The sequence below is a fragment of the Papaver somniferum genome, chromosome 8, assembly GCF_003573695.1.
Source record: "Papaver somniferum cultivar HN1 chromosome 8, ASM357369v1, whole genome shotgun sequence".
Lineage (NCBI taxonomy): Eukaryota > Viridiplantae > Streptophyta > Magnoliopsida > Ranunculales > Papaveraceae > Papaver > Papaver somniferum.
The window spans coordinates 174,276,361-174,348,449 of NC_039365.1; the positions used below are offsets into that span (position 1 = coordinate 174,276,361).

General features: G+C 38.4%; 2 protein-coding genes across 5 annotated transcripts; both read right to left on the reverse strand.

The window, feature by feature from the left end:
• Window positions 1-33,248: 33,248 nt before the first annotated feature.
• Window positions 33,249-34,997, reverse strand: LOC113306672. The gene is made up of 4 exons (XM_026555576.1): window positions 34,785-34,997; window positions 34,564-34,683; window positions 34,395-34,465; window positions 33,249-33,733 (listed from the first exon to the last, which is right to left on the reverse strand). Exons 1-4 carry the CDS (start codon window positions 34,857-34,859, stop codon window positions 33,508-33,510), a joined length of 492 nt encoding a protein of 163 aa, XP_026411361.1. The 5' UTR covers window positions 34,860-34,997; the 3' UTR covers window positions 33,249-33,507.
• Window positions 34,998-35,297: 300 nt separating this feature from the next.
• On the reverse strand, window positions 35,298-39,971 carry LOC113304012. Of its 4 annotated transcripts, none has more exons than XM_026553107.1 (12): window positions 39,706-39,968; window positions 39,544-39,586; window positions 39,151-39,212; window positions 38,980-39,051; window positions 38,529-38,661; window positions 38,179-38,425; window positions 37,755-37,859; window positions 37,521-37,649; window positions 37,341-37,390; window positions 37,144-37,241; window positions 36,691-36,975; window positions 35,298-36,108 (listed from the first exon to the last, which is right to left on the reverse strand). In XM_026553107.1, exons 3-12 carry the CDS (start codon window positions 39,196-39,198, stop codon window positions 35,599-35,601), a joined length of 1,677 nt encoding a protein of 558 aa, XP_026408892.1. In that variant the 5' UTR covers window positions 39,199-39,212; window positions 39,544-39,586; window positions 39,706-39,968; the 3' UTR covers window positions 35,298-35,598. The 4 variants fall into 4 exon arrangements, with proteins under 4 accessions (XP_026408892.1, XP_026408893.1, XP_026408894.1 ...); XM_026553109.1 differs by having other exon boundaries at window positions 35,629-36,128; window positions 39,706-39,971; XM_026553110.1 differs by having other exon boundaries at window positions 35,944-36,121; window positions 39,706-39,971.
• Window positions 39,972-72,089: the final 32,118 nt, after the last annotated feature.

Consider the following 72,089-nt stretch of genomic DNA (forward strand, 5'->3'; position numbering starts at 1 on the left):
AGCATAGACCAGAGTAAAAGTCCTACTAAGATCACTGCAGTGACATGCTTATACAATGATAATAACAGTTATTGTGCTGAACTTTCCATGTTTGCATGTTTTTAACTCCACTCAATAATATTCACCTTAATTAATCCACAAGTAGACGATCGATTATGACCTCTATTCATTCTTTTACCTGTGTGGATCCTATAAGGGGCAAGTCAGAAAGATATCGTGTATCTTTTATATTTTCTCAATTCTATATTAAGGATATTTTGTGGACGATAATTTCTTGCCCGAGGACAAAATGATGTGATGCTTATAAAGAATGAAAGCTTAATTTAGGAATAAAGACTAAAATGCTTTTGGATTATTACTTAATTATCACTTTTCCAAAAAGAACACCAAGTCACTAAAACCCCAAAAGCATCTTCAACATAACCATAATTCTCACTTCTCATAATTTTGTAGTTCCACGATGCAAGAAGTCTAAAATAATAAAGAACAGTGCTAGACGCACCGGGTTTCTGTCCCAAAATATCTTTCCGGAAGAATCAGACGTCCTTTAAAAACTGTTCTTAGCATTTGGATGTGTGCGGTGGAAATGGATCCCCTTTTTTGTTGTTGTTTCACTTGGTGCATTCTTCGGGAGAAAGCCAAAGTGGATCTAGCATATTTTCGAATAATAAACTTTGGATTGAGTTTTGAACGTAATAAATCAAAGATATTAACAAGTATAACCAATATACTTTTCATGACAATACAACCAAAATAATAAGCTTTCAATACTGCATAATGTTAGCAAAAGATGTTTGCAAAAACAATTATAACTTAAACATCGATAATTAGTGGATACAACTATTCATGACAGTGCGCATCTTTGGCTAAGTGAATTTGGGGAAATTAATTCAGGATTTGTGTATATATAGCACTTGATTAGATATTTTCAATTATGCAGTATTAGTATATAGCTCCACTTGTTAGAATACAATTTTTAGTGACAAATAAGTCGGTACCATTTTGGCGCTTAATGGTCGGATAAAATGGTGTCAATACCACACTAATCATCTTTAATACTGTCTTTATCCAGTGCTTTTCTTATTTATAGTATTAAACAAGGGAAGCCCACTTACCAAATCACATACAATCCTACATGTTTTCTTAACTTTAACGTCCCATTTTAGTAATGAAAATCTTTGATCAAGATAATACTAATAGTTAACTAAAAACCCTTAAATTAAACACAAAATTGGTTAAAAAAACCAAAATCAACAATTTTTGGGTGAAATTGACAGTTAGATTTTGATACTGTTTAAATGGACAAAAATGTAAAAATAGGCAGGATGTAACCAGTTTCATCATGCCCATTTTCAAATATTTTTTCTTATTTTTAATTTACACAGGATGTATCCAGTTTCATCCTTGCTATTTTTTAAATTTAAGCTAAGATGAATCCAGTTTCATCCTTGCTATTTTTTTTTTTTTGGCTATTTCACTCAAACTATTTTTTACTTGTCCATTTGAACTGTGAATTAAAAATATTTAGACAAATAACCCATTTTCCGTAATTCATAAGTATATGTTTTTAATCCCACTATATATAAAGGAATTATAATGATTTGTAATTAGGAACAGAGCTATGTAGAAGTCGAGGATGGTTCCTGGGATGTTTAATCTCGAAAAACATCTTAGTGTTTACGGGTATGTACAAAATAAATAATTATCACCCGCCCTTGATCCCCTCCCTCATATCTCAAATTTCTAGCTTTGTCTCTATTTTTAACAGGATGAAGAGTTTGGACAAATAAGGACAATTTCCTGCACTTTCATATAGTGCACTGACGGACCTACAGCTGGACTAATTCGGGCTTTAGTCCAGGTAGTCGTCACAGTCCAACAACCTAAAAATTGAAATGCTATACTGAACCAAGGCTATTAGTCCAGGCTGAGAAAAAATTAAAACTTCTTAGATCCGTCCCTGATATAGTGCAGTTTGTTTGTAACCTTTTCCCCCCTTTTCTTTACCTTCACTCATAGTTCCTTCCCTGGTTTCTCATCTCAAAAACAAAGAAAAAATAGAAGAAATCAAAGGTGAAATGAGTGAGTAGTGCATGATTTTGTGGAAAATAAAGTATATGCCGACTTCGACATATTCGATTTAGCAAATCAATCCAGATATCTATGTCGGCCTCTCCTACACTATCAAGTTTAATCAACTCCTCTTTTTGAAGCTGACGTGTAGACAATGTTCCCGTACCGGTGAAAAGAAAATAATAGTGAAAAGTACATAGTGGCCCGGCGGACCAGTTCAATTTGCCGACTAATAGCTTTCAAAATCAAGACATCTTTTATTTCTCGACTTTCAAAATCAAAATAAAACTTGTTTCAACGACCATGCCACGTGCATACTGGTGTTATAGTCACTTGCCGACTAATAGCTTCACCGGTCGTCCTCCATTTTTTGAAGGTCACAGCGAATAAATGAGAAGAAGACCAAAATAAAGATGATTACGAAGGAAAATCAAAGGACTACGCATTCATATATGATGGGATTATGCACGCATTGACGCATACATCATTTTTGGAGAGCCTTTGAAATTTGAAAATCGTTTACAACAAGTAAAAACTGGTTGTTGCGGATAGCTAGCTAGTAGTTGTTGTTGGTGAAAAGTTTGATGTGACTATCAAGAAAGCTTAAGGGAGACCACGGACTAGATGCAAGTTTATGCTAGAGCGACTTGACACTAATTAGGGACAGCAAAAGGGTACATACATGATAACGTACTAGAGAACTTGCTCGAGACAGATGAGACCCCGCAAAACAGATTGTAATGGGTAAGTTTTTACGTGCATTGTATGATTAAGGTACCTGTAAAATCATAGATGCATTCAAATGAACGTGTAGTTAAATCACTAATATGTACGTAGATTCTTCTTTATGTCCTCTGAGTACTTGGATTAGTCCCTCTGACCATGTTTGACGAAAATGGAACTTTGTGTCGAGGCGATATTGGGCTTTTAGTCAGCAGTCCAGCATACCATGTGTTTCGGTACGTCCATTATATCTTCTCGGATATTGGTGGTTCACCATCTCCGTTATCTTAAACTCAACCTCCTCACCAACCTACCAACACCTGTAAAATCACAGATGAATACGAATGAACGAACGTGTAGTTAAATCACTGATAAGTCTGATATGTACGTACATTCTTCTTTATGTACCTTGTACTTGGATTAGTCAGATCATGTTTGACGTAAATGGGGAAAGTATGTGGTTAGGCAATACTGGGTGTTTTAGTCAGGAGGCCAGCATACCATGTGTTCCGGTACATGCATTATTTCTTCTCGGATATTGGTGGTTTGGATTAGAAATGCACCACCTCCATGAATCGAAAATGGTACAACGGATTCAAAATTGTAAGTGACAGACCAGGAGATTGACATGCTGCACATGCAGACAGGGTGACAAAAGAAAAGCACCCCAAACTTTTGATGTCACAACTGAATGAAACAGACAAAACAACCCACAAGTATCGATTGGTTGACGTTTACAATTCAAAACATTACTTCTTCTTTTTCAATAAAAGTTCCACGGAGTTTCATTCATGATACAAATTGAAGTTCAAAATACAAAGTAAAAGTACTAAAAACGAATGTCGTATTATGTATTATGTGGAGAACTTAATGTAAGTGAATAGTTGAGCCCAACAAAACAACGGTACTAGCCAATCTAAGATGAAATGGATGACCATCATTATGTTCGTTAAACTTCAACATAGAAGTCACTAACAAGCTGGTTAGGACAAGATTAGGAAATTGATGTAATCTTAAGGGAATTAGAAGTCATCTAGTTCTAAGAAAAGGAAAGACATGTAATAAGGTAATAGGACTAGGAAAAGGAATTCATAGTTCTATATATATATATATGATCACCAAAGTTGTGGTTGATCATATGAGCAAGATTAGAGCTTGTGTTTAGTTTTGAGAGATTTTCTAAACATCAATAAAGAGAGTAGTCTTTATATAAGCTAAGTTTGATCTTTAAGTTGCCATTAATTGGTATCAGAGCTTGTTTCTGAGCCATGGAAAACGAAACCACCATGCGTGTAAAACAGTTCACGCCACCATCAATACAAGTTCCAATCCTCAACGCCACAAACTACACAGTATGGGCCATGAGAATGAAGGTACAACTGGTCATATATTTTATCTAGGAGAAGCACCTGTTACATGGTGTTCACGGAAGCAAGACACAATAGCTCTGTCATCATGCGAAGCTGAGTTCATGGCCGCAACAGAAGCAGCTAAACAATCAATATGGCTTCAAGAATTATTGGGTGAAATCAAAGGAAGAGAACCTGAAAAAGTTCTCATCAAGATTGATAATAAGTCTGAAATTGCACTCACTAAAAATACAGTGTTTCATGGGAAGACGAAACACATTCACAAAAGGTATCATTTCATACGAGAATGCATCGAGAAGGAGGTCATTAACGTTGAACACATACCAGGAACTGAGCAGAAAGCAGATATATTGACAAAGGCATTAGCTCGGATCAAGTTTGAAGAAATGAGACAATTGATTGGAGTACAAGATATGTCACGGGTAAGGTTGAAGCTTAACAGGGAGAATGTTGGTTAAACTTCAACATAGAAGTCACTAACAAGCTGGTTAGGACAAGATTAGGAAATTGATGTAATCCTAAGGGAATTAGAAGTCATCTAGTTTTAGGAAAAGGAAATACATGTAATAAGGTAATAGGACTAGGAAAAGGAATTCATAGTTCTATATATATATATGATCACCAAAGTTGTGGTTGATCATATGAGCAAGATTAGAGCTTGTGTTTAGTTTTGAGAGATTTTCTAAACATCAATAAAGAGAGTAGTCTTTATATAAGCTAAGTTTGATCTTTAAGTTGCCATTACATTATTCCCCTTTGCATTTCGAGTTATGTCACTTATGCATCATGCTACACATACTATGATTGGTCCCAACAGTAAAGCGTAAAGGGTGCGCAATACTGAAGTTGTGGCCTGGATGATGGAGCTGAACGGTCCGGCGATGTAGCGCCAACATGGCCGAGACAAGAAAGGCTATTTAGCGTATGCAATACTATGCGATAGTGTTGCATATCCTTGATTCGGAATTGGCCCATCTCAAGGAAGCAATTAGGGATGCAATGCAAATCATGGGATGACTTTGGCATTGGCCCAAGTATTAGCCAAGGCTTGGCCAATGCATATGCAACAGTGGCGTTGCCAAATGCGCCGTTGATGATTATTTCTCTCAAAAAGAATGCAACTGATGCATATGAAGTATGAAGTTGAACTAAATAAGGCAAAACTCAATTGTCATGTTGGCATCCAAATAAGCTAAGTACATGACCGGGATAAATGTAGCGCAACCATTGCCGAACTTGGCAAAGGCCAAGAAGGATGAAGCGCAACTGTTGCCGTATTTGGCAAATTCCAAATTGAGTAAAGCACAACCATCGCCGAATATTGGCACCGTCCAGGTTTAGTGCAGCGCAATGATTGTCGGATTTGAGTTCAAGCTGTCAGTTACGAGTATGTGTGCATCACACGCATATCAGAGCAAAGGAGTTGGTTGAGATAGTTATAAAGAGGCTTGATAACTAAGTTTGGTATATTCTAACCACCAAGAATAGATGTGGCATCATTTGGCTTGACAACACAAAAGGTGGTAGTTGAAAAGCATATTGGCGGTTAGGAAAACTACCCTATGGGGACACATGGCTGTTCCATGCGTGTGCAAGTGTTGTGCACGGTTTTTGGCTATGTAACTATTGTATAAATAGTGCAAGAGGCATTAGAAATCAATAGGAGAGAGTTTGCATAGTTAGTCTCATTGTTTGAGAGAATAAGGAATCACCAAGAGGGTGATGGTCTGTTTTGGTCCATGTGATGGCCAAGTTTTGTAATCTTCCTTTAGTGCAATAAAATGGGTTTTGTTAGAGCACTACTAGGTCGAACTCACAAGCGTTCTATCTCAAGCTTGTTTGTCAATGTTAGTGATCAAAACTATAAGTCTTGATTTCTAGCCTACTTATAGTGATGTATCGGACTAGGATAGATTGTGTAATTGAGCATTAGATTTCAGGCGTTCATCAATTGAAGACGAGAAACTACTAAGGAGAGCTTGTGGAACTTCATCAACAAAAGGTATGTGGAGACTAAAACTCATCTATCACTTGGAAAGTCTATTTCTACTCTATCTCCTATATTGAGACAAAAGTCGTATTACTATATAGTTTTCGATTATACACATTTGAGATTTTTGAGCTAAGTTTGACTCGCTTACATATTTCTCGAAATATGTGTTGGTAAGCTTTCGCTTCAACCAAATTCATCTTATATTCTTTACGAAAGTCAAAAGATGATAATGTGAAAATCGCCGAGTAACATCTTACATGGTTTGTGTGATACAATCATTTGGTGTAGACTTGGAATGTTTCGTTATGATTATTTCAATAACTTGAAAATTGCTTTGATGCTAATAGTGTGTGAAAACGGCTATTGCCAACCCCTAAAAAAGTTTCAATGATTAAAATAGAGTTTAGAATACTTAACCATCAATTGGATTATGAACATAGTGTGCATTATTGCATGTATGTGATCCATGACCGGAACTAAAGTACGCATACCCGTATGCGTACTTGTAGTTGTGAAATTTCGTACCAAGTACACATACTGGTACGCAAACTTGCGTAAGGTATAGGTCCGGGAATTTCTGCTGGGTTTTGGAAGTGTACTTAAGTTTGCGTACCCGATCGCATACTGGAGAACCCAAATTCAGACCGGCTACTTAAGTATGCGTACCTGTATGTATACTTGAGTGGTTAAAGTTCTAAAATCGGTTGGCTCATGAACTAATACATTTATATATTAAGGAATGCATTATTTGCAGACCGTGGCTATAATATTCATGAATTGGTTCGAGTGAATCAAACCAATTTTGCTTCAATTGTGTTCTTGTATACTTCTATGAGAATACAACAATTGAACAACTCTTTAACTAGTTTCATTTGGTCATTTGAACTAGTTATGGTTAAGATGAATAAGGTTGATATGAGAGTGTTCATATAGCTAACCAGATTGGTTAACTACTGTTGAGCCAACATGGTGTACACGTTTAGGTATGGTTATTTAAACCTAAATGAGGGTATATTTCATTTGTGTATAACAAGCTAAGTTAGATCTAACGGTTGAAATATATTAGATTGAATCTAATCAGGTTTTCATATAACGGTGAATATTTAATGTTTTGTTACCAAGGTAACTAAGATTGCAAACCCTGATTTGAAAACTATATAAAGGAGAACTCTAGCAACGGGGAAACCTAATCCCCACCCCTCCTGTGTGATACTAGTTGCATAAGCTAGAGTAGATTCTCCTTTAACCATAGGTTTTTCACGAAATCCTGTAGGTTAATGACTTAAAGACTTTATTGGGATTGTGAATCTAGACCTAACTATTTTCTATGTAGTTGCGTGTTCCGATCTTTCCCTGTTCTATCGTATTGAGTACTATCTTCTCTAACATTTGCTCGATATTGATTCTCCGATAGGCAAGATAAAAAGTAGTCACAAACATCTTCGTCTCATCGTTTGTGATTCAACAATATCTTGTTTCGCTACCATACGATTAAGATTATTGTGAGGTGATTCATAATACTAGGTTGTTCTTCGGGAATATAAGTTTGGTTTATCAATTGGTTCCTGTGCACCTTGATTTATCAAAAGACGGGACAAAACTCGTAGGTATTTCTGTGGGGGACAGATTTATCTATTCCAATAGACTTTTCTGTGTGAGACAGATTTGTTTATCAAGTTTTCGACTTTGGTTCGTAGCAACTCTTGGTTGTGGGTGAGATCGTCTAAGGGAATAAAGTGCGTAGTATCCTACTGGGATCAGATTCGTATGGAGCAGACTATACCTTGAATCAGCGTGAGATTGATTAGGGTTGAACTACATTCCAGTCCGAAGTTCATTGGTAGTAGGCTAGTGTCTGTAGAGGCTTAATACAGTGTGGTGCACAAAGCTGGACTAGGTCCCGGGGTTTTTCTGCATTTGCGGTTTTCCTCGTTAACAAAATTCTGACGTCTGTGTTATTTCTTTCCGCATTATATTTTGTTATATAATTGAAATATCACAGGTTATGCGTTGAGATCAATCAATTAGATAATCCAACCTTTGGTTGTTGATATAAATTGATTGACACTTGAACATTGGTCTTTGGTACCATTTAAGTTGTTTCACATAATAATCAGGCTCGCGGATTTCTATCTGTTTTATTTGCTGAATACATTGTGAAACAGAGATATAAAACTCTTTGATATACTTTTCTCTAGATTGAGTCTGACTGTCTAATTGATTCTCTTGAAAGTAAATTGGAGTTTGTCTGTTCAAATTACCAAACGTAATATTGGGTGTGGTTGTTAGACCCCCGTTTTTTCAGGTTTGACGAAGTATATCTTTGTGTTTATGATGTTGCTGATTTTGTGAGATTGTCAATTGGAATTGATGAAGAGTTAGAAACAAATACGATGAAGACTTCCGTTGCGTAAAGCCTTAAGAGAGAAGTCAGATGCATACTTTGATTCAAGTATGCAAGGATGAGTACTTGTGGGTGAAGTTGATTCACTGAACCACCGAGTATTGGCGGTCATGTCCCATGAAAATTTTAGGCGATTAAATGGGCATATGACAGCAGGTATTAGAGTCGTGTTTGGGGACACAGTTCTTACCTTTTTTTTTTCTCTTTTACTTAATTTGGTGTCATTTGTTTGCCAAATTCATTGGTGAATTGTTTGGGTTTCATTAGTATGGAGACTACAAGAAGTTGGTCTTGTGTGGAAGGATCAACTGGAATAAACTTTGAAGCTTGAAGTAGTAACAGGTAATGAAAGTTTATGACAAAGGTGTCAAAATTCCTGCCCAAAGTGTTAGATGAACATGCAAAAATCATTGAAAACCTAGTTTTCAAGTGATTTCATGACAAAACTTAAGAGTATGCTGACTTCTATGGTGCAAGTCAGTTTTTTAAGTCCATGTTTCTTACAAGTATGCGAAGATTATGCATTTGGAATGCATTCTTTCGTAGTGTTATCAGTACCAAGTACATTACAAGTAGTAACGGGAATTTTGCGAAAATTCCTGAACTCAAAGAAGTTGATGGCCTTTGCAGTGGAAAATAAGATGGAGAACTTTTCTATACGATAGAATTGAAGGTGTCTCATCGTATCCAGTTTGGTGGAAGATTAAAATTACCCCTCTCGAATGCATTTACCTTAGTGGTAATGCAAAGTCTGGTTGTGAACCAACATTTTCATGGAAATGTGATGCCTTGAAAGAAGAATTGGATGACCAATTCTTGTATGGCATAAAGCTTATGGAAAGGCTGAAGAAATAAGCACAAGTTAGGGAAAACCCGATACACCACGGTCTTGTGTTTGCAAAGAGTTCTTCATTGATGCTAGATGCGCACAAGGAGTGTGCTTGCACCTAGTTTATGAGTGGGATCAATATGCTTGGAAAAGGGTGTCCAAAGACCTACATTTGATCATAACCACGAGCGGATGTTCTTATCGACTGCAAATCAACAATTGTAGTTACTGAAGTTGATTTTGGAGAAGGGGAAAGACAAGAGTAACCAGATGCCCATGGGAAGTAAAAATGAGTTCCAAGTTTGAAGAAGAATGCGGCATTCTTGCTTCATGGAACGTAGGCAATGAGTGCCTCATTTGCAAGGATTATTGCCTTGTTAAGATTGTCCAAGGGATTTTTCCGCGAAAGTCATTGAGTAATATGACTTGCTGAGCTCTATGGTGATGTTCAGAATCACTAAGTTAAGTCAGTTCCAGTTGTGCAAAGGTGCACACGTTTGCGTTAAAATTCGGGTGCTAATTGGCATGTCCTAACAGTTGAGAACAAGTGAGGCCTGCAAGGTAGCAGTTGAAGAAGCTTAGTGCGGTTAGGAACTGCCTAGGGACAGTAGGCTGTGCTCTTGTGGGCACAATATTTTTGAAGTAAAAAGTAATGGTGATACATAAGAATGTTAGGATATCATTCTTGAAGAAATCTTCATGAAAGCTAAAGCAACATGATAGCCTCAGTTTGAAGGAGTATTCAACTAAGTGTCAATTATATTGTGCTTCGTTATGGGAGTTTCATAAGAACATTGATAATTGTAAGAGTGCATGTGGCAATGTTAATTGCTACATTGGGGATAGTATGGCTCTGAAACCCGTACGAGTAATTATTCAACAAAAAGCTCGCAAGAAATTTCGATTTATGTTGGTAGTGGCAAACTAAAAACAAACTTTGCATTTAATGGCGTGGAGCCATTGTACACCTTTATACGAAAAAGCAAAGAAAAACTTCTACTTCAAACTCATTTAATGATATGTTTGTTGAAAACATATAGTCAAATGAGTCGAGTTCACCATACAGTCCACCTCCTCTAATCCAAAGTTTTTTGATCATCTGATATATACGTTTGGTGACATATTACCATCCACCCGATGTAGGGGTAAAATATCGCACACTTAGTTATTAAGCGAAATGGTCTCCTCATTATCATGCGAACGTGATCGCACGCAACATAGCCCAGATGACGTCACCAAGTCACGAGTAAGATGTGAAGAACCATACGGTGTTAGAGAGCACGTGCGAAAAGAGTCAATGTAAGCGTGCGTCAGTGACACACGTCAGATCCGAAAATAGGGGCTTTATTAGCTGTCCTCCACTATGTAAACTCCTATATAAAGGACCAACCATCATTGTACTAAGGAATAGATCTTTTTGGTAGTTGGGATAGAACTTTTAGGAGAGAGAAAATTATTTGCTTCCCAAGTTAGGGTTTTACCTCACCTCTTTGTATTGATTTCTAAACTTAATAAAATTTCTTAAGTGTTCTTCATGATGATTTCTTAGTAGTATTTGATAGATATCATTAGGGTGTAGTTGTGGGATTTCCTGCAACTACATTTTTGCGCTAGAATACAGCTCGGGAGAGGAATCCTGCCTGTTAAAGTTTTTCAAGTGTTTTCTAAAAAGTTTTAGTAATCTTGCTTCATAAGAAAGTTTTATTGTTATTTTGGCTGAGTTTCAAGAGTTTTCTTGTATTAAAATCTAGTTCATAAAACAGAAGTTTCGATTTCAGAGAGATAAGTTTTGTTTTTAAAGATCCCTAAAATGTACTTTGTTACTTCGTCGAAAGAGAGCGTTATTTCAGAGACAAATGATGGTGAGACAAACATCTACAGGAGAAAACACAACACTAATCAGGAGAAGTAAGAAAATTGCAGGAAGGTGGAGAGGTGAAATCGCAAAAACGTCCAGAATGCGAGAGAGAAACAACTAGTCCTGACAAGTCAGATCTCAGATCCAGCAGATACTAGAGAAAAACGACCGTAGAAATTATGATGAGATAAGTGTTCATACTACAAATACAGATACCGCAGAAGAAAACGAAAGGAAAACACATGAGGAAATAACAGTTGGAGGAACAGAGAAGAAGATGACCATTGGAGAGCTCAGACAAATATTGGCAGAAGAAAGAAGGAGAGAAGAGCAAATGTGTGTGAACTTGACGCGCCAAAACGATGAGCTAAGAGAGGAAAACCACATATTACAAGAGTAAAGTTCACAAACCAGATCAATAACAACACGTGTGATCTCAAGATCGATGACAAGTAGGAGTACCTCCAGACGAAGCAGATCTGATCACAGGGCAATGGACAGGAGCAGCTTTTAGATAACAACTTTGTTAACAATTTTTATTTAGGCGACAACATACAAGAGGAGCGCGGTCAAGATCGCATTGGAGATCGATATGTACAGGTGGGCGAAAACGAATGCTTGCGAGGAAACCCCAGGGATGGTCGAAAAGATCAAGACGAAGAATATGACCACATCCATGATGAATCAGGACAAGAAAATGAAGCAGAGCAAGCGAGGATGATACTTCATGGAAGGGAAATGCTACGACATCAACGCAACGCAATTAATAATGCCGCACAGGTACACGCAAGTAATGAAAGAGAAAAACGAAGGAGGAGGAGAGAAGAAGTAGAAGAATAAGAACTAGAAGAGGCCATACGTCAAAATAGGCACGAAAACAGATTGAGGAAAGCACGTCTAAAAATATCGATGCAACAACAGGAAAACAGATTCACCAACGAGGAAGTCTTGAGGGAAATAGCGTACCTAAGAGAATTAATGTCAAGAGAGAAAGATGGAGGAAGAAGAAAACTACAAGAAGCGATAGAAGAAGCAGCAAAAACACCCTTCGCACGGTAGGTACACTTGGTAGCAATACCAACAAAATGCACACTACCTACATTTCCTAACATTTTTGATATATCCACATGTGCAGTACAACATATAAAGGCGTACAACTATTAGCTCTGTTGCAGTGGGAAGACAATGATGCGGTCTTGTGTAAATATTTTCCAGCAAGCTTGACGGGGGAAGCTTTGAAATGGTTTGACGGACTACCAGTAGGCTCCGTAAGATCATTCCAACACCTACAGAGTTTGTTCTTGGGACAATACAATAGCAACAATATGCTAAGTCCAGGAATAGAAATGGTGTTCAATCTGCAATGAGAACAAATGAAAGCCTGCGAACTCTAACCACTAGATGGAGGACCATGTGCAGCGAAATGGCAGGAAGTGTGGATGAAAGAAATTTTATACTAGCATTCATTAATGCACTCTTCCCAACTGATTTGTTGTATATATAGATATTCAGGTTGAAAGACAGAATAACAATGGCGGAACTACGCGAGTACCAAGAAGAGTATATCGCTCTTGAAGAAAAAAAAAGAGATATGGAGTCCTACCCAGTTGCAGTTACAAATACAAAAGAAGGAAATGCGAGTCTATTACCAAGAATAACAAACACGAATTCCAGCACCTCGCAGGGAAGTCAAGAAAAGGCAATGATAGAAGACAAGCAAAAGTAGGTGGCGATGAGTAGCCGAGATCAAGAAATGTATGAACATGAATACAGAGAGAGGCAGTATAACAACAATGGAGGAAACAATAATATTGCAAAATTTGACAACCAAGGAGAAGGATATGGAGAGCAAAAGAGGTATTACAACCAAGGACCAGGTGGAAATAATAGAGTTTATGAAGAAATCAAGATGCCGCCTCTTAACACGACAATAGATAAAATCTGGGAAGTGATCATTCTGATGGAGGAGATACCTACACCACCAAATCTAGTACAAGAACCACCATCAGGGAGGAGAAGCCGAGAACTCTACGTATATCATCGTTTCCACGGCCACAAAACTAATCACTGTAGGATACAACGAATCATACTAAGAATGATCGATCAGGTGAAGCTGAACCACTTCTTAGCTACACTACCACCGCCTCCACCAATGGGAGGATAGGTGTCAGGAGCGGAAAAAGGAAAGAGTACCTTTCTAATTGAAGTGGGAGTGAATGCTAAAAATCTATATTACAATTCAATAATCCGTTCATTCAAAAGTATAGAGGATTTTCACGACAACGTACTAAGTCGTGTGTATGCAAGAGATGTTGAAGGGAAGGAGATACTTAGGGTTATTTTGTTTTTGGTACTCAGGTTTTGTCCAACTTTTGAGTTTGGTCTAACATTTGTCCAGCTTGGTGTTTGGTACTTAAAAATAACGTTGACCCTCGTTGACCCAACTGACTTCTGTTAAGAAATTAATAAATAATTTAAAAAATTGAAAAAATGTAATTATTATATGGCATTACTATCATACCCTGTATTCATTCCAACATTTACATTACATCCAACGACTTTAATAAGCCCATTCATCCTACGGCCGTGATATGAAGCATATATTAACCCTAAAGCTAACTCTTGCTTTTCCTTTTCTACTCTCTTCTTAATTCTTATTCCGCTTCTACTGTAAGAAACCCCAAAATTTAAGAATTCTTCATCTTCTTCGATATGAAGTTGTAATCCATGGTGATTTCGTGGAAGGTATGTTTCGAATCAACATGACAGGGAAGACACATGGGGTAAAGAAGAAACGGTGATTTCTGCTGCTTCTATTGTTGACGAGATGTAATGGTGGCGGTTGATTAAGATGGAATTAGAGATTTTAAAAGAGAGGTTTTGAATCTGTTATTATGCTCTTAAATAATTGATGGAAATTTATGAGTGCAAGCTTGATTTGAGATTGATTTTATATCTTTGATGGCAACAGTGAATCTAGGGTTTGAGTTCAATGAAGAGATGGGTTATGTTGGAGGAATTCCGGGCGTGATAAAGCTTCTTCTGATGGAATCAAGAGTGAAAGATGGAGTTACAGTGCTTTAATTTGAGGCATAGTGAAGTAGAATGGTAAGAGATATTGCCGTCGCTGATTGGGTTGTGCCAAAGCTTAGATAATAAGGAAGAAATGGTCTTGATGGGTGTTTGTTGTAGCCGCGAGTATGAGATGGAAATGGAGATGGGTTTAAGGTTATGGTGGTTGTTGTTAAAGATCAGTTGAATTGTTAGTTAGACTGGAGGTGTAGCTGTTGAGTTGGTGGCGCAATTGTTTGACATAGGAGACGGTGGTGGTGGAGGTGATGGGATGTCGAGAGGTGGAGGAAACACTCTGTGAAGAATAGTCATGGAGAAGAAAATATCAAAATTTTCAGTTGTTGTCAAACTTTTACCCCCTTTCGGTTTGAACTCAAGGTTATACTAGTAAATTCACTCAATTACTAGATTTTATATTAACTTTTGAAAAATGCAAAATAAAAGTTACGAGTCAACGTGGATCAACGTTATTTTCAAGTACCAAACACCAAGCTGGACAAATGTTAGACCAAACTCAAAAGTTGGGCAAAACTTGAGTACCAAAAACAAAATAACCCAGATACTTAACCTGGCAAAAGTACCAAAACTTAAGGAATGACTGAAGTATCCAATTACCTTCAGCGCAGAGAAAGTACCAGGAGGAGGCGAATCGCACGAGAGCCCACCAGTGGTTAAATTGGAGATCATACCAAAAACTAGGATGTAAGAAGAAGAAGGTAAGGATGAGGATGCATGGGCGATAAATAGGATATTAATCGATTCTGGAAGCTCGGTCAACATTTTTATTTATCATGCATACAAAACCATGGGTGGAAAAGATGAAGACCCTATCCCCTCAACCTATATCTACGGCTTCAAAGAATCAGCTAACAAACCTAAAGGGGAGGTTACTATGCGAATTCCTCTTAAGACCATCACCACAGAGATAACCTTTTACGTTGTTGACGTAGAATCTCCTTACAATGCGTTGATAGGAAGGCCATGGTTACACAATATCCTGGGAGTGGCTTCTACATATCACCAGTGCATCAAGTTTTCATTACCCCAAGGAGTGGGAATAATCAGAAGAGATACTACAGAGGCGAAGACATGCAATTACATTGATGCGTCGAAAAGTTAGGGGCGCGCGAATAAAAGAAGAAAGTGGAAGAGAGAAGCAGAAGAGATCAAGCGAAGAGAGAAAGGAAGGAGAAATGAATAACTATTGTGAAAGCGCATCGTCGTCGAAAGACAAAAATATCCTGATCGAAGAGAAAAGTGAAGAAGCAGCTAATACATATCAGGAATATATGCAGGCGATAACATTCGCGAGAGAATATGAATATATCAAGCAAGCAAAGAGAAAAGAGTTTCATCCAAGAGAATTGGTTTTGCGAGAAATACCACCCTACCAAAAGCAAGGAAACAAAAAGGGAAAAGTAACATGGGATGGACCATAGGAGGTGAAGAAATATGTTGGGAATGGCATGTATGATTTAGTGGAGAAGGAATGAGAAGACATGGAAAAAAGTGCACAATCAGCTGCACAACATGAAATACCTGAAGAAGTACTATAATTGAAGGATGCGGAGACATCAAATCAGAAGAAGTTAATCTTTGTGCGAAGTTAGTGAAAAAGAAAGAGATAAGTTAATAAATAAGTTATTTTGAGATATTACTATGTTATTACTATGTATGTGAATAAGAAAAGAAAGAAAAAGTCAGTATTGTATAAACAAAAGGCATGAGATTAAAAAATTATATTTCTTCGTATTGAATACTTCATAAAATAAATACAAGTAGAAGAATGGGGCAATGATAAGACCCCATGAATAAGACCTCAATAGTAGGAAACAAAAATTAAAACCTCTAACTAGGGAGGCTAGGCATTCAATTGTGGCGTGCACCCTAGTTAACATACATGCAAGAGACAATGATAAGACCTAATGCACGTCATAATTGGGGAAAACCTAGTAATGCATGGCTCAGGAGAAAGCTACATCGACCCTGGATCTTGAGTCATGGATATTTGGGGCGAAACAAAAGCCTATCCGGTAGAGACTCCTTAGTCGAAAGACTAAGGTACTAAGATATCCTCTAAGGAGTGCAGAAACTTGATCAGGGAACCGCGGTACACGGTTGAGTCCAGAGTGCCGTGGGCGTCTGGAGAGTACCTCTCCGCTCTTGGAAAGTCTTGACTACGATACACTCGGTCCTCAAGAAACCCCACTTAGGGTGCGTTCTCGTAAGTGAAAAAGCGGGAGTCTAACAACACCAACCAATATTTCGCTTAGCAATCTGTATGGACTAACTCCGAAATACTTTCTAGAGAATCAACTAGACAGTCAGAGTCAATCGAGGTAAAAGTATCTCAAGGAGTTAATATCTCTCTCTTGTTTTGATTTACTCAAGCTAATAGAAATCAATGAGTCTTTAATCAAACTCAAGGAATAACTTGGATGGTACCAAAGACCAATATCCAAGGATCAATCAATATCAATCAACAATCGAAGGTCGGATTTACAATTGATTGATTCAAACGCACAACTTGTATTATTTCAATTATATAAACAAATATAATGCGGAAATATAAATAACATAGACACCAGAAATTTTGTTAACGAGGAAACCGCAAATGCAGAAAAATCCCGGGACCTAGTCCAGATTGAACACACACTGTATTAAGCCGCTACAGACACTAGCCTACTCCAAGCTAACTTCGGACTGGATTGTAGTTGAACCCCAATCGATCTCCCACTGATCCAAGGTACAGTTATGCTCCCTACGTCTCTGATCCCAGAAGGATAATGCGTACTTGATTCCCTTAGATAATCTCACCCACAACTAAGAGTTGCTACAACCAAAAAATGAAGGCTTTGACAATAAACAAATATGTCTCACACAGACAAGTCTATCAAAGGATCAATCTGTCTCCCACAGATAAACCCTAAAGGTTTTTTTTTCTATCTTTTGATAATAATCAAGGTGAACAGGAACCAATTGCTAATACAGTCCTATATTCCCAAAGAACAGCCTAGAGTTATCAATCACCTCACAACAATCTTAATCCTATGGTAGCGAAACAAGATGTTGCGGAATCACAAACAATGAGACGAAGATGTTTGTGATTACTTTTTATATATTACCTATCGGAGATATCAATCTCAAGCCAATCAATCTGATTGTACTCGTACGATAGAAGATGCAAGATCAGATCACACAACTACGATAAAAGTAGTATCGGCCTGGCTTCACAATCCCAATGAAGTCTTTAAGTCGTTAACCTGGTTTTAGAAGAAGAAAACCAAAGGTTAAAAAGAGAATCGACTCTAGCACGCAAACTAGTATCACACGTAAGGTGTGGGGATTAGTTTTTCACAATACTAGATGTCTCCTTTATATAGTCTTTCAAATCAGGGTTTGCAATCAATGTTAGCTTAGTAACAAAGAATTCAACATTCATCGTTAGATGAAAACATGATTTAGATTCAAGCTAATATTTATCAACCGTTAGATCAAAAACTTAGCTTGTTACACACACTTGACAATGCATGTTTCTAGGTTTGTTAACCGTACCCAAACGCATGCACTTGTTGGTTCAACAATATTTAACAAAGGTTATCCATATGAGCATTTCATATAAACCACGTTCTTCTTCACCATAACTAGTTCAAATGACTTCAAATGAACTAGTTAGAGAGTTGTTCAATTGGAAGGAAATCTTATGTACTACACAAGACACAATTGAAGCAAAGATGATTTGATTCACTTGAATCGGTTCATGAACTTTTATAGACACGGTTTGTAAACTGCATTCCTTAGTCTGTTTAAGTTTAAGTTCATAAATCATCTTCAGATATATAACCATCTCAAGTTCACAGACTAGGTTCGCGGACTTAAGTTACCGGGCAGAGTTTACAAACTCCAGCATAAATTCTCGGGTATGAGAACTTCGCCGGTTCACGGACTGGGTTCGCGGAATTAGCTTCACGCAAGTAGTTTGTCAACTCCAGCAAAAATTCTCAGGTTTGAGAACTTCGGCAGTTCGCGGACTTGGCTCACGCCATTCTTCCGGTTCTCTTGATCAACAAAGTTCGGAAACTTTGGTTCAAGGAATAAGACTTATACATAAATGTGTTTCCACAACAATGCTTATGTCCAACATTGGTTATGTAATCTAAACTCTCATTTCAATCATTGAAACATTATTAGAGGACGTTATATAGTTGTTACACCATTTCTCATCAAAGCAATTTTCAAGATGATTGAAACATATCATGATTTTCGTCACATGATAAAGATAAACTTGATCGAAGCTAAAAGCTTACCAACACATATTTCGAGATATAGATAGGCGAGGTATACTCGGCTCGAAATACCAAATGTGTGTAATGAATGTCTATATATATAGCATACGACTTCTTGTCTCAAAGAGTAGGAGATATAGTAGATAGACTTTTGAGTGATAGATAAGTTCAAGTCTTCACATACCTTTTTGTCGAGAAGTTCCACCGGTTCCTTGAGTAGTTCTTCTACTTGTATGATGAATCGCCATGAAGTCCTTGAGCTCAACTACACTTTCTATCCTAGTCCGAGACGTAGATATAATAGACTAGAAATCGAGACTTATAGTTTTGATAACTAACATTGACAAACATGGTTGAGATAGAAACGCATCCGAGTTCGACCAAGCAATGCTCTAATAGTAAGAGGCCTCGAAAAAAATTGATTGCTGCATCACAGGATGGGAAGATCTCACCTTAACCGGGTTGGGGTACGCTTCCTTGAAGGGGAAATCAGGGGGAATATAAGGACGACACCCTCCATTAGGGAGCTGAATTGTGTCAAAAGACGCCAATATCATGGGACTATAGCTCAAAGGAGAGTATAGACTTGTCGTATTGGCGCGTCAACATATCCTGCAGAGGAAATAATACTAAAGATGATAAGGCGAAATCAATGAGTCATTGCATGAAAATGTAAAAGACCACCTGCAATTTCCCCGCACGAGCAAAACACATACCCTGGGGCAAAGATAAGACCTATTAACAGGGGAGGCTGATTAAGACCTCTACTTAGAGAGGATCAATAAGACCTCATAAGAAACACGAAAAGACCGCACTAACATTATAACGCGAATTTGAAAATTGAAAAGAGACAGGATGGAATTTGATAGCAAAGGAAAAATGAGGGCTATTCAGGTATTGTATAGAATTTAAATTTTTTAATGGAGTGAACAATAACGCATGTATGTGTCCATCATAAAGCTCGCACTTTTATATATATGAACGAAAGCCCACGTATGCATTATAAGCCAATCATATTTAGGAGAGCCACAGAGACAGGAATGAGAATACAAACATAATAAAATCATGTCGCTCACCTGAATATGATAGACTTATGCATTATATATATTCATACCACATATTTTTATTTCTGGACTAATTTGAATTATTAGAAGGAAAGGTGTTTCGCTTCTGGTTAGTGGTTAAATGCGGAATAAAGAACGCATAGATAAAGGAAGAAAATAGATGATCATTAAAATCTAAAAGGCATTCAGTGTACAAAAAAGTATGATACAAAGAGTGTACAAGAAGATACAACTAAAGTCTAAGAAAATCATCGGACGGAACGACTATTTCCCACCATCATTTTCTTTGCCATCTTCCTCAGCTTCGAAATCATGATTCTCTTCATCAGTTTCCTCACACTCTGCTTCGCTTTCAGAAATATCAGAATCAATTTCATTAGCGGGAACTTCATCAAAATCATAATTTTGCATAGGAATATTATGTTCATCACAGACTTCTCCCACTTCTTCTTTAACAGCTTTATCAGCATGCGAATTGCATCCTTAGTTAGGTTGAAGACATTAACCATCAACTTGTTCTTCAGTCTACGATACTTGGAATGACGTGCGGCAAGTTTCTCCTCCAAAATTTTATTTTCCTCAAGATGCTTTCTTTCAGCCTCTGCGAAATAAAACAAAAAGAATTAAAATTACATAAAAGTGAATGTCAAAAAAGGACAAAGAGATGAGAATTATAAGCAACCTTCTTTTTCAGAAAGGATAGCCTCAACTACAGATGCTTGGTCGGATTCTAAACTAACATTGGTGGCCAAACCCATTCTAGCATTATCAATGACTCTAGCAGCCCAATCAAATTCAGTATCATTTTCTATAAGTAAACGAGAGCGAAGTGTGTTCTCTCGGTCGATCAGAGCATTCCTTTCACTGATAGCCTTATCTCTCTCAACTTGGATTTGAAGTTTAACATCATGAAACTCTTTTAAAGCTTTTGCACCCCTAGCGATTGCTTGATCCTTCTCAATAATTAACGAGTTATTTTTCGCCTCCAAGATTTTAATTCTCTCTTTATCCTCGCGAGCGCGACGTTGAAAGGTATTATTGAAAGATAACATGGATCTGTGCTCACAAATAAGGATTTCATATTTTGATCTCAACTCTTCCAGGCTAAGGTTCTCTATACCACGAGTGGGAAAATTATTTAGAGAAGCATTGAGGTTCTCAAGTAGAACCTGGTGTGATTTTTAATTGTCGTTGTAGTAATATAAGATTCGAACTCTAAGATTTGTGAAGACTAAATTTAAAGGTTTAACGAAAATAATAAAAGAGAGCTACTGGGACTAGGATTCCACCGAATTCATATCATAAGGGTCAATTATTCACTCTCAACAATTATCGCTCAATAAAAATAACATCGACTCTTATTTTTCCAAAGTAGATTCTTAAAATATTAGTTATAAATCGTAAGCATGGGACATCAAACATTTAAGCAAGCATGACCCATCAAATAAAATAATAACTAATTAATTCAAATCATAATTCTATTTTAATTATTGCAAAAGTCATATAGAAAATAAAATAAATTTACCCATGTATGAAATTCGGATTCCTCCGTCGACCCAGTATAGGGGTCTAGCTTATCATGTTGTAGACACTCTTAAAAGATTATTTTATTGCTCGAAAAGTGTTTACAATGGTGAAAATGAAGAAAAATTAAACACAACTATTTTGCTCTTCCAAAACTCCCTCCTCTCCGAATGACTGTTGGTCCTATTAACGCCCTATTTATACACAACAACCCATTACTCAAACATCTTTTCAAAATATTCTTCCATAACTCCACCAGATCTTCTCTTTAATGAAAGATATCTCAGGAATAATTTTTTCTCCATTTATCACTCATCTTCCTCTATTTGCTAGAATAAAATCTTGTGGATATTATCTTTTTTCATTTATAAATAAAAACACAGATTTTCTTTCTCCTTTTCAATAAAAACAAACTCATCAATATATTATCTCTTTTAACTTCAAGATATGAAAACTTCTTGTATAATAGGCAAGAAGATATCTTTTTCTTCAATCTTTGAGATCTCCCATAAATTATGTGAATCTGTTTCAAATGAAGAAGAAGAGGGTGCATGTATCCATTTGTTGGGCGCCCTTATCTGAAACGATGGGTGCCTTTTTCAAATGTGAATCTGGTTCACACCATCATTCGTCACTACTGCATCTACAAAAATTGGATGGCTTTGCAGTTTATGGTCTTTTTCTTCACGATGTACTTGCAATTGGTATTTGGGTTTTGATTATCTTGTATTTTGATGTTTTTGATAATCTTGTAAGCAATCATGTAATCATCATTTTGGTTTTCAATGAATTGAAATGTGATTTCAAAAAAAAAGGGTAAAAATGATGGATAATACTTTTGTCTTGTCCTTGATGCTTATAAAATTGGTATTTTCCCACATATTTTCCTAATTTGTCCTACTTCGAAATCAGTGCATAACATAAAAATAATGTAGAAAATCATCAAAACTAGGGAATTGAATAAACTAGGGAATTAAATAAATTTTAAGCGTGTACAAGGGCAAAAAATTATTCTATGTCTCTTTTCTAATATGCGTATTAATTCCAATTTTATCGGCTAAACCCGGACAGAAAGTATTAAAATAGTTACTTCAGGGAAGGAAAATTAGAACGGAGATAACTTGAAGAGGTAGTAATTACAATCACTGTAGTCATGCACAAGATAACGACTAATCACTACATTGAAAAATGTAGAAAAACAATTAAAATAGATGAGAGACCGTGTTAATTCACATTGGAAAATGCTAAGTTTTATGAATTCCCAAATTTAAAATTATTGAGATGGGGTTTTTCACATCCCAATACGAATTAACGTCATCTCTCATATTTTTAAATTTTTTTTGTTGCATTTTTCAGTGTAATGATTGGTTGTTATTTTCTGAATGATAACAACCATCTTTGAAAATATAGTTGAAAGCTCGTAAAAACAGTAATCCAACTACCAAACCAATCAGCGTACAACAAAATTTATATATAGTTTGAAACCAAAGTTGTTGCCTAGGGACAGCCCTAGCAATTAGGGCTAACCGGACTACAGACTGTCCCTATTTTTAGCTTAATGAAAAATTTGTATAGGAAATTTTTTCAACACTAGTAATTAGCCCACTTCTATATCTATAATATAAATGGAAATCTAGTAATTAGCCCACCTCTATATCAATAATATAGGTGGAAATTCTCTCGTTCCACCGTCACACAGGAAATTCCTGAACTGTCCCTCCGTGTTTTTAAGACTACTCCATACTTTTTCATTATTATCGCTCAACCCAGGGGCAAATTATCTATTCACTACTTATGTTTTTAAAACATGTAAAAAGAACCGAACTCTCTTACCTTCTCTTCTTCTCTTCGACTGCTTTCTTCTCAATCGAGATCTTCCTTCTTCGATTCCACCGACGACACCATGACCACCACCAGCAACAATATCACCACCAACACCTCCACCGTCACCACCATCCACTTAATTCAATAATTTCACCACCAGTTTCGATTTCAATTCGTACTCACAACCACCGCACCACGACCTCCTTTAGTTTTGAAATCTACAGTTGATATACCAGCCTCTTCTTCCTTCTGGATCTTTAACTAACGCCTTCATCCAATTTTATCATCTTCATCAATTTATTAACACCTCAATTTCATTATTTAACCTTAATTCCATTATTTCGATCCCAATCAATACAAACCATAAATTTCTACTAAATATTTGTGATTAGGTTTATTGCGAGGAAGAACAAGAGGATAAAAATTGGAAGAGAAATTGAAAAATGTGACGGGCTAGAAATATTTAGTTTACTTTTTTAAAAATTGGGTTATTTTGTTTTTGCTACTCTGGTTTTGTCCAATTTTTGAGTTTGGTCTAACATTTGTCCATCTTGGTGTTTGATACTTGAAATTCACGTTGACTCTTGTTGACCGTTTATGACTAGGCTTTCATTAATTTTATGAAAATAAAAATTCTGAAAAATATGAGTTTACAATGATACCCCTAAAGTGGATTTGATCTAACGGTTAATAAGTATATAAAAAAAAATCTATGGTCCCGTTTTATCTTCCACCTTATCTACCAGTTGTTGGCCCGTGACAGAACTTTCTCTTTTGTCTCAGCTACTGCTACCGTGGTCTCCTTTATGTAGAACCTGCGATTTTTTTTCTTTTCGTTAAAATCATCATATAAATGTATCAGACTTGGATTTGATAATGAAAAAAATTATGTTATGTGATTTGCTACTTATGTTACAGAGATGATTAGGATTTTGTGTTCAGTTAGGGTTTGTTTGTTTTTTTTTTGAAGAATTGAGGCTTCAAACAAAAACTTAAATTAGGGTTTCGATTGTTCTTTAAATTTCAATTTGATTTCTTGGCAGAATCAATTCAACATGGGTTTGTGATTTTATTAGGTTTTCAATTGGGGATTTTATTAGGGTTTCAATTTGCGATTTTTATGAGACAAGAAGAAGTTATTGGTTCTTGTTTCAGATTCACCAATCTAATAGTTTCAGAAGGTTGTAGTCAATATTTATTGAAGAGATTGATGATTTACAACAAAATAAAATTATCTGAATGAACAAAGTTTGCATCTCGGAGATTTGATGCCATTAATGGTGGTAGGATTTGTGATGATGTTGTGCAGTTGATGGAAGTGACATGAAGAGTTGGAGAAGCCTGATATCAGTTCTTACCCAAATTCACAATTGAAAGAAGAAAGGGGATCTGGTTTGTGACTGTTGATCATTTGAGAAGATTTGAAGCAGAGAAGAAAAGAAATTGGAGATGGGGTTTGATTGAGGTGATAGAAGAATTGTTGTTGCTATCGATTGAAATGATAAATGGAAGAGATTAATGAAGGGTTTTTTTTATTGATTTTGATGCCGATAAACAGATAAAGAGAAGTGGTATGAGTTTGAATCAGAGATGCGTGAATGAGAAGAAGAGCAACTTCACTGTTTACTTTGAAGATCGAGAGACTATGATAATAGCCGTTGAATTGATGGAAAAGATGGGAGTTGTTCTGAAACTAGGAGAGTTTACTGATGTTGTTAATCAAAGAAAGGAAGATTACTGGTGATCGAAGTGAGTTGGTGATGTTGCTGCCATTAGAGTTGGAGAGATGTTGTTACTGAAGATGATGCTCGACAGTGGCTGCGGCGATGATAGAAGAGAAGATGAGTTTGATGTAATGGGAATGTTAATAAAGTGATGGGTATAATTATAATTTTATTTCACAATTTAATTATATATATTTATTAATAATTTATAAACAGAAATCAATATTTAACCTGGTCAACGGAAGTCAACGTGAATTCCAAGTGCCAAACACCAAGTTGGACAAATGTTAGATCAAACTTGAAAACTAGACAAAACCTGAGTACCAAAAACAAAATAACCCTTGGAAATTTCTACTAAATAAGTTGTTTTGTTTAAATATGTCCATTCGGCTGTTGTTGTTGATATCGCAAGTGCAATCACTCAATTAAACTTCCATGGATTAGACAATCTCTGAAAATGATCATTACACCATTGATAATGTGTATTATGCGATAGCTATTGTGTATTATTAGAAGAAGCAATAAATTGAAATGAAAGCAGAGAACATAGCTAGAAAAGCTCCCAAAAACGAAAAATGAAAATCCAAGATAACTATACATAATTCTTAGAAATGAACCACCACCTGTTTAGGAGATAGCTTCACTTGTTGAACTACCTCGGCCACCATCACCAGGACAAACACCTTACTGGCCCATTAATACCGCCACCGCCAGCAAAAATGCCATGCCATCATGGCATGGTTTATCCACGAATAACATTTACAAAAAAAATTCATCACGAACCGGTGATCTCGACACACCGATGAAGGTATTTAAAAAGTTCATCACAAACCGGTGACCTCGACACACCAACGAAGGTATTAGATCGCCAGTACTGCTTCCGCCGAGCCATTATTGCACGGGCAATCCATTAGTATGATTAATACTTGTAGATGTAGCACAAATAATTTTTAGACCAAAATCTTGTTCAAAACACATAAATTTTTTCGACAAATCCATTTACTTTTTCATTTTTCTTCTATAAACCATAAACTTATTTCTCCAGTGACTTTTCGTAAATAAAATTACGTATTTTAATTTTATACTTGTCTATTTATCTAATATTTTATAGGTAATTCCAGATAATCACTAATCATGTAACTCGTTCTAAAAAAGATTGTCGCGACCTTCAGCCACATTGACAACCAGTGATATTCTAACTCTATCCTAAAAGGATTTATGGGTCTGTCCTTGTTGTTTCCTATGCCAATGCCAAAGCCAAAGCCAAAGAAGCTTCCAAACCCAACTTAACATCATTTTTAAATAAGTGTCTATCTACTAATGTTATTTTATGGGGTTTATTCCAAAGAACCCAAGTAACGATTGTATGTATAAACTGCCATACTTTTTGTGACATCTTATGGCAACATTCAGACCAGCTGTCAGATTCAGGAAATTACCAAGTTGTAGTAGGACATGGTTTGCAGTTTCCATCACACTGCCATATATAACATAAATATTATCATTTGGGATAATAGATTTATATTGACCATAAATTTAGCATCCATATTCAACGTACCAGGAATATTCACTCCATTCATAGCCAAATACTTTAGAGTTGGATGCCGAGAAATATTTATAACATCATAGCCAATCCCGTGCATGAATGGTCTAAGTAGTCATCCGTGCACAATCCACGTGTTAGAGGCTATGTAGTGCTCTAACACTAGTTAGTCCCACCCCAATCATAGCTATCTAGCATTCATACTTGATATAATATGAAAGGACCACTTCATTCAAGGCCATCTCGTTTTGAGTTTACGAAGTTTTTCTAAAGGAAACAAGTTAAGGTTCAAGTATTCTTTTGGTATAAGAAATTTGAATTTTTAAAAGGTACCTCTCTTTAGACAATATTATTTGTAGTTAGGTTATTTTTATTGTTGGAGGTTCTGTAGGTATAAAAGTGAGTTTTTAATCTTGATTTGAGTAGGTAGATAGCTCATTGCAATATGATCGTTGGAATGGGATTTGCTGATATGATTGTGGATAACAGTTGGAGATGTGATTTCAAGAAGGTGTTGAATGAGAATTTGGAATGGGATTTGCTGAGACGCGATGTTTTCAACATGTGATGATGATGAATTGGTTATTATGGAGAATTTCAATGCACAAAGTGTTATGAAGCTTTGGCAGGTAATTTAGATTCTTGTAACTTCAACAAACACCTGTGGAAGGAAATATCCTTGACGAGGTAAGCTTCATTTTTTGGGCTTGTTTTCATGATTCTCTTCCGACTAGGGACATGTTGGAACATCGCGGCACAGGCATTGAAAGTTATTTATGTATTCTATGCAATGGTGAGAAGGAGACAACAAATCATATGCTTATGCATTGCCCCTGCTCGTTTGAGATATTGGACTATTTTATTAAGGCTTTCAAAATCTCTTGGCCTATGGCGAGTACTTTGCTAGAGTTGTTTGTAGCTTGGTCGAAAAATGTGCTTCATGACAGAGGTAAAGAGGTATGTAAGATTATCTGTTACGCCATATGTTGGATTTTGTGGAAGGAGGGGAATGGAAGAGTTTTTGGTGGTCGTAAGAAAAGTGCAGCAGAGATTATAGATCTTGTGAAGCAACTTGTAAACTTATGGTCTTGTGACACCAATATTTTCAAATTTGTTAGCCCTTGTCTTATTTGGAGCAATTGAGAAGATCTTATGAGTGAGTGATTCATTTTGAACTTTTAAAGGTTTTTTTTTTTTTTTCTCTCTTTCAATATAACATTTTTCTTCGAAAAAAGATATCATTTCTAGTTAGGTTGGTTTTGTCGGGGGTTCTCTAGTTAAAAATGAGCTTTAAATATTGCTTTGAGTGGGTCGATGGTTCATTGTAATTTTCCTTACTTTACCTCAAGTAGGCTAGTTTATGGAAAATCTTTTTTACCGATCAAAGTAACAAAGTTCTCTATCAAAACACTTTACTTCACACTCAATCCAGAAAAGAAAAAAGACCGAAAACTTTAAAAATGTATGCGGCGGATATGGAGCTAACAATTTTATCATTGTTTCTCATGCTTTCAATTCTCATGATTACCACACCAAATCTAAATTCTTTATTTTCGAAAACACCAAATGCAGGAAAAGGAAAGCAAGACCACCGCACCCCCTAACAATCATCTCCATGATTACCATAAAAACCAAAGTATCTTCAGGTTTCCCGCATCTTTCTACTTCCTGGTAGGATGCAAGAACACTAAAATATTAAATTTGGATTTTTGTATATGGATGTCCAATAAAGTAAAAGAATATTATATTATGTCGACAAGAAAAACAAATAGCTCTCTCAAAGATACAATATAGGAGTAGACCTCACAGTAAGCTAGCCAGCTAGAATGGATTAAGCTAAAGTTCCCGACATTCCAAATCAAATTTCTGGTCATGCTTTGTTCGTAAAAGGTAAAGCTAACAACCATTTAAATTACAACATGGCTTAATTGGTGGATGAAACTATTTGCAAGAAAAACATCGGAGAAAAATATTGACTCAAAATATTTTGCTCTTCCAAGGATAATGGTGGAGACTTCAATGCATGAATGGCTTTATCCGGTCCCTATTGATCGTTTTAAGAAATAATAAAACCCTCATTCTCTAAGAAAAGTTATGATTATATATTATCTTTAACAAATTGCACGCTTTCATGAATTTATAATGAACCTTGTTACATTCATCCTCAATTCACAGCTGCACTTGTCGCCTAAAGGGCAGTTAAAGTATTCACCGAACAACCAATCAAAAGATGGGAACCCCATCATATGGAAACAAAAGAACAAGCAATCAGAAACAAAAGTAAAAGAAAACAAATCCTAAATACTCATGCAGCCATGGCAGACTCTAGCAGTAGCATAGACCAGAGTAAAAGTCCTACTAAGCTCACTGCAGTGACATGCTTATACAATGATGAACAGATCATGGGCTGCACTTTTCCTGTTTGCATGTTTTAAACTCCCCTCAAAGATATTCAACTTAATTAATCCCCAAGACGATCGGTTGTGACCTCTATTCATTCTTTTACACGTGTAGACCTATAAGGGGAAAGTCAGAAAGATATCGTGTATTTTATATATTCTTGAATTCTATATTAAGGATATTTTGCAGGGCTTAATTGGGCGCCCTCGAAACTGAAACTAATTATGGGCTCTAGATTCCTATCCCCATTCATGGGAAAAAAATTAGGGGTGTCTAAATACAATGAAAAGACTAGATTCTTCCAACTCTTAGGATTATGATACATGTCAACCAATTAATTTTTATTTTTTTATTCTTTCTAGTTATAATTTTTAAATTTTTATTTTTTTTAGTTTTAATTTTTTTTATTTGTTTTTTTTAATCTTTTTAAAAAAAATTTTGCCGAGGTTTGTATGAAAAACGTCATGATAGTGAAATGTTTCATTGACGATTCTCAAGAGTCGTTACTATTTCAAAAACGATCCTCAAGAGTCGTCATTGTTTCATTGACGACCCTCAAGAATCGTTAATGATTGAAAAACGACCCTCAAGGGTCGTCATTGTTTCAATGACGACTCTAAATAGTCGTTAATGCATATAAAAGGGTCGTTATCTTCTCCGATTCTCCGAAGAGTCATTAATGGTGGAAAATACATCAAAGAGTTGTCATGGTCTTATTCAATACTATTACGACCCTTTAATGTATTTCCGCCATTAATAACTCTCCGAAGATAATAACGACCCTTTTATATGCCTTAACGACTCTTAAGGGTCGTTTTTCAATCATTAACGACTCTTGAGGATCGTCAATGAAACACTTCACCTTCATGACGATTTTTCATGCAAATCTCGGCAAAAAAGAAAAAAGAATTGCAAATAAAAAATTTGAAAAGAAAAAGGTTAAAATCAAATTAAGTAAGATTAACAACTAATCAACTCAATTAACATTAAGATTTGGGGTAGTTTAGCCATTTTCAAAAAAATGGGATAAGGGATAACCTCCAATTACTATTTCATGACCTTTTTGTCCTGTAGCTTGGGTCCTAATTATTTTCCAGGGCCCGATTCAAGGGTGATATTTTGTGGACAATAATTTCTTGCTTGAGGAAAAAATGATGTGATGTTTATAAAGAATGAAAGCTTAATCTAGGAATAAAGACTAAAATGTTTTGGATTATTACTTAATTAATTATCACTTTTCCAAGAAACAACAAGTCACTAAAACCCTACCAAAAGCATCTTCAACATATAACCATAATACTAATAACTAACTTGTTTCACTTGTTATAACTTTATAGTTCCCACAAGGATGCAACAATTCTAAAACAATAAACTTTGGATTCAATTCAATTTTGAACTTAATGTCATAATATGTCAAGGATATGGACAAATATAATGCATACTTTTCTTCATGTCGTCTCGTAGTGTTTAAATTTTGATATATGATGATAAGTTTCTTGGTGGAAATTGTATCCAAATGTTTGTTGATATTTTTAAAAAACAATTATAACTTATATTTAAAAACAATTGTATTCATGACGGTGTTTATATCTATAACAATCGTAAGAACTAATTCATTTAGGATTTAATTACAGCACTTGATTAGATATTCTCAATTAAGCAGTATTAATATATAGCTCCACTTGGAGTACTACTTTGAGTGACAAATTAAGTCGGTAGTATTTTGGCGCTTAATGGTCGGATAAAATGGTGTCAACGATACACTAATCATGTTCTATTCGGAAAATGGGTTATTTGTCCAAATATTTTTAAAACATGGTTCTAATGGACGAGTACAAATTAGTATGGGTGAAATAAACACCAAAAAAATAGCAAGGATAAAATTGGATTCATCTTGACTTAAACGTAAAAAATGGCGAGGATAAACTGGATGCATCTTGATGTAAATTAAAATAAGAAAAAGTATTTGAAAATGGGTAGGATGAAACTGTTTACATCCTGACTATTTTTACATTTTTGTCCATTTAAACAATATCAAAATTTAGATGTCTTTTTCACCTAGAAATTATTGATTTTGATATTTTTAACCAATCTTACGTGTTTTATACCATTTCTTCTAGTGCTTTTCTTTTTTATATTAAAGAAGAGTATTCATATTTCCATATCACGACAAAACTAGGGCAACCCACTTACCAAATCATATACGATTATACATATTTCCTTAACTTTAACGTCTCATTTTAGTAATGTCAATCTTTCCTATACAAGGAAAAGAAAAAGATCAAGATAATAGTAATAGTTAACTAAATATCGTTAAATGAAAAATGACTCTATCTATCATGAGTATGTGTTTTCAATCCCACTGAATATTGGAATTATTGTGGTTTCTAAACAGGACCGGGAGACTCAGATCGAACTATCTGAAAATCTAGGATGCCTCCCCAAAATATTCTTTTTTTGTTTGTTCTTTTAATTGTTGGTACCGTCATCATAGTTCCTCTCCTGGTTTCTCATTCAAAAACAAACAGAAGAAATCAAAGGTGACATGAGTGAGTGGTGCATGATTTTGTGGAACATAAAGTATATGCCGACTTCTCCATATTCGATTTAGGAAATCAATCCAGATATCTATATATGTCGGCCTCCCCTACACTGCCAAGTGTCATGAACTCCTCTTTTTGAAGCTGACGTGTACACAGTGTTCCCGTACCGGTGAAAAGAAAATAAGACTGAAATGTACGTAGTGGCCCGGCTGACCAGTTCAATTTTCGGCGTCAACCAAGACCGCTTTTGATTTTTGTTTCTCGACTTTCACAACCAAAATAAAACTAGTATCAACGACCATGTCACGTGCATACTGGTGTTAAAGTCACCTGCCGACTTGTAGCTTCTCCGACCGTAGGAGAAGTAGAAGAAGAAGAAGACCAAAATTGATTAAAAAAGAAAATCAAAGAATGACGCATTGACACAAAGATCTGTTGCACGCATACATCACTTTTTGAGAGCCTTTGAGATTTGAAAATCGTTTACAACAAGTAAAAACTGGTTGTTGCGGATAGCTAGCTAGTAGTTGTTGTTGGTGAAAAGTTTGATGTTACTATCTAGAAAGCTTAAGGGAGACCATAGACTAGATGCTAGTTTGTGTAGGCCTAATTATGCTAGAGCGACTTGACGTAAATTAGGGACAGCAAAAGGGCGGGTAAGTTTTTATGTGCATTGTATGATTAAGGTACCTGTAAAATCATAGATGCATGTAAATGAACGTGTAGTTAAATCACTGATATGAACGTGGATTCTTCTTTATGTACCTCTGAGTACTTGGATTAGTCCCTCTGAGCATGTTTGACGAAAATGGAACTTTGTGTCGAGGCGATATTGGGCGTTTTAGTCAGCAGTCCAGCATACCATGTGTTTCGGTACATCCATTATTTCTTCTCGGATATTGGTGGTTCACCATCTCCGTTATCTTAAACTCAAACTCCTCACCGACCTACCAACACCTGTAAAATCACAGATAATACGAATGAACGAACGTGTAGTTAAATCACTGATATGTACGTACGTTCATGTACCTTGTACTTGGATTAGTCGGATCATGTTTGATGTAAATGAAATTTTGTGGTTAGGCCATATTGGGTGTTTTAGTCCGGCATATCATGTGTTCCGGTACATGCATTATTTCTTCTCGGATATTGGATTAGAAATTTAAATGCACCACCTCCATGAATTGAAAATGGTACAACGGATTCAAAAGTGTTAGTGACAAACCAGGAGATTGACATGCAGACAGAGTGACAAAAGAAAAGGACCCCAAACTTTTGATCTCACAACTCAATGAAACGGACAAAACAACCCAGAAGTATCGATAGGTTGACACTTACTGTTGGGATTTTTCCTTTCCTTTCCTTTTCTTTCTTTTTTTTTTTTTTTTTTTTGATAAAGTTTACATAGAACTTCAGTTACGATAAAATAGAGATTACAAAGACATCGAGAACTTAGATTAAAAGTTTGAAATACAAGTGAAAGTACCAAAACCGAGTACTGTTATCTGTATGTCGTGTTATGTTGCAAACATACTAGTTACTACAGGCTAAATAGTTGCCCATCTAAGATGATTATTGTTCCCATTTGCATTCCTTGTTATGTCATTTATGCTACACATACCGAGGGAATTCCCTAGTAGGGATTTGGTTCGATCAAACAATTAGGATTAGTCCTACATATAATTACCAGAGTTCTAAGGGAGACTCATAAGTTGTGGATGGGGAGAGTATTAGTCCTATATAGTTTGGGTTTGGACTGGGCCAGCCATCGGTAGATCCTTCAGTCCCTTGTTTCTTCTTTTCTTGTAATGAAGAATTTCCAACCAGGTTTATGGTGGCAACTCGATGCCTTCCGGTTTACTGTTTTTGTAAGCCTCCCCATTATCAGGGGAAGTTTGGCCAACTGCATATTTCCGCCATGTTGTTTGTTTTGGCCGATTATCCCAGTTGCGGTGTTTTGGACTGGTGTGGGGGCATAACAAAGAGGTTTTACTTGCTCGAGATCCAATCCTCCTTAGTATCAAGTTCAAATTCAAGTCTTCAATCCATTTTTGCGTATAGATCAAAGGACATAAGTAAGAACACAGAACTTCTTAGACTGAACATGAGGAAATACAAAGAATGTAATAACCTATGCCTATCACATTCTAATGTGTTCCCTTTATTGGTTAGGCCTATCCAAGTATACTTGCCTTCGACATTTGATCAGCTACACTTAAGCCAACTTTGTTTTGTTAACCTGATTATTGGAGGAAAAAAGGTTTCGTGCAGTTATTATTAACCTTTTCCTTTCTTCTTCTTCCCTGTGAATTCCTCATCGTCATCACTTCCGCTGGCAATTCTTTTCTTGCCTTGTTGTCGCTGTGATGAGCTTTCTGCTCTATCTGAAGGCGCCTGCTGAGATTTGATGGGAGTTCCCGTTTTCTGTTGTTGCTTAAGTTTTTGCTTTTTCTCATATGCCCGCTTGGCTCGCTCAGGGGATAATAGTCCATGCTCCATCATCCTACAGCAGGAAACAGGTTAATACGTTTTCTAATGAAGTAGAAAATTTGCATATGCACATCTCAGCGCAGCATGCTTGTATTTGCCGCTACATATATAATCAATAAGGCACGGCAGATGATGACAGTGGCGGATAATTGTTGATGCAAGTCTGGGGTTCTAAATGTAAGCAACAAAGTGAAAATAGAAGAGGTCAGTATGCAAAGACAAATCATCTATCTCAACCCTGGAGCTCATCAGATGTTACCAACTTTGAACTTTCAATTTAATCAGGACATCACAAGAACAAGTTATGAATGACAGAAGAATCAAAAACATTTGCAGAAAGTTGGAGTTGCACATTCAGGAAGTTAATGAAACCACCTACACAGAGCTGGCAAAAGATAATGTGGTTACTAAAAAGGCTCCTGTTAATATGTGACTATGCTATTGCATTATATATATTACCATCCTCAAGGACGGATAGAACTATTGACCATTTTAGTGGAACACAATGTACTAATGGAAAGCTAAATCACATTCACATTGTGCATCTCAATAGAATGGTACCATAAATCGTGAAACAAACGGAATGATCGATAGAATTCAATATTTAGTACCCACTTTGTCTTCAATAAACTTTAAAATGTTCAAATCAAAAGAATAGAAAACGAGTAACATACCAAAACTCTGCCATGTTGCTTGAAGGTATCTGTTCGAATAACGACCCGTAAAATATCCGTAAAGGTTCTCTCTGCCAAGAAAACAAATGAAAAACACCTCCAAACAACGAAAATTATGACAAAATGCATTTTACATTACACTTAGATAAATAGGTGTAGACATAAAAACCTCTTCTGGTGGATCATGTTTTTGACCAGGCAAACTATAAACTTTCCTTGGTTTCACCTTCACAGTAGTTGTAGTAGTGGATGTAATTTTAGATGAGCTTGATTTTGGTATCTCACTTGTCTTCAATAATCAAAAACAATATCAATAACCACTGAATCAAATCCAAAAAAATAAATAAAATAATAAGAAATTGCACCAAAATTTGAAGACAGGGTAGGTACCTCGGATTTTGTGATGGTGGCAACAGATTTTTGTTTAGAAGAAGAAGAGGAAGTTCCATCTTGATTGGGTTTCATCTTAGTTGCACTGCTTTGAATTTCTGTACCGGTGAATTTGAGAATCTGAAGAGATTTTTTTTATCTTCTTGTTATGATCTAAAGTCCCTTGTTTCTCTCTAGCTCCTCTGTGTGTTTTTGTTGTTTGTTGCAGGTAAGAAACCCAAGTTGTCAAGTTTGGTTGGCAGTAACCGCATTTGAACAGCAAAAAGAATATGACGTTGCAACAAATGTACAATGTGTCATTGTCTTTGGGTATGGGGATGCAAAAAGACTGATTCTGCCCTTTCCTGGTGTACAGGGAATTGGAAGAAATTAAGGAGGTGTGAGGATAAAATGGGAACAGATCAGTATTAAATCCCATTGCTTTCAGTCAGTTTCAGGCCAGGCATGCGCATTCACTAGGCTGAAGAAAAACGTTCATTTGGATTTTAATTGCAGCAAAGTATCAAATCAATAAAGCTAAAACTAGTAACTGCCCAAAATGACTAATTCACCCTTGAAGGGTATTTTAGCAATATACAGAATAAGAGACTTTACAAGCAAGTGTTGCAGTCAGTGAGTTGTTAAGTGGACATGAAATCGAGCAACTTCATAACTGTTATTATAAAGTTGAGTGCGCAGCGACCTCAACTCGATAAAACTGATTAAGAAATCAAATATCAGTTTCATTCCGAACACACAGTTTATCATATCATTTCAAATGAGTTTCATTCCGAACACACAGTTCATTTGGAATTTTTTTTCTTGCATGAGCTGATTAATTCTTGCGTTGTTTTTTCTCCTTTTCCATAATCTCCACAAGCATAGTCAATAAAGCTTCACACATTTCAGATGCATCTGGTTCACTGAAATCCCTATTCCATGAAGAGTAAACCATCCAGGCATGGTCTAACTTAAGATCCGGATGAACTACAACTGAACCAGGAACCTCTGCATCACGGCATGTTACTAAGCCATCACTTTTCTCACCGTACCGAAGTTGTAAGTGAAGCGCCGATAAAGCCATGGCAGCAGCAATGGGAACGATGACGGGGACCTGCCGACCTGCTTGAGTGGCAGTGGATTCTTCCTCCTCTCCACCAAAACTAGTAAGGGGGAGCCGTGGAAGCTCTGCATGGGCAATGTGTGACATTGTGGCGAGAACACTTGGAGCGATACTTGCTTCCGAGTGAAAGGAAACTAAAGGTATATGTTCAGGTAGCTTGTGTTTCGTGATGAATTCTCTTCGCTTTTCATATGTGAGATCATCCAGGGCTCGCATATCGCCCTACAATGATATTCTGAAACCTGTAAGCATTGACTTCGAAATCTAGCATTATTTTGTTCATGTTTTACGAGGAAGATCTCTAGCAATTTAGATATATTAGTGCAATCAGAATAAGTAGATTCTGTTTAATAAAATCCTAGAAACTCAAGAGGCACACGTTAACAAGGAACGCAAGGTTAATATGCTTAGTCTAATATCCTGATGTTCTAAAGGACACTTACCCACAGTAACACTCCCTGTCTGGGGAGCTTTACTCACTACAAAGTATCCAATACTAAGCTGATACAGGTTGCTCATTTGATGTGTGATTCAAGCACTAGGTGATGCTCTGTAACAGAATACCTTCACGAGGATCAAAAAGTAGTATCTGGCCTAGAATTTTGAACGTGAGTGGTGCTACCAAAACCTTAAGTTTTAGCCAAGTAGAAGTACTGTTATGAGGGGTCTCATCACATATGTAACCATTACAGAAGAGCTCTATGAGGATTCCCAAGGGTCATGGTAGCCTTTGAAGTAGTTCTAACACAGCAGAGAAATCGGACGATATTTATTCCAAAAAATAGAAAGGAAAGAGGAAATTACCTTGATAAACTTGCATACGACGAGCTCCATGATCCTTCTTGTTTCCTTGTCTGCAATCTGGCCTTCACGAAGGATATCAGATGCAATAGGAGTGCCGCCATAAGGGCTCTGCACCAGTGCTAATCCAACAACCTTGCCTTTCAGTTCAGACCAGTAAATCGACAAGGCAGCTGCCGCATCAACCCCACCCTTGCTATGACCAAGCAGCATAACACGTTTGCCAGATCCCCAGTACAACTCTTCAATGTATTGTTTCAGTTCCCATGCATTATGTTCCACAGAGGCCTGCGCAAGAGGTAGACATATATCTTAGAGATCACCGAGACTTCTAGGACCTGTTAGCCTAAGTTTGAGAGATATGACTTGGAAGCATGAAAATATCCAAGAAAGATGGCATAATTAGACAGATTTGAATCAGAAATATAAATTTTTTGTAAGGTAATGCCATGTTACCTCGCTATGAATCTTAGCAATATGGCAAGCAAGACCCATCTTTGAGAAAAACTTCTTCGTGCTCACGAAATACAATGGACTAAGATTGCTAAACAGTCCTACCAACCACAAGTTAAAAGACTAAGATTTTGTTAAGTGATGCTGGGAGTTCAGTGATCAGGTGATTGATTAAGGATAATCAACAATAATTTTCTTACCCGGGATTAATAAATAGACAAATGAGTTAGGCAGTGTGTGCTTGCCATTTCTGAAGAGCAGAAGACAACAATAAAAAAAATATTATTAAGTGCAACCATAATCCGAAGATTAAAAACTCTATTATAACTTGCAGAAACGACAAACATAAACAAAAAGAAGAACCAAGAAACGGTGCCTACCTAATGTCCTGGAGCAACTCCCTGAATCTGGCTGTACCATCTTCCATGGGTGGCATATCCTCAGCTCTTTGCAACCACCCAATATCATCAGAAGATCCACGCAGTGTCTTCTGAACCCGAGATATGAGGCTGAGATCTCGAAATGGTTATCGTAAGGGAACCAGCAGAAGAATCAGTAAATGAGTAATGAAACCCCTGAGAATACCACCACCTTTATAAACTATAAGCTAATACCTTTGAACTTGATTTTGTGTACGTTTCACATAGAATAAGGAGCACTTCCAACAGGCAAACGCCAATCTCAAGGCTAACCGCAGACCAAATATGGGGAGCATGAACCTGAATACAAATGCATACACAGTCAAATAAGCAGAATAAGGATGATGAACTTGAGAATAAAGATAGATAAGAAAACGAACAAAAAAAATTATACAAGCATCTATCACTATCAGGATTTATCTATAATTAATCATCCATGTCCATCTGTATTCTCGATCAATAAGCTTCACAATGTTAGGGCAATGCTTTAACTGACTCTTAACAAAAAATTATTCAAAAGGAAAGCAGGAATGAGAACTGGAATATTAAGAAAGCAGATTAAAGCTAAAACACATAATTAATCGCGACAATAATGCTCACGAAATACAAAATATCATACCCTCGAAAAATATAAGGGACACCCCTAAAGCCATTGTTGCGTAATACTATTTCGGAAGATCTATTTACAGGAACTTTTCCACTATTAAATGTCCGTCTTCTTTTACGGACAGAAAGGTTTGCACCAGCATCAGAATGCAGGGAATGAGATGTAGAGTAGCCATCACAAGGAGATCTTGGATGCTCTCTGGAGTATGATACCACTGGATCTTCCAAGTAGTTATCGACATCTCTACATACGAGATCCTCTGCAACAAATCATCCCAAAATGTCCCGTCATATTTCAAAAGCTCGATGCCATAAAGAAGCTATAATTCGAACATATAGCTATAATTCGAACCACAAGCTCACCAATGAAACGAATGAAACAACGATTTATACATGATGTCAATGTGGAGAAACGAAAAAAAATATCATCCACAAATGACAGAAATGCAAATTGTTCAGCAAAAAAGCTTGTGGTTGTCACGTCATCACAGTAAACCTGGAAAGAATACAAGTATTAGATGAAAGAGTATGGAACCAAGCTTTGACAATTAAACAGTATAACAATCTAAGAGAATCACAATCCCATTGGTTACCAAGGTTTCTCTTATGTAAGTTTCTTAATGATTCAAAACAACAGAATTCACACCAAAGGTAACTTTACTGCACCCAATAGGTTCCGTTAAAATCATGTCTACCAGAACCAAACAGCAATGGCAAGGCCCAACTGAACAAAGATCTAAAAAAATTGGCTATTTCAGAGACTAAAACTTGCACGACTTCCCAAGTAAAAGATATGAAAGATAAGAAGTCTCACCATAAGATTACTTTCATATTCAAGTCTTTCGCAGAGGTACACATCGTCCGACACGAAATCAATCTGTTCCAACTAGATCACAAGAAGAAATGAACTGTCACAGTCATATTCCACAAACCAAGGTAATCAAATATGCGATAATTTACCAAAAAGTAGACTAATAACACTCACAGTAGATGGAATGGAGGGTATTTCTTCATTGATACACAAATCTCCCATACACACTTTTAATCCTGCCGTAGCATAAATGATTCATTGAAAAACAAAATCAAGACTTCAGCACATTCAAAAACACTCTAAAGAGACTTCAATTAAACAAACCAGCAAAAACCATTTTAAGTCATGATAATTCATATTTACACAATCAAATCAAAGTATCAAACATCCTGATCCAAAATCACCTAGTTATTCTACATTGTGGGTCAAAGAGAATAACATTCGAGAATGATCTACAGAAATAATTACCAATAATTAAGATGAAAATACAAACAGAACTCATTAAGTAATATCCACAAACACAATATCTTCATTACCAAATCAAATCAGACAACTTAGGATACTTACACTGAAAAAATGAAACTACCAGAATCAAATCAGTACCACAAATCTGTAAAACCCGGAAAGAAAATCAATAGATTAGACCATAAAAATCCAAACTTTATATAACAAATTTCATTCTAAGAAAATTACAAAAGCAAATCCAAAAAGGTAGGAAGAAATACCAACCAAATAAAAATAAAAACAACACAGATAGGGTGTAAGAGAATGGAAGAATTAAGTTTTTCAGCAAATCTTGATCCAACCAACCATATTCAACATTATCTTCTTCTTCCACTGTCAGCTTAAACCCCCACGTCCCCACCACTATTAAAGAAGATTTTTACAGAAAAAGAAACCCAGTTTCAATTTTATATCCAGCAGCTCCATAATTTTCTTCAGATTTTACCGCCATTACCAAATATAAAGGGCTTAAATTCTGTGACAGTGCTGGTTTAAAGCGAAACAAATGAAATTTTCAAAAACACGTTAAATCTCTTAATAAATTGTGCTCATTGAATAGGCTTGTCAATGACACGTGGCGTCATATTGTGGAGCTAGTAACATGACGTGTTAAACGGCGTCGGCGAAGAAATCTTGATTGTTTCGGTTAGGAATTTTTAATGAGAGGAACAAGTATTACACGTGCAAGCATCTCTTACTGTTAACTGTTTGTGATGTCAGATCTTTATGTATAGGTCAAAAAATGAATCAACTATGCGGCTATGCGCGTACGTTTCGTGTTTTAGTGATAAAACTGTCCTTCTGGCCTATGCTTTGATGTTTGTTTTGCTCGATGAGGAAAGGAGGCATGGGGTGTCAGAAGAAAACAAAAGATAGTAGAGTGTTCGTTGTGTGTGTGTTTGCATAAATGGATCCAAAAATAACATTACTCGGTGGTAAATAGCCATGCGGCTGTGCGGCCGAGGGTTTAGCAGGTGATGCGCATGCATGTCAATCTTCAAACGATGATGCTAAGCTGCTAAGGAGCATAGCTCTCCTAGTCCTAGGAGACTATTGCAATATGGAGGAAAGAAAAAATTCACAAAAGCAATTCTTTTTTTGGTAAAATCAATAAAATAAAATTAGTTGTAATTCAAAAGAATATGGATTTTGATTTGACATTCAAAAGTTGGATTAGTTAAGTTTGGTGTAAAATGGTTACAAACAGAAACTCATCATAAATTAAGCTACACAATTTATAAAGTTCTCCTCAAGTCCTCGCATAAGAACTTTCTTTCATCCTAGGAGGAGTACTGCTGAATCTGTCAAGCGGGTGGAAAATAATAAGACTACCCACTATGTTACAGCCCGAGTTACAAACACAAACTGTGGCATACAGAGACACCACCCAAGTGAATTCACAGGTGTAGTGCTAAATGGTTCCTGTAGGTGTAAAAAATTACACAACTACAACCAACAATCAATATGAAATAGAAGTAACGTAGGCAAGTAAGAGACTCATCAGAATACAAGATAAATGTGGTTCGGCATGATTATCTACGTCCACGGGGTGAAAGGATGATCTTATTACTTCATACAAGTTTACAAGGATGAATGTTCTCAACAATACTCTATCTTTCCTCTCCCTCAGTTACAGATTGCTTTCCCTCTCTCTTAACAAGGGTCTATATTTATAGACCGAAATGCTTATACAACGAGAATACAGTGATAGGCATAATCTATCCGCTTTGATGCTCATGTCGGGTACTGTACCCGAGTAATCCTTCAGTACTTCATACACGATCTTTCTCTCTCCCAAAGGACGTGTTCCCCGATGTAGATTGTCTAGCTCGGTTGAACCCTGATCCGATAATAGTGACCCGATATATGTATTGATCTGATATTATGACGCCTCCCGATCCGAGTATTTTATCCTCTGCTCCATGGCCCATCATGATTTGACCCTTCTGCTCCTTCCGTATCTCTTGTCAGTATATTTAATGCCTTGATTCTCGGCACACCTCTCTCTATCACGTCCGACTATTCTCTTTACACGTGCTCGTCTCACATGTGCTTGGTAGGTACCTCTTTTCTTGAACCCGTGTTATAGAGGATGATTCGGTGTTTCATTCTGCTTCGTCTTTGGTAGGTTGTCATCCTAGATTATGCCACGTATGTTTGCCAGTTATTTGTTACTACATTTATGACCCTTCTTTCACTTGTGTGCTCGGCAAGAGGGGAAGAAACTGCCCCGCCCTCCACGGTTTTTGCTATGTCGTGTATTCCGCCACACTGTCTCCCCCTATCTCATTCTTTATGACCCGTTACCTCCTCTGTCGGTTGTAACTGCCTGAGTTATAAATGTGAATGATAAACCCTTGGGTATTTATTCTTCCATTTATCCTTCTTTGTTTACTTAAGAACCAACATTCTCTGCATCTCCGCCTCTGCAACTTTCCTTCATTCTCTGTCATTCACTCCGCCTTTGTCACTTACTTTAGTTCCTCCGTTGTTTTTTTCTCTGTTGCTGCTACTGAACTTGTTCTTCGTCGTCTTTATCACTTTCCCCATTACCAGCTCTCGATCTGCAGTTGTTTCTTGATGGCTTCTTCATCTCCTTCCATGACAGAGAAAAGGTGCATAAGTTACACGTTCTTTGAGGAAGATGGTATTCCCGTTGATTCGTTATTTATCGTTGATAGTCCTTCCATCATGATCATCGTTATCTTGATATATTTTATCTTCTCTTATGGTTCTCCCATTTTTCATGTAGGAAGAGATCCAACAAAAATCTCATTGATGCTCAATTTATCAACCAACAGAAGGATGATTACAAACTTCATGGCTATGATATTCGGCTTGTGCCGGGTCGGAAGGGCTTATTGGAGAGGGAGAAGGTTGAAGAATTGTCTCATTCTCCCGAGGCGACTATCATCACTAAGGGACAATTTGAACTCGGGTTACGTCTTTCATTATACGACCCGAACCGACCCTTCGCCTATGAGGTTTTGTCTCAGCTTTATCCTTCTCAGGATTTGGCTCAATGGAATGGAAATACGTTCCGTCTTATGGCTGAATGGGAAAGACGGGGAAAGGGTGAGTGCTCCAAGACCCCTTGGTCGACATACAAGCCTTCTCACGCGAGCAAAATTACCTCGGCCAGCTTCCTTGGAAGTTATCGGAGCAGAACTTCTTCTCTTAGTGTTCTGGATGGTTTTACTGCTAGTCCTCATCGTAATAAGGTTCCAACCAATAACTTTGAGAAGTTGATGTTGGATGAAAATCCCGAAGGTCGTACTAATACCAATAAGCATGATCGTCATACTAGTGATTCCGTCTGGGATCGGGTTCCTCTGGCTATCCCTATCTTGAGTGGTAAGCTCCCTCCTCATGATTTTCCTACTGAGCCATATCAGTTCTGGGTAGTTAATGCTGATCAGGTAAAATTTTTGATGCCTTGCTTGGTTCGGGCCCGTTATGTTACATCGTGATGTCGGGTGACCAAAAATTTTTAATTGTTCCATTTCTTTGTGGCCCAAGTCTCAGAGTAATCAGCCTAAGACTCAGAACACTCGGAAAAGAGAAAGAGGTCTTAGCATAAGGATTGAGGAAGATTCAGTGAAGGTAACAAATACATTTCTCTATTCTCAGTACATGTACTTTCCCCTATTTAGTTCCTTTAATGGGTCTGGCGATGATGTTTGTGTAGAAGTCAAAGGCTTGTCAGGAAGGTGTTGAGAGCTCTTCTGGGAAGGGTGGTGAGGATCCCGATGATCGAATTCCCTTATCTCAATTCCCGAAAAGGTTGCCCAAGAAGTCTTATGACGTTTCATCTACCGTTGTAGGTGATAAGGCTGAGGTTAGTGGCAAAGGGTCTAAGGGAGGTAAATCTTCCCATGGGAAGAATGTGGTTCTGCCTGCATCGTCAAAAGAAATTTCCCTTACGAGCACCAATATGGTTGTGGTGATGTCTGATGAGGATGATGATGAAAAATTCTTTGGTTCGGATGCTGAGACCGAAGGATCGGGTGGAAGGGAGGAACAAAAGGAACCTGAGATCCCTTCCAAGGATCAGGATGAGTAGTCGCCCCGAGAAGAAGAGCTGATAGAGACTTTTCAAAGAGTCCCACGAAGTCACGGTCCAATAAGGAGTTTTGTGTACACTTTCTCTGGTATTGCTTGTGATTCGCTCGGGGCCCTCTCATCTTCTATCTTTACTCTCTTTCTATGGCCGACATGATGAAGGTCCTTCCTCTATATGGTCCTGCTATGAAGGAATCTCTTCGCATTGCTGTAAGTTATTCTTCCCCAGCCGAGTAGTTCATTGCTTGCTTTTCCGATTTGTTTTGACCCGATATGTTTCCAGTCCGAGAACCAAAGACTTCTTGAGGAGGCCATTCGCCATAAGGAGTTGGAGGACATGGCAGGTCTTCGGACTCAACATCAAGGAGAGCAGGAGCGTGCCCGAGAACTTGAGAGGAAGCTAGCCGATTTCCAAAGGTATTTTTTCGAACTCTGTTACTGTTGGTTGATGTTGTAGTTCCAATATCCTGAATCTAGCATTGTCTTCCTAGTTGAAATATCTATCCTAGACAGAGACTCCATTCCGAGTACCGCCACATGTCCATGAAATTGAACATTGGAAAAGGTCATGTTGCTACACTTCAATAGAAGATACATAATAAAGATGATAAGATTGATCGCAAGGCAGCCGAGATTGAGAGCCTCCAAGTCGAGCTACTTCGTTATCAGAGATTTGAGCATGTGCCCAAGGAAATAGATAATCTCCGTTCCGATCTATCTCGGCTCCAAAGAGTTTCTGCCGATAGGGGGTTGTTGATTGATTCCTTAGAAGGTCAGTGCAACTCATTGAGGCTTCAGTATGGGGATCTTCATTCCGAACGTAAGTGTCTTTCTCGGTTGAAATATTAAGCTTAAGAGTCTGTTCAGAAGTTAGAGGAAAATCTTCTCGGGTTTTATCAGGTATCTCGTTACTTGAAATGGACTCGGTTATAGTTGTCGAGTCTTCAAACAACATGATCGTCAGAAGGCTTCATGGGGTCAACATAAGAAATATTGTCCCTCTAACGAGTTTAATGAACAACAGTATAAAGAATTGTTATTAAAGATGTCGGAGCTTGAGATCAATCTTTCTAAGTCCGATGAAATTTTAAAATTATTTTTGCCCGAACTTTCAGGTCTTTGTGCATGTGTCGTGTAGTCTCGATGTTTCTCATTGTTTCTTTGCATCATTTGATAGGGTTCTGACCATGTCGTCCCTCTTGTCCATGCGGCCGAGCAAGGAAAGGTCAAAGCTCTGGAGGAGCAGGTCGCCCATGAAAAAACGGGGGTCTAACAACCACACCCAATATTTCGTTCGGCAATTTGAATAAACAAACTCCAATATACTTTCAAGAGAATCAACTAGACATACAGACTCAATCTAGAGAAAAGTATATCAAAGAGTTTATATCTCTGTTTCTCAATTCAAACTGCAAGCAGCAAATAGGAATTTGCGAACCCGATTGAATATAAGAGAAGTAACTTAAATGGTACCAAAGAACAATGTTCAAGTACCAATCAAACCCAAAGGTTGGATTTACTAATTGATCGATTCAGCGCACAACCTGTGATATTTCAATTATGTAACAAAATATAATGCGGAAAAGAAATAACACAGACACCAGAATTTTGTTAACGAGGAAAACCGCAAATGCAGAAAAACCCCGGGACCTAGTCCATCTTTGAACACCACACTGTATTAAGCCTCTACAGACACTAGCCTACTACCAGTGAACTTCGGCCTGGAATGTAGTGGAGCCCTAATCAATCTCACAATGATTAAGGTACAGTTGCGCTCCTTACATCTCTGAACCCTAGCAGGATTATATGCACTTGATTCCTTTAGCTGATCTCACCCACAACCAAGAGTTGCTAAGACTCAAAGTCGAAGACTTGATAAACAAATCTGTCTCACACAGAGAAGTCTATTGGAATAGATAAATCTGTCTCCCGCGGAAATACCTACGAGTTTTGTTCCGTCTTTTGATAAATCAAGGTGCACACGAACCAATTGATAAACCGGACTTTCCCGAAGAACAACCTAGTATTATCAATCACCTCACAATAATCTTAATTGTATGGTAGCGAAACAAGATATTGTGGAATCAGAAACGATGAGAGGAAGAATGTTTGTGACTACTTTTTATCTTGCCTATCGGAGATCAATCTCGATCAAATATTAGAGAAGATGGTACTCAATACAATAGAACATGGCAAGATGAGAACAATCAACTACATAGAAAATATTTGGGTATGGCTTCACAATCCCAATGAAGTCTTCAAGTCGTTAACCTACAGGGTTTCGTGAAAAACCTAAGGTTATAGGAGAATCGACTCTAGTCGCAACTACTATCACACATGAGGTGTGGGGATTAGGTTTCCCAGTTGCTAAAGTTCTCCTTTATATAGTTTTAAAATCATGGTTTGCAATCTAAGTTACCTTGGTAACAAAGCATTCAATATTCAACGTTAGATGAAAACCTGATTAGACTCAAGTTAATATCTTTTAACCATTAGATCGAACTTAGCTTGTTATACACAAATGAAATATACCTTCATTTAGGTTTAAGTAACCATACCTTAACGTGTACACCATGTTGGCTCATTAGTAGTTAACCAAGGTTAGCTATATGAACACTCTCATATCAAACTTATTCATCTTAACCATAACTAGTTCAAATGACTCAAATGAAACTAGTTAAAGAGTTGTTCAATTGCTATATTCTCATAGAAGTATACAAGAACACAATTGAAGCAAAATCGGTTTGAGTCACTCGAATCAATTCATGAACATTATAGCCACGGTTTGCAAGGAAGCATTCCTTAATATATAAATGTATTAGTTCATGAACAAACCGATTTTAGAAGTCCACTCATGTATGCATACGGGTACGCATACCTAAGTAGACGGTCTGAGTTTTGGTTCGCCAGTATGCGAACGGGTACGCATACCTTAGTACACTTCCAATACCTAGTAGAAATTCCCGGACCTATACCTTACGCAAGTATGCATACCGGTATGTGTACTTGGTACCCGGAATTCCACAACTACAAGTACGCATACGTGTATGCATACTATATTTCTGGTAATGGATCACATACATGCAAGAATGCATATGTTCATAATCCAATAGTTCTAAACTCTATTTCAATCATTGAAACTTTCTTAGAGGATCCCAACAGCCGTTTTCACACACTATTAGCATCAAAGCAATTTTCAAGTTATTGAAATAATCATAACGAAACATTCCAAGTCTACACCAAATGATTGTATCACACAAACCATGTAAGATGTGAAAAAGCGGGGGTATAACAAACTCACCCAATATTTCGATTAGCAATATGTATGGACTAACTCCAATATACTTTCTAGAGAATCAACTAGACAGTCAGACTCAATCTAGAAGTATATCAAAGAGTTAATATCTCAATCTCTCTGTTTGATCTTTACTCAAGCAAATGGAAATCTGCGAATCTTTATCTAATACTATAGAGATAAACTTGGATGGTACCAAAGACCAATATCCAAGTGTCAATCAATTTAAATCAACAACCAAAGGTTGGATATTCTAATTGATTGATCTTAACGCACAACCTGTGATATTTCAATTATATAACAAAATATAATACGGAAGAGAAATAACACAGACACCAAAAAATTTGTTAACGAGGAAACCGCAAATGCAGAAACACCTCGGGACCTAGTCCAGATTGAACACCACACTGTATTAAGCCGCTACATACAATAGCCTTCTACAAAATAACTTCGGTCTGGAATGTAGTTAAACCCTAATCAATATCACACTGATTAAAGGTACAGTTGCGCTCCTTACGTCTCTGATCCCAGCAGGATACTACGCACTTGATTCCCTTAGCTGATCTCACCCACAACCAAGAGTTGCTACGACCCAAAGTCGAAGACTTTAATAAACAAATTTGTATCACACAGAAAAGTCTATGATGATAGATAAATCTGGCTCCCACAGATAAACCTAAGAGTTTTGTTTTGTCTTTTGATAAAATCAAGGTGAACAGAAACCAATTGATAATCCGGACTTATATTCCTGAAGAGCAGCCTCGAACTATCAATCACCTCACAATACTCTAAATCGTTTGGTAACGAAACTAGATATTACAGAATCAAAAACGATGAGACAAAGATGTTTGTGATTTCTTTTTATCTTGACCTATCGGAGATATAATCTCAATTAAATTATTCAATTGAACTCATACGATAGAAAATGGCAAGATCAGATCAGTCAACTACAAGAGAAGTAGTTTCGTCTGGCTTCACAATCCTAATGAAGTCTTTCTGTCGTTAACCTACAGGGTCTCGAGAAGAAACCTAAGGTTAAAGGAGAATCGACTCTAGCAAAACCAATTAGTATCACACAGGAGGTGTGGGATTAGTTTTTCCAGTTGCTAGATGTCTCTTTTATATAGTTTTCAAATCCGGGTTTGCAATCCAAGTTACCTTGGTAACAAAGCATTCAATATTCACCGTTAGATGAAAAACCTGATTTAACCAAGCTAATATATTTCAACCGTTAGATCGAAACATAGCTTGTCACACACAAATGAAATGTATTTCATTTAGGTTTGAGTAACTATACCTAAACGTGTACACTTAGTTGGTTCACAAATAGTTAACCAATGGTTAGCCATATGCGTACTTCCATATTAACCATATTCATCTTTTTCACCTAACTAGTTCAAATGACTCATAAGAACTAGTTGAAGAGTTTTTCAATTGCTTAGGTCTTTATGAATAGACACAATTGAAACAAAATCAGTTTGTTTCACTTGCATCAATTCATGAACAATATAGCCATGGTTTGCAAAGATTACATTCCTTATTGATTTATTGTTTAATTTCATGAACTTCCGATTTGAGAAATATAACCAGCTTGGGTGCGAGTACGGGTACGTGTACCATAGATACCGAATTTGAGTTTAGAAACTCATCAGAAATTTTCGGTCGAAAACTTTTGTGGGTACGCGTACAGGTATGCGTACCTCAGGTGACTGGTTTAACAGTTTACAAACTTACAAACTCATCGGAAATTTTCGACCTGTCTCCTTCACCAATGCCGTATGCACACATATGCACACACTTGGTTTCCGGCACATGGATTTATACACTAATGTGTGAACACACTATATATGCTTATATCCAAAGTTGGTTACGTAATATCAACTCTATATTTCAATCATTGAAACATTCTTCTATAATGTTATAACAGTCGTTATTCACAACTATCGTTATCAAAGCTATTTTCAAGATTGAAACGTCATCATGACTTTCGTCACGGGTTAAGATGAAAAGTGGTTAAAGCTAAATCTTACCAACACATATTTCGAGAAAAAGATAGGCGAGTGAACTCAGCTCGAAATAGCAAATGTGTATGTATGAAAACTATCATACTTATACGACTTTGTCTCAAGAGTAGGAAATAGAGTAGATAGATTTTTGAGTGATAGATAATTCAAGTATCCACATATCTTTTAGTCATATGAAGTAGCACTGGTTCATTGAGTAGTTCTTCATCTTCGTAAGATGATCGCCATGGAGTCTGGAGCTCAACTACACTAAATTGTCCTAAACCGAGACTTAGCTCTGAGTAGTCTAGAAATCAAGACATATAGTTTTGATAACTAAACTTGACAAACATGCTTGAGATAGCAACGCATGCGAGTTCGACTGAGAAATGCTCTAACAAAATCCCCCTTTGTCAATTTTAGTTGCAAAACTATCAATACACATATGGATTACAAAATAAATAAAACTTTGTAGCTTCTCGTCCACATGCTTGACCTCCTTGGTGCTTCAATATTACTTGAAAACTTCGTATTTTCCAAGTACTCCCATAATTCCATAGATGTTCAATTCAGCATCATATTTGTTGAAGATCCGTAGCCATAACAATGAGAAAACAAAAGCTCTCGATCATTGTTATACAATGTCATAGTATTATTACACAGTATCAAAGTTCTTATATCATAACTTTGACAACAATATTATGGTGATATGTATCACTCCCCCTTAGTCAATACTTTCATCTCAACATGAAAACCACTCCTCCTTACATAATGATCCGTAAAAACACGTAAACCATATGTATTTGTAGTGTGAATTACATATTAATTCTCCCCCTTTTTGTCAATAAAATTGGAAAAGGTACGAAAACAAGATCCTAATGAAATTCCCACGGAGATGCTTCAAGACCAAAAAAAAGTACACATCAACTTGTTTCGATGCAATCATAAAGCCGAAGCTAAATGCATTCATCAAGGAGTTGATAAAGATACAAGATAACCCCTAAAATATTCCACAGCCGCACTCCCCACAAAGATATGGAAATTAAGCGCAAGTTCAAAATAACTCTCCCCCATTTGATGTCATTCCTGAAAGAACAACAAGAGCGACCTTACTTTTACAAGAAAAGAAGGATTTCTTTGGACACCAAAAACCATAAGGAAATGATTTCGTATCCAAAAATTCTCAATCAAACTAATCACAAGAGAACCCATGATTAATTTAATCGGAATACTCAACCAAATTAATCACAAACGAATCTATGATTTTTTTAGTTGGAAATGCTCACATAAGAAAACTTATGGAGCTGCACAGTATATACATAAAATATGGATCAGTGAAGATCAATACTGCGGAATATACAAGGATTCCTTCTATCTTCATCACTATTTGCATAACGACATATAATAGACATAATCCTTGTGAACAAAAGATTTTAACCTATCTTTCATCAATAAATGACATAATAGGCTTAACTTTTGTTTGTCAAAATTTCATCGATCTTCTATCAATACATGCATATCGACATATGAAAGAGATAACTTTTGAAATTCTATGAGACAATAATAGTTCACGGACGCAAACACGCATATCCCATAACATATTGTAATATATAAAACCATAAAGATTAACACTGCAGACATCATCTTCCAAATCACTTTAGAATTTAAATAAATAAATCTAAAAACATTACAAGATGAAAACGTTGGACATAGATATGTGTACTCACAATAATGGCTATAACAAACCCTAGTTATCCTTCTTAAAAAAAACAAGAATAAAAATTCTTTTAACAAGTTTCCTAGAAAAATAAAAACAAAAACAATGTCTTCCAGAAAACTGATCATAAGCTGCATCAAGGTTCACGTTCGACAGCTTCACGGGTTTCGAGACCTTTGAGCTTGTGATTCATATCATCAACTGCATCTTCAAGGAAGATATACTCATTGAGAAGTCCTTTAACATGTGACTTTATGAGACTTTTCAACTCAGTTCTAATCACATCAAGATCATTCATAGTATCAACAAGCTGCATCTTTTCTTTCTCAAAATATTTAAGAAAGTCATGAACCACTTCAGCAGAACCCATATCCTCATTCTCAACATCTTGATGCAAGTATGCATAATAGCATGAGGTATTGGGTGCACCATCTTCTACCAGAGTTCTTTTCTTCCTCCCTTTTGATTCGAATCTGAAACCTTTCTCAAGAAATCCCTTTGCAAAATCACAATAGTGAGATGAAGAAGAAGACATTCTTGACAACCCAAAACCTAGAGTATGCGTACGTGACTTACATAACTAAATAGGTCGAGTACTTAAAGGTTTCTTAGGGAAGGAGCTTTTAGGGTTTCCTTAATTGATTCATGCCAGACACACGGGTAGCCTGTACGAGATCAATCTTGACCCAAACGAAGGACAAGAGTCGTTTGCACATGACCTTGCAGAAAACTCTTTGCACATGAGGAAATCAAAAAGACTCCAAAAAAATGTCTCATAAGAGAAGCAATTTTAGAGTACAAGAGTAACACTAAGTTTAACCAAAAGGAAAAAAACTGATCACAGTAAAAAAAAGAACTTGTGCAAGCATTTTCGCAAAGATACTCATGTTAAAGACGATAAGAAAATAGCTTGAGAAACCGAAAATACCATTGCCAAACAAGTATACCTGAGCATATCTCTCAACCAGGATTTTTGTGCGAGAGATTTCAACCTTGTGATTAAGTAGCACAAGTATGAGCTCTTATATCATCAAATGAATATTGTTTTTAGTTAAATCTCTTCCTTCTGTACTTCGGAGAAAGGGTGTCATGATGTGAAAATTTATCATAAAACTTACAATCATCATAATACGACACATAGTAAGGATTTTTACCTGATGAGTGTTGTCTATATGGAGCAGTCAGCCTATTGATGATTTCCTTATATCCTTCAATAATCAATTTAAGGTTGTCATCCATCTTCTCATATCTGCATTCTTCACTTGATGCATGTTTCACATCAGGGTTATCATTATCTCCATTTCTGACAGGAGAGAGAACATGAGTTCTTCTTGGACGATATTTGTCAACAGGTCTATTATGTTTTTGTGCGCTTGAGGAACTCATTGAACTGACTTTCCTGGTAGGAAACACAAGACGTATACTAAAACCAATTGGTTTAGACATACGAATGTCAGTTACGCCTTTAAGAATCAAATCTAAGGTGTGTTGAAGTTTAATCAACGATTTGTTTTTCAACTTGGGTTTCCTCTTTTGCACTCTATGCCCTTTTGATTCACAAAAGAGGCACACTTTATGATTACAGAAGTGATTAGAGATAGCATACTTAACATTATCGTTTGGAGATTTCTCTCTTCCAACTGATGTGTGAATCCCCTGTGCATCAGTTTGAGTGGGAAGAGAATCTGAAGTTACTTCTGAAACTGGAGATCTTTCAGTTTGTGTAGAAGTAGATGGTTGTTTGAGGGTGAAAACGATTTCTGCTGATTTTGGTAATTTCGGGTGTGTGGGTGATAAACGAGTTTAAACCCTAAACAATGTACTGCAAGGGAATACTTTAGATTCGAGATATCAATCTGTACAAATCCGGCCTAAACCAAGAAATGGCCGTTCCAGACTTACTTCGGTCACAAAGTGAAGGAGAAGGGTTGGTTTTGGGGAGGGAAGCGAAGAGAGTGTTGAGACCAGAATAGTTGATTCTGGAAGAGTAGTTGTTTCACGACTTGTATCAGAAAGTGGGAAGCTAACAGATGAAAATCAGCAAATATTTTCTGAGTGTTGTATCCTCCTGACCTGAACTTGTTGTTCGGTGGAAATAGGTAATGCCTATTTATACCAGTCCAAGTGAAACGTACTCTGGTCTCGTTAAGAAATGGGAAACAGGTGAGTAAATGGGAGGAGGTGGTAACCGGTAACGCCTGGAATTAATGTTCCATAAAAGAAAGCGTTTCACCATTACTCCATGTATTTACTAACCGCCTCATCCTTATGACACTATCTTATAATGGGCGTAGTGCACACCTCATGCTGTAAACCGCCAATCCAATACCCAATGAGCATACCCCAGTTTGTGACATGTGTTGATGTCTCGAGCGTTTTCGTGGAAAACATGTAGTATGTTTTTGTTGTCTGGCAAGTTAAGCTTGGGAGACTTGCAGACTCGGTGGTGACCTTCGACGGTCGAGATTTTGCATCTTAAGAGGAAAGGTAGCCGTTGATTATTGTAACCCTTCGTTTGGTAGCCAGTGGCATGAAAGCATGATCAATATGGCTTTAATATGGCCTAGTTTATGCGCGGCCAAAATTTAGGGTTTTGGATTTGTTTAGGCGCGACCAAACTAGGGCCAAAGGTTGCCATGCGTTAGCTGGTAACCTTGGACAGCAAAGATCTGCATCTTAGATGAAAAGTGGCCATTGAATGTTGCAGGCCTTCATTTTGGTAGCCGCATAGGGAAGGATGGCATGGTATGGCGCGACAAGGTGGCTGGAATGCCATTGGCACATGTGGCATGGTCGGCATTCCTTGGTGCAGTTTGGCGTGTCCAAAATTAGGGTTTTGGCGTTGGGGAAAAGGTTACCATGCGTTGGTTGGCCACCTTGGACGGCTAAGATTTGCATCTAAGATGGAAGGGTGGCCGTTGATTGTTGCACGCCTTCGTTTTAGCAGCCGTGAAGGGGAAGGTTGGCATGGCATGGCGCGGCAAGGTGGATGGAATGCCATTGGCACATGTGGCAAGGTCGGCATGCCTTGGCGAGGTTTGGCGTGGCCAAAATTAGGGCTTTGGCGTTGGCCCAAAGGTTTCCATGCGTTGGTTGGCGACCTTGGACGGATAAGATTTGCATCTAAGATTGAAGGGTGGTCGTTGATCATCGCACGCCTTCGTTTTGTTAGCCGCATAGGGAAGGCCGGAATGGTATGGCGCGGCAAGGTGGTTGGCATGCCATTGAAATATGTTGCACGGCATGCCTTGGCGCGGTTTGGCGTGGACAAATCTAGGGTTTTGGGCCAAAGGTTACCATGCGTTGTTTGGCGACCTTGGACGGCTAAGATTTGCATCTAAGATGGAAGGGTGGTCGTTGATCATCGCACGCATTCGTTTGGTAGACGTATAGGGAAGACCGTCATGGCATGGCACGACAAGGTGGTTAGCATGCCATTGGCACATGTGGCATGGCATGCCTGGGCGCGGTTTGGCGTGGCCAAAACTAGGGTTTTGGGCCAAAGGTTACCATGCGTTGTTTTGCGACCTTGGACGGCTAAGATTTGCATCTAAGATGGAAGGGTTGTCGTTGATCATCGCACGCCTTCGTTTTGGTATCCGCATAGGGAAGTCCGGCATGGTATGGCGCGACAAGGTGGTTGGCATGCCATTGGCACATGTGGAATGGCATGCTATTAGCGCAGTGGTGCAACTGGCATGGTTGGTATGCCTTGGCGCGGAGGTGTGGCTGGCATGGTTGGCATGCCTTGGCGCGGAGATATGGTTGGCATGGTATGCCATTGGCACAGTGGTGCGGCTGGCATGGTGTGCATGACTTGGCACGGAGATGTGGCTGGCATGGTTGGCATGCCTTGGCGCGGAGACGTGGCTGGAATGGTATGCCATTGGCACAGTGGTGCGGATGGCATGGTTGGCATGCCTTGGCGCGGAGACGTGGCTGGCATGGTTGACATGCCTTGACGTGGTAGCATGAGAATTAGGGTTTGGCATAGATGATGTCAGTCAGTGTTAAGGGTTCTGCCGTGGAACATGACCCATGTAAAAAAAAGGTACCCAGGTAATTCTTACGTAGGCATGCTGATTGATTCAATAAATGCGCTAATGGTCATAGTGACGTCATGTTAGATGTACAGTTTTACGATTTTGACCATAAGCTAAAAACCACCATCAACATTAAGTCCCCTTCTTAGCTCGGAACATGAGCATTGTTGCGAGGCAAGCATAAGATGGTGACAGGCGAGGAAAAAAATCGAAACGACAGGTCGTGAAAAGATGGTCAGGAAGGTCCGACTAACCTTTTTCGAGAGGTAAGGAGAGTTCATGATCCTCGTGTTTTCCGGCCTTGCATAGATTCTATTTGTGGTGTAGACCGTCAAGTGGTGAGATGAAGATCGTCGGCTTAGTATGGCCATGCATCACCTTGGCTTGGTTAGGGAACATCATGACGCTGGCTTGGCGAGTTGTTGGTGTTGGAATGGCAAGTCATGGCGCGACACGGTGGTGCAAGGCATGACGCAGTTTGGTGAGGCAAAGCATGCGTGGATGGCTTGGCGTGGTGGGGCCAAGGCATGGCGCAATCCTGGTGAGGAAAGCATGACGGCTCGGCGTGGTGAGTCCAAGGAATGGCGCGGTTCTGGCGAGGAAAGGCATGCGCAAACGTCTTGGCATGGTGGTGATTTTTCTTTGCGGGCCCGATTGACTCTTTTTCTTACTTGGCTCAAATATGAAGTCCTTTCCTCATTCAAATGCCAAAGTATTACCCCCTCCTGTCTCGTTTGGCTTTCATTAGGGTTTTGATGAGGGTTTTCATTTGAGGATGATTTCCCGGCCGTGATGTAATCACCTTCCGTTTCCTCAGTCTCTGTTTCTCTTTCTTTCTTTAGGGTTTCCACAGTATTATGCCGGTGAAGTTGCATCGTCTTCCCCGTTTTACAAAAAAGATTTCCTCTTGTTGATTTCGTCTCTCTTCATCATGTCGATCAGGAGTGAATCATCCTCGAGCCAGCTAGATTCTTCAGTCAAACGCGTGAGGCCTGATTCTTGCAATAATTTCCCCGTCTGGGTCATTCGAGTCAAGAAGATTATACCGGTATGTTTTTATTGATCAACAGGTGTTTCATTGTTTGCCGATGAATGAAAAAAGTTCTCTTATGTGTAGAGATATCCTGTCGGAGCATGCGTCACCATCATTGATGAGAATGATTTGGTTACCCCTTTTCCTGCGAGCCCGCTCCTACCAACCGCTGCAGATCTGGAAAACACCGACTTAGGAATTTCTTGTCATGAGTATCCCAATGCAGGTTTGTCGTTCGGAACCCGCATGAGGTGTCTTTACTCTAACTACCAGAACGTCGGTGGGTTTCTGGTGCGGAAAGAATTCGTGACTCTTTACACAAAGATATGGAGGATATATGGCCATATCGCCACCAGGAGTGTGGTGCAATATTGTTCGTCTGCTTTAGTTTCTATAGTGAATAGTCTCTTGCCGATGGTCACCGAAATGGAAAGTATGTCTATCCGTGTTGTCGCGGACTCAACCATTCAAAAGTGGGAAAAAATGGTGTCTACCTGTGAATCTCTGAAGTTCAACGTTAGTTGGTTGCGGAAACGTCTTGATATTGTGAAATTCGACAGAGTCGGCATTCTTGCTGGCGTGGTCCCTGCTATGAAAGCTATTCTGGAAGAGGAGAAAGCTCTGACCATGGAGTCAGAGAAGGTGGCAGAGTCAATCAGGAACTTGAAGAGTAGGACTGAAAGGTATCAAAGCCGGTTAAAGATGATGCTTTCGAGGGATTACAATCTGTTGGATGGGTTTTTCTGAGTTATGTAGTTGCGAGATGTTTGGTTTCTTTCTGGGTTTTAAGCATGTTTTGTCCCCTTCTTTTTTTGTATCGTTTTTTTTTTGTTTTGTTTTTTTTTGAAAGAATAAGAGAAATTTATTGATTTACTTCAATCAAACAAAGGAAAAGAAACTTAATATTTGATATGTGGAAGAAAAGTAGAGAGATGCCTGGCTATCCGTGTTTGTGATATGGCGGGGCGCGAGGTGGCGGTCAGGCGTAGTATGCCTTAAGACACTTTCCGTTGATGACTGCCTCCAGTTTTCCTCCGTCTTCTTTAATGACCTTGTAGTACCCACTGTTGTACGCTTTCGTGCCTATATAAGGCCCTTCCCACTTTGCGGAGAATTTTGGTGCAGACGCGTCTTGCTGAATGTGTTTGGCAGTCTTTAGTACCAAATCTCCCACTTGAAAAACCCGAGGCTTCACGGTTTTGTTATATGCTCTGGAAACCCTATTTATGTATGCTCGTTCGTGTTCTTCCGCCTTGGATCTTCTGGAATCTACAGTGTCCAATTCTGCGACTCTGGCGCTCAATGCTTCAGCTTCATTCCATCGAACTCCGCTTGCTTCGACAATCCTAGGCGACGGGATTTTAACTTCTGCTGGGAGGATGGCGTTTGCGCCGTAAACGAGGGAGTAGGGAGAGGCGCCGGTGGAACTTCTTAGTGATGTCCGGTACGCCCAGAGTGCCATTGGCAATTGCTCATGCCATGTCTGAGGATTATCATGCACTATCCGACTGAGGATTCGGACCAGAGTTTTGTTGGTGCTTTCAGCCAGCCCATTCCCTTTGGGGTGGTACACGGTAAAGAAGGCTTGCTTAATTCCGTATTCTTCGAGTAGCTCCCGTACTTGCTTGTTTGCGAAAGGAGTGTCGTTGTCGGTGATGATGTGTTTAGGCACGCCAAATCGGCAGATAATGTACTCATTAATTAATGTCGCGATTGTAGTTTCATTCGTCCCTCGTAAAGGTATGGCTTCGACTCATTTGGTGAAATATTCGGTTGTTGTTATTATGTACTCGTGATGCTTTGAGGACGGTGTATTGATCTTTCCAATGATGTCGAGTCCCCAGTTGTGAAAGGGACACAGACTGCTTATCGAATGCAGGGGAGTCGACGGTACATGGATAAGGTTTCCGTGAATTTGGCATTTTTTGCATCTTTGGACGAAAACAGCTGCATCATCCTCCATGGTTGGCCAGTAGAATTTCTCGCGTATCTGAAGAAATAATTTCCGTTTTACTTGATGTTCGCCTTCGTGCATTTCTTTCAGCATGATCGGGATTTCTACTTCGTTCAAACATCGTAACAAACTTCCTCCAAAGCTTTTACGATATAAGATTCCTTCGTGGAATACGAATCTCTCGGACCTTTGTTTTATCTTGGCTGCATCCTTCTTATTGGTGGGGAGTATGCCATCGCTAAGGTAACTGATGTATGGTTCCTGCCAGTCCCCAACGTGACCAATATTGAAAACTTCTAATTGATGCGGTGGTGCTTGACAGTTGGAACAGGTTTTTTGAAGTAATCGGGAATGAGCCTCCATTTCTGGATAGTAATATCCAAGGCGTTTCAAACGGCGATATAGTGTTACCACTAATGTTTTCCCGCAGATTTCATCATGGACGCGGTTGAGTTGTTGTTGTGCTTCTCCCTCTCTAAGAGATCTTGACAAGGAACCGTCTGGATTTCGATGATATAGCACCCCTTGGAGCATGAAGAAATTTTGTAAGGTTTTGAGACTGACCTTTCCCTGGAAAAGCGAGTTGCTAAGCTCTTGGATAATTGGTGTTCTCCAGTCGCCAGCTTCATCTTCTTCGGGTTGTGAAAGTCATGTTGAAGCCACGGTTTGTCTCTTCACTGTCAGGGTTTCTTCAAAACCTTTAAATTGCAGTTTTGATGCTAGTGTGGCTAGGAAATCAGCGTGTTGGTTGCCGCTGCGCCCAATATGCGTTATGGTCACATCGGCAAAGTAGTTTAGCAGTTTTTGTGCCTCGGCTCTGTATGGGGCCAAAGTTACTTCCTTCAGTGCGTATACTCCGTTCACCTGGTTGACAAGTAATTTAGAATCCCCTCTTATTTCCAGACGTGTGGCTCCAGCTCGTTTAGTCAAGTACAGTCCGATGAGAAAGGCTTCATATTCTGCTAAATTGTTGGTGCAGAGGAAGTCTAGCTTGAAGGAGTGCGAGAATACTTCACCGGCTGGGGATACTAGAACCACGCCTGCTCCTCCAGTACCGTTGTTAGGAGTAGCGGAGCTGTCGAAGAATAGTAGCCATGTTTCTTCTTGGATGAAAGAGATTTCCGGAAAGTCTCCAGAGAGGTCCTCGTGTAGTGTCATGGTATTCTCTCCCGGGAACGCCGCCAGCAAATCCGCAACTGCTTTCCCTTTGATGTCTATCGGGAAAGCGCATGTTATGTCTAACTCTGACATTTGGAGGAGCCATTTGGACGGTCTTCCTATCAGGGCCGGTTTTGAGAAAAGGAACTTCACAGGATCGTACTTAGATATCAACACCACTTTATTGGAAAGTAGGTAATGCCTGAATTTCTGGATGGAGTGGGTCAAAGCTAAGCATGCCTTTTCTACTTTGGGATATCTGAGTTCGGCATCTCTTAAAATTCGACTGAAGTAGTAGATGGGATGTTCAATCCTTTCGTCATCTTCTTGGGCGAGGAGAGCTCCGACAGCAGTGTCACTAAAAGCAGTGTAGAGGTGTAGCGGTCTTTCTTTTATGGGAGATTTCATGACGGCTGGGGAAGATAATGTTTGTTGAATCTTCCGGAAAGCTTCTTGTTGTAGTGTGGTCCAGACGAAGCTTGCTCCTTTCTTCAGTAAGGGGGTAAACGAAGCAACAAGTTGAGCCAATCCTGGTATGAAGCGGCGAATGTAGTTTATTTTACCCACGAAACTCTGGAGTTCTTTCACAGTTCGCGGTGGTGGCATCGTGAGGATGGCTTGTGTTTTGACTGGGTCAACTTTAATTCCCTCGGAAGTCACCTGGAAACCTAGGAACTTGCCCGAAGAGACACCAAAATCACACTTCAATGGATTCATCTTCAGTTTGTACTCGCGACATCTTTCAAACACCTGCCGCAGAATTCCTGCATGGGCTGCCCGATTTTTTGACTTGACCACTATGTCATCTACATAATCTTCGACTTTCTTATGCATCATATCGTGAAAATAGTGGTCATGGCGCATTGGTATGTGGCGCCAGCGTTTTTTAAATCGAAGGGCATCACAGTGTAGTAAAAGTTTCCAAGAGGAGTTCGAAAAGCCGTCTTACTCGCGTCGTGTTCATACATCTTTATTTGATTGTAGCCGATGTATCCATCCATGAAAGAGAACATACCATGTCAACTGGTGGCGTCTACTAGCATTTCAACGTTGGGTAGAGGAAAGTCATCTTTAGGGCAACATTTGTTCAAATATCTAAAATAGACACAACACCTGATCTGGCCATTCTTCTTTTTTACCGGAACTACGTTGGTCAACCAAGTAGGGTGGTGAATCGGTTTGATGAAACCAGCCGCGAGTAGATTTTGAATCTCTACCTTAATATGTTTTTCCACATCGTTTGCTTGACCGGTTTGGATCCGGGTATCACGTGTAAATGATGAGTGACTAGCTTCTCGTCCAAGCCAGGCATTTCCTAATATGTCCATGCGAATACGTCTTGATATTCCTTGAGAAGGTATACCAGCTTTACGCATTCGTCCACGCACAGAGTCGAGCTGACCGAGATGGGTCGCGGAGATTCTTTACTCCCGATATTAACAACCTCAAGCTCGTCCATGGTAGAGTTGGTACAGTCTTGTAGTTTTCGTGGTGCATCAGGTACTTCCTCCTACGACTCATTACTATGTTCGTGTTTCATTAGGCGAAGAGACTGTGTGGTAGTCTCTCCTGTTAATTGATAACAGCGGCGCTGATATACGGTTTCCCTTTTTCATCATGACCCATGATAAAAGCCCGTCCTCGCTTGTTATGGGTGCAAGCTGAACTCCGGTTTGGCGGGTGGAGGCTGGCGTGTCTTTCTTTCGAAGAGGGGGATGTGAGACCGGGTTTCTCCGTGAAGCGGTGCAAGACCACCGCTTTCTTCAATGGACGTCCACTTTGGCAGTGGAGTGTGGTGAGCCTTGTTCGTTGTGGCCTGCGGGCCCTTTCTTGGTTCAAAAATCTCCATGCCATAGATCGGCGCATAGGGAGATAATAATGTAGCGATGCGAACGACTTCTACGTTTAACATGGTTTTCAAGCACTGGTGATACGTCGAAGGAATGATTCTTTTGTCTTGGAGCCATGGTTTTCCCAGTATCATGTGGTAATCTGGCTCCTTTTCGATTACCTCGAACCTTACTTTTGACTGGACGGGTCATACTAATAGATTCAGGTTGACGTACCCATACGTGCTGGTTTGGTTTCCTTCGAAATCGGTCATTGTAGTGGACTGTCGCACGACTTCGTTCGGCCGTACCATGGCCGTTCTAAGCGTCCTGAGGGTAACAACTTTGGAGAATGCTCCCGTGTCGATGAGAGCCCTTTTGAATTCCACGTCCTTGATACGGGTCGTGACGTGTAGGGCCCGGTTATGCCCTTCCTCCGCCATCATGTCATCGTCGGTAAATGTGATATTGTTGATGGACATCTCAAGCGTTCTTGATGTTTCCAAGCGTGAAGGAATCAAGGACGCGTTTAGCATTATTCGATTGGTGGCGGTGAACGTCTCAATCCGTTGATCTTTTGAAAGATGTAAGAGTTCACATAAATTTTCCACCAGTGAGGCCACTTCCTGGCCTACTAGTTTCTGATTAGTAGTGAAGATGTTGACTTGGGAGTGATCGTTTGGGATGTTAGTCCCCAGTCTCGGAGCTTCCGGGGTAAGTGAATCGTTCAAATCTGTCGTTAAGTTGATGAGGAAGTCCAGTATGATGTTAATCGCATCTTTCATCAGACCCATGTTCTTGGTGTGGATCTCCTGAATCCGCGCCAAGTCAGTTAGCCTTGGTATTCCTTCGTCGATTGTGTTGTTACGCGTTGCGTTGGGGGAGGTAACATTGCCATTCGCCTGAATGAAACTTGAGGACACGGATTCATCCCTAAAACCGACCATCTTCTTGAGTTAGATAAACGTATTCTGGAATTGTTATTGGAACCTAGAGATTGATCTTCCACTGTGGTCGCCAATTGTTTGAGGGTGAAAACGATTTCTGCTGATTTTGGTAATTTCGGGTATGTGGGTGAGAAACGAGTTTAAACCCTAAACAATGTACTGCAAGGGAGTACTTTAGAGTCGAGATATCAATCTGTACAAATCCGGCCTAAACCAAGAAATGGTCTTTCCAGACTTGCTTCGGTCACAAAGTGAAGGAGAAGGGTTGGTTTTGAGGAGGGAAACGAAGAGAGTGTTGAAACCAGAATAGTTGATTCTGTAAGAGTAGTTGTTTCACGACTTGTATCATAAAGTGGGAAGCTAACAGATGGAAAGCTAGCAAATATTTTCTGAGTGTTGTATCCTCCTGACCTGAACTTGTTGTTCGGTGGAAATAGGTAATGCCTATTTATACCAATAAAAGTGAAACGTACTCTGGTTTCATTAAGAAATGGGAAACGGGTGAGTAAATGGGAGGAGGTGGTAACCGGTAACGCCAAGAATTAATGTTCCATAAAAGAAAGCATTTCACCATTACTCCCTGTATTTACTAAACGCCTCATCTTTATGACACTATCTTATAATGGGCGTAGTGTACGTCTCATGCTGTAAACCGCCAAACCAATACCTGATGTAGTTTTTTAAGTGGTAAATAAAGTTCGTTCAACTCGGACTTGTGTAGACTCAATTTCAGACTTAATAATAGAAAACAATAAAAATAAAGAAAATATATACACAAGGTTTGTCACAATGTCGAGAGATTACTGAGACTCAGGATTCTACCAAACCTCATACCATGTGGTTCAAAAATCAATTCTTAGACAATTATAACTCTTGTTTATTGACTCTAATTCTTTGCCAGGGTAGATTTTAAAAAGATTAACTGTAAATCACTAGCATGATGCATAAAAAGCACTTAGACCAAGCATACATCATCGTACGACTTCACAACTAATTAAGAAAAATCATAAAACGATTAAATTAATGCAAAAAGTCATAAAAAGAATTAAATATAATTACCACACGTATGAAACATGGCTTCCTCCGTCATCCCAATGTTGGGGTTTAGCTCCTCATATTAATCATGATCTCAAAATATGTGTTTGTTGCTCAAAAGATGATTAATAGAGTGAAAAGTAATAACACAGACTGTTTGCAACAGTGTATTGGTGTTGCAAAACAGCTGTTACAATGGAACTGTTACAGAAAAACTGTTGCTTTGTCGCTGATTTTAAAACCCTAGAATAAGACTGCCCTGAACAGCTTAATGTTCTTCAGCTGTTAAACAGCGACACTTTTCTGCGACTGTCTACCGAGGGTCAATGTTCTTCAGCTGTTCTTCTTTTTCAACAGTAGTAGCAGCAGAAACAGAGTTTGGTAAAGCTCTGATTTCTTCTTCTCTAGCTCTCCTTAGGTTCCGAAACTCTCGACACCTCTTCTATATGACCCAAGACATGTATTTACATCAAAAATACCGATTAAATCTCTCCCAAATCTTCCAAAATCTCTTTCCTTCTCTTCACGGCCAAGTTGCGACAATTTCTTGTTTTAGGATTTCTACGCGTTTCTGAGCTTTCCTTTTTATTCTTAACTCTTCTTTATATAGATACAAATCTTTGGGAAGGTTTACAGCGTTTTAATCACTCTAAAATTCCCTAAAATAGGTCACACACGTGACTTTCCATATTTTCTTGTTGTGAGAAATATCCGTCGTTTGAGCCCAATCTAATCGATTTAAACACCCATATAAGATTCCAAGACCCATAAGGAGTCTATCCTATGAAAATCAGAGGTTTAATCAACCTCAAACTCCTCCAATTCACGATTGCCAAAACTGCTCTTTAACTACACTTTTTTCCCGCCAAAACCTGATTTTTGAATGTTGAAGATGGTTTCCCCTTATCCAGAGTAGGGGTGCGATTAGCAGATGCCTGGAAATGAGATTCCCCTTAGTAATTAGGTTACCCCTTATCCAAAGTGATGGTTCGAATAGCAAATGTCCTCCCATGAATGCAAAAAAACACTTTTCGAGCCAATTTCGCCGCAAAATCTTATTTTTCCAAAAACACTTACAAAGACATAAAAAGCAAAAATAAATACAAAATCGAGCACTAACAATATATACAATTGAGATTATATCAGATACAAAAATGTGTCTATCAATACCCAATGAGCATACCCCAGTTTGTGACATGTGTTGATGTCTCGAGCGTTTTCGTGGAAAACATGTAGCATGTTGTTGTTGTCTGGCAAGTTGAGCTTGGGAGACTTGCAGACTCGGTGGTGACCTTCGACGGTCTAGATTTTGCATCTTAAGAGGAAAGGTAGTTGTTGATTATTGTAACCCTTCGTTTGGTAGCCAGTGGCATGAAAGCATGATCAATATGGCTTTAATATGTCCTAGTTTAGGCGCGGCCAAAAGTTAGGGTTTTGGCTTTGTTTAGGCGCGACCAAACTAGGGCCAAAGGTTGCCATGCGTTAGCTGGTAACCTTGGACGACTATGATCTGCATCTTAGATGAAAATTGGTCGTTGAATGTTGCAGGCCTTCGTTTTGGTAGCCGCATAGGGAAGGCCGGCATGGTATGGCGCGACAAGGTGGCTGGAATGCCATTGAAACATGTGGCATGGTCGGCATTCCTTGGTGCAGTTTGGCGTGGCCAAAATTAGGGTTTTGGCGTTGGGACAAAGGTTACCATGCGTTGGTTGGCCACCTTGGACGGCTAAGATTTGCATCTAAGATGGAAGGGTGGCCGTTGATTGTTGCACGCCTTCGTTTTAGCAGCCGTGAATGGGAAGGCTGGCATGGCATGGCGCGTCAAGGTGGCTGGCATGCCATTGGCACATGTGGCATGGTCGGCATGCCTTGGCGCGGTTTGGCGTGGCCAAAACTAGGGTTTTGGGCCAAAGGTTACCATGTGTTGTTTGGCGACCTTGGACGTCTAAGATTTGCATCTAAGATGGAAGGGTGGTCGTTGATCATCGCACGCCTTCGTTTTGTTAGCCGCATAGGGAAGTCCGGCATGGTATGGCGCGACAAGGTGGTTGGCATGCCATTGAAATATGTTGCATGGCATGCCTTGGCGCGGTTTGGCGTGGACAAATCTAGGGTTTTGGGCCAAAGGTTACCATGTGTTGTTTGGCGACCTTGGACGTCTAAGATTTGCATCTAAGATGGAAGGGTGGTCGTTGATCATCGCACGCCTTCGTTTTGTTAGCCGCATAGGGAAGTCCGGCATGGTATGGCGCGACAAGGTGGTTGGCATGCCATTGAAACATGTGGCATGGCATGCTTTGGCGCGGAGGTGCGGCTGGCATGGCATGCCATTGGCGCAGTGGTGCAACTGGCATGGTTGGTATGCCTTGGCGTGGAGGTACGGATGGCATGGCATGCCATTGGTGCAGTGGTGCGGCTGGCATGGTTGGCATGACTTGGCGCGGAGACGTGGATGGCATGGTATGACATTGGCACAACTGTCATGGTTGGCATGCCTTGGAGCGGACACGTGGCAGGCATGGTATGCCATTGGCACAGTAGTGCGGCTGGCATGGTTGGCATGCATTGGCGCGGAGACGTGGCTGGCATGGTATGCCATTGGGACATAGGTGCGGATGGAATGGTTGGCAAGGGCGCAGAGACGTGTCTGGCATGGTCTGCCATTGGCATAGTGGTGCGGCTGGCATAGTTGGCATGCCTTGGCGCGGTAGCATGAGAATTAGGGTTTGGCATAGGTGATGTCAGTCTGTGTTAAGGGTTCTGCCGTGGAACATGACCCATGTAAAAAAAAGGTAACCCAGTAATTCTTACGTAGGCATGCTGATTGATTCAATAAATGCGCTAATGGTCATAGTGACGTCATGTCAGATGTACAATTTTACGATTTTGACCCTAAGCTAAAAACCACCATCAACAATAGTACAGAAGACCTTTTTGAACATTCTTGAATGGAGAGTTTACTCAAGAGATGTTCAATTTCTAAAGCATCCTTTTTAAGTTTTAAATCAAGCAAGCTACGAGTTGATCGAACTTCAGGTTTTTCTTATAAGAAGCCTTTTCACGGAAGCCACAGTCCTTTACTACACCAAGAAGAACATTGACATGTTTTTTCAACTGTTCGAATCTATCAGCTTGAATTCTAACAAGATATAGAATTAGTTTACTCTCTCTAGATATTTCCTCTTGAGCAACAGAGTCAGATTCATCAGATAACACATGTTAGTACTGGTCTGTTTCATTTGAACACTAGGTTCGTCTATAACCGAGATTGACGGATCTTTCTCTTTGATGGACCTTTTAGAAACAAAGTCTTTATTTCTGGTGACGTGTTTATCGGAGATAATACCTTTGTCCGTAGAGTCAGATCGCTACAAACACAGACTTTTGAGGTCTTAAAATAGTTTGCCTTCTCTGATACCAATTGAAAAAGCGGGGCTCTAACAACCTCACCCAATATTTCGATTATCCATCTGTATGGACTAACTCCAATATACTTTCTAGAGAATTGATGTAGTTTATACAAGTGGTAAATATAGGATTCGATTCTCAGACTTTTATGAAGATTTGGTTTTTGATTAAAAGAAAATACTAATACAAACTAATAAAATTTGATTGTTTTTAACCAAGGAGAGATGAATCTAGGGTTTTGCATTCCACTACTTCCAATATTTATAAAATCAATAATTAAAACTTTGACATAATACTCCTAATTTACTCAAAACAATCCGAACTCAATCTCATGCTTTGGAAGATATAACATTATAAGCTCTTTTTTTACGACTCTTTTCACTATTCTAGGGCCTAATTTTCCTTCGCTTATAAAAGATCGGCATCTCAAACTACCCAAAACGGTTTTTACGAAGCATACAAAGAAGAGAATATTTTTAGACAATTGTAAGCACAAATATGGAGTAAAATACGTCAAAGAATTTAAATACTAAATATTATCCATTAAAAATAGTTTCCTCCAAAACCCTAGAAAAGAAATTTAGCTACTCATAGATCGAGAATTTGAGAAAATTTCATTAATCATTGTATTCAAAAAGATGTAAATAAGCTTACAATGATTCTGCAGTTGCTAAAGGTTTCTAGCTACGAAAACTGAGCAGTGCTGCTACAGCAAATGGTTGCTAAATATATTTCACAACTGAATAGTAAATGATATATGCCTTCTGTTGTTGTAGAACGATATTGTTCTGCGACTTTTTCTGCCAGACTATTGTTCTTCGTGTTCTAGGTTTGCAGCAGCAGATGACTTTCTGAAACTTTGGTTTCTCGGTTCCTAAGAAAACTATTCTATCCTAGAGTAAACGTCCCCTTTTCAAGACCTTAACATGCCTTTATATACTCGACAAGTCCCCTACAACTCAAGAAAATTCCCAAAATATCTCCATCTTCTTTCTTGTCAAGGCACGAGATTTCTTCCCTGTTTTATCTCTATACGTCTTCCAGAACCTTCTGAACTTTCCATACTCCCTGTATATTAGCTAAGGACTTGACATAGTTAAACTTCAGCGTAATATCTTCTCAAATCTTCCCATTATAACACACAGAGTCCAAGTATTTTTCATGCCCTGTTTTAACGAGAAACATATGGCAACTTCATTTTCTTACGACTCTGAAAAGATTGTCTTTCATGTTTTGACAAAACATGCCCGAACCAACTTACTGCCATGATTATCTCCGGTTAAATCTCTCTCCAGAAACACGCAGAAGGCCCGAGAAAAATATCCTCCATTGTTTTCTCCAATTCGACGTTGTAGCCCAAGTTAACCGGTTCTGATGGACATACCATTCCTGTTTAGCTCCAAAAGGTCCAACCCAATAAAATCTGGCGATTGAATTTCCTCCAAAACCTCCCAAAATTCTAACCCTAATTCTGTCCGTGAAGAACAATTTTTCCCGCCAATTTCCGTGAGATTTGATTTATCTTCTGCCGATTGTCTAGCCAATTCTGGTCAAAATAAAGACCATTACCAGCTCTGTTAAGGTTCTAGGAATAAACCCATTTGATCTCAGCCATTGAAAATAACTGTAAAACGTTCGATTTCCAAACCCTAAATTCTGCCATTAACTACCATTTTCCCGCCAGAATTTGAAATTCAAATGGAGAAGATGACCTCCCCCTTATCCAATAGCGGTGTCTCTTTAGCAGTTTGGGCTACGTTTAGCAATTCCTGGGGGTGCGAATAGAAATTTGTGGGGTACAAAGATGACTTTTGGGATGTATATAGTGAAAAACTCCTGGGTGACTTTATCAATTCCCCCGGGACATTTCTGGGGATGCCTCTAACACTTTTCTTGGTGCTTTTAGTAGTTTCTCGAGACGCCTTCTCTTACCTCTCATATTCACTTCTTTTCTTCAATTTTTATACATCACTAAGGTTGCCATGCTTTTCATACATAACTCGCATCACTAAAGCCGACATTCCTTTCATATAGAGACGAAGAAATAAAAGTAAATAATGAGAAATAAGTCGCCTCCAACAGAAGTTGCACATGAAATGACACTTTAGCCCCTTTTAAGCGACGTTTCTTCTTCTTTTGCTCCAAAGTACCTAAAACTCAAAATCAAACATAAAATACATAATTGACAAGAAAACATAGCAGAGAAATCATAAACAATAGATAAATATCAAGGTGTTTTAGACACCTATCAAATTCCCCCACACTTAGACTTTGCTAGTCCTCGATCAAATCAAACTAAACTAATTTTATAACATACATTTCCCTGTCGTTAAGGATACGGTCACACTTAGCACGTATAACAAGCCTTTAAACCCCTAGGTGGCCCTAGTGGCCGAGTTATAGTCTCGGGAGGGCTTAGCAGAGATATACCCACAAAACCTTTACTCCAGACCCTAGTTATCTACGCAGAACCTTGGAAGGCACTAAAGAATTTCCTTGGTTGGAATACTCTCATTGATTACAGGAGGAAGTACCCTGATGCGAAATTCCAATTGTTCTCACGAGTTTGCACTCAAGCATACTAAAATTCATATATAAGTGACATAGCTCTACTCAGATAGTTTCTGGACATCATAACAGGAGTCAACCAATCACATGGATAGATTAAGAAGATGGATGTAGAGAAAAACCTAGATGGGTTTGGTGTTGACTAAGGTGGACAGTGTTTCCCATATCCGTCTGAAGGCCACTGCCAAAACGAACCTATCCTTATGGACTGAGATACTGGTCTGGACTAATACAACACACTGGCATATACAAGGGTACCAGTGGTCGATAATCCTAACTCTAGGTCAACTCAGATGGCATATACAAGGGTACCAGTGGTCGACTTTATTGAATTTATTCCGGTTGGTCTGATGGTATGGTCTCAATTTATTTTTTTTTTTTTTTTTTTGCTATCTCAGTCACTCTATTTCACTCTAGCAGTGGTAACAACTTGATTCGTGTTCCCCACCTAATCACTTCGTGAAACATATTTTAAAAAGAAAACAAAAAACAGAAGTGAAAAGGATTCAACGAGATATGGCGAAACTACCATGTTTTTTTTTTCTAACACCTGAGCTCTGTGCTTTTATGAATAGACTCTTTAGATGTTTCGATATACTCAGATTGGTTCCTCAACTCCTACAACCAAGATGCTTTCATCCACTTAGATTGGTTAGTGCCATCCTTAATAGGCATAAATTTCTAGGCTCTGGAGTTTTATATATATATATATATATATATTTTTTTTTTTTTTTTTTTTTTTAAAAAACTAACTCAAAGTTTTTTTCCTCACCCCCAAACTTAAATCTAACATTTTCCTCAATGTTTTAAAATGAAAGTGCGGTACCAAAAAACATATGTTACAAGAGGAAACATTAAAGAGAGAAGTCAGAAAGATAGTACCTGGATGAAGCGTAGCAATCCTTCATTGGGGAATAAAACAAAAATAAAAACTAATGTACAACAACAGCAGGGTCCTCCAGAGGGATATTAACATCACCATGTATGGGTTGCCTCCCTACAGCGCTAAGTTTATTGTCTTCAGCCAGACTTTGTTACCCGTAAAAATTAATCCTGGTAGACAGGATCTCTCAGCTCCGATTCTTCGATTGCATGACTGGGTAACTCCAAGAATGGTTTCAACCGTTGACCGTTAACCTTGAAAGTTTTGCCGTTCTTCGGATTTTCAACTTCAACTGCACCATGAGGAAAAACAATTTTGACAAAGTATGGTCCGGACCACCGAGACCTTAGTTTACCAGGGAAAAGATGTAAGCGAGAATTGTAAAGGAGAACTTTTTGACCTGGTTCAAATGTCTTTCGAATAATCGATTTATCATGAAATATTTTTGTTTTCTCCTTGTAAATTTTCGCACTCTGGTAAGAATCATTACAAATTTCTTCTAACTCATTGAGTTGCAGTCTACATTTATCACCAGCAGTAGATAGGTCAAACTTTAGCCGTTTAATGGCCCAATAAGCTCGGTGTTCTAATTCTACAGGCAAGTGGCAGGCTTTACCGAATACAAGTCTATACGGAGACATTCCTAGTGGAGTCTTAAAAGCGGTTCGGTAAGCCCACAAAGCTTCTATTAGGCGCAAAGACCAATCCTTTTGGGTAGGGTTTACGGTCTTTTCTAAAATCTGTTTAATCTTCTTATTAGACACTTCAACTTGGCCACAAGTTTTTGGGTGGTAACGTGTAGAAACCTTATGGGTAATGGAGTATTTATTCATGAGCGTCTCAAAAGACCGATTATAAAAATGGGAACCTCCATCACTAATGATTTCTCTAGGCATACCAAATTGAGAGAAAATATTGTCTCTAACAAACTTGATGACAACGTGGCGATCATTTTTCTTGGTAGCGATTGCTTCAACCCACTTAGAAATATAGTCAACAGCTAATAAGATGTAAAAGTTTCCATAGGAATTGACAAAAGGACCCATAAAATATATACCCCACACATCAAATATTTCTATTATTAGTATAGGACTAAGTGGCATCATATTACGTCGAGTCAACTTCCCTAACTTTTGACATCTATCACAACTTTGACAAAAAAGGTGGGAGTCCTTAAACAGAGTTGGCCAATAAAGACCGGATTGCAAAACCTTCGCAGCTGTTTTCTTCGAACTAAAGTGACCCCCACAAGCTCCAAAATGACAGAAAGTCAAAACACTGGAGATTTCGTTGTCAGGAATACAACGACGGATGATCTGATCACGACAGTATTTGAATAAATCTGGATCATCCCAGAAAAAGTATTTAACCTCAGACAAGAATTTGGCTTTATCTTGTTTAGAACAATGGTCGGGCACTTGACCAGTTACCAAATAATTGACAATGTCAGCAAACCAGGGTAACAAAGAGATGGAAAATAAATGTTCATCGGGGAACGTGTCAAGGATCAGTTTCTCATCATCTCTAGTCTCATTAAGGATACGGGATAAATGGTCAGCTACTACATTTTCAGACCCTTTCTTATCACGAATATCTAGAGTAAATTCTTGGAACAATAATACCCATCTAATCAGCCGAGGTTTTGAGTCCTTCTTTGAAAGCAGATATTTGAGTGCGGCATGATCAGAATAGACTATGACCTTAGACCATAGGAGATATGACCTAAATTTCTCCAAAGCAAAAACGATGGCTAACATTTGTTTCTCGGTGGTTGTATAGTTCAACTGGGCATCGTTTAGGGTCCTACTAGCATAATAAATCATATTAGGTGCTTTATCACGTCGTTGGCCAAGAACAGCACCAACCGCATAATCAGACGCATCACACATGACTTCAAATGGGAGGTTCCAATCGGGTGGTTGGATTATAGGGGCAGAAGTCAACAATGATTTTAGCTTCTCAAAATCTTGAACACAGACTTCATCAAAAATAAAGGCAATATCTTTAGCAAGTAGGTTCGACAAAGGTAAGACAATCTTGCTTAAGTCTTTGATGAAACGACGGTAAAAATCCAGCATGGCCAAGGAAAAATCTAACATCTGTTACATTCTTAAGTGGTCTTAATTTTTAAATTAGTTCAACCTTGGCTCTATCAACTTCTATTCCCTTAGAGGACACTACAAGTCCCAACACTATTCCATATTTAACCATAAAATGACACTTTTCCCAATTAAGGACTAAGTTCTTTTCTTTACAACGTTCTAGAACTAGTGTAAGGTGGTGCAAGCATTCATCGAAATAGGATCCAAAAACCGAAAAATCGTCCATAAATACCTCGAGAAATCGCTCAATCATGTCCGAGAAGATACTTAGCATGCAACGTTGGCATGTTGCGGGTACATTACACAACCCAAAATGCATACGCATGTAAGCAAAAGTACCAAATGGACATGTGAAGGTTGTCTTCTCTTGGTCTTCCGGTGCTATAGGGTTTTGGTTATAACCACAATATCCATCTAGGAAACAATAATGGCTGCGGCCAGCTAATCTTTCTAACATATGGTCGATGAATGGTAAAGGAAAGTGGTCTTTCCTAGAGGCTGAGTTCAGCTTACGGTAGTTTATACATACTCTCCACCCGGTAGTAACACGGGTAGGAATCAATTCATTGTTC

Coding starts and splice junctions, on each gene's coding strand:
- LOC113306672 (XM_026555576.1), bottom strand. CDS start 34,859: ATGAAACCCAATCAAGATGGAACTTCCTCTTCTTCTTCTAAACAAAAA. Junction 34,684..34,784: donor CCACCATCACAAAATCCGAG/GTACCTACCCTG, acceptor TGATTATTGAAG/ACAAGTGAGATACCAAAATC. Junction 33,734..34,394: donor AGCAACATGGCAGAGTTTTG/GTATGTTACTCG, acceptor TTCCTGCTGTAG/GATGATGGAGCATGGACTAT.
- LOC113304012 (XM_026553108.1), bottom strand. CDS start 39,198: ATGGGAGATTTGTGTATCAATGAAGAAATACCCTCCATTCCATCTACT. Junction 37,860..38,178: donor GTCCCTTATATTTTTCGAGG/GTATGATATTTT, acceptor ATTTGTATTCAG/GTTCATGCTCCCCATATTTG. Junction 37,391..37,520: donor GAGTTGCTCCAGGACATTAG/GTAGGCACCGTT, acceptor TCTGCTCTTCAG/AAATGGCAAGCACACACTGC.